This window comes from Spermophilus citellus, assembly GCF_964194105.1.
Source record: "Spermophilus citellus genome assembly, chromosome: 1".
Classification (NCBI taxonomy): Eukaryota; Metazoa; Chordata; class Mammalia; order Rodentia; family Sciuridae; genus Spermophilus; species Spermophilus citellus.
In genome coordinates this window covers 164,574,946-164,647,034 of record NC_138182.1, presented here as the reverse complement: position 1 = coordinate 164,647,034, position 72,089 = coordinate 164,574,946, and the positions used below count along the sequence as shown (strand labels likewise).

Genomic DNA, 72,089 nt, shown 5'->3' with positions numbered 1-72,089 from the left:
CCGCCTTGGAAAAGTCCCTCACCTCCCTCTCAGAAGTTGTGTTACAAAATAGGAGGGGACTAGATTTATTGTTCCTAAGGGAAGGAGGACTATGTGTAGCTTTAAAGGAACAGTGTTGCCTTTATTTAGATCATACCGGGGTAGTCCGTGAAACTATGGAAAAGGTCAAGGAAAGATTGGCTAAAAGACAAAAAGAGTTTGAAGCACAACAAGGATGGTTTGAACAATGGTTTAAAAATACCCCATGGTTAACTCCTTTGATATCCACTGTAATGGGACCGCTTTTCGGTCTCCTCCTTATAGTTGCTGTAGGCCCCTGCCTAGTTAAGAGAGTGACACAATTTATTAAAGATCAAATTAACATTCTGACTTCTAAGCCAATACAGGTCCATTATCAATGCCTACAAACCAAGGATGATTTTGCTGAAGTTTGTCTCCGACCGATTCGAAGATGATTTTTCTACAATGATCCCTGCTTCATGCCTTCCTCCTTTTGCCCCCTTCTTTTTCTTCTTTATTCCTCTCCTCTGACTCTATGCCTTGTCGAACCAGAACCAATTAAAAACCCAATTATGACTGGCTGAATAGATACCACTGAACGCCTTGACTACAACAAGCTGATCTTGTAGTACCCAGAGACGGGCAACTTTCACGCTTGCACTGCAACCTAAGACAGGGGAATGGGGCCTCCCCAAAGACGGGTAAGCACTGTAAGGGCAGTGAACGACCTAAGACAGGGGCTACTTGATTCCCTTTGGCGTGCAACAAACAAAGGAGGGGGAACTGCTGGCTCGGATTCCCCCTGGCCCCCGGGGCTTGGTACCGGCCCTGGTTTCTTGTGTGCACGCCAAAGAGGCCAGCTCCCAAGGCCTTGAAAGATTTGTGGTGTCTGTTTTCATATTCAGCCTATAATGGTCATGTGGGAACGTCCTGACCTGCTTGGGTCTGATAAGGTTCCTGGTTGAAGGCTTAGTATGAGTCGACAAGGACCACCTGCCCCCCTCCGTCCTTGCTTCCGCCTACCAGTAACTTTCCATTCTGTCTGAAAGAAATATATAAGTATGAGCTGAGATAATAAAGAGAGAGACTCTCCCTGGATGAAGAACCTTGGTGTCCTGTGAATTTGTTAACCCTGACGTCTCCCGCCGACTCGGTCCATTTTCCGGACGCGGCAGTTTGAGATCCTGGCAATCGTGACAAAAACATCTTTTGGACACAACTTTAAATGTACTGAAATCTGGCCTACTTCTTTCATAGTCACTTTCACATGCAGTGAGATGGGACATATCTCAAGTAAGGTGGGGCTCTTCATAAGTCTTAAATACTATAGTTCTGAAGCTGATCTTTGCTTTTTAGACATCATTTTACAAAGCCTACATAAATTGTTGCTCAAGTTCACATGAATATTAGCTAACACAACATAATATCACATCTAAAACATGAATTAAAGAAAGGCTGAAAGCTTTTAACCTTTTGTAGAAAAGTAGCAAAGTACTTTTGTGTTTTGCAATAAAACCTTTACATAGATTAGGCTCTCATTAACTTAAAAATACATTTAAATTGTATCTCAGTGTAAAAAGTAACATGGAACTTTACATAACTTATTGATAATAAGTACAGTTATAGAACACAAAGGATAAATAAACTTCCAACATGTTTTTCTTCTAACCCTAAAATTACCATACAATTTTAGAATACCAGCTTGATATAATGCTCTTTCTAAAGCTTCTACCTTACAGACTTGTATACCTGGAAGATATGAACACATTAATGGCACCAATTACATTGATGTTTTTATATTAACCAAGTTTAGCTTTTAAAGAAATAACATAGCACAATTCTCTAAAACAACAGCACTTGTTTAACCAGCTGTTTAATGTCTTTAAGATTACTTGCTCAAAAACTTACACTTATAACCAACTTACACAGACTTTTATAATCACTTACTTAATCCCTCGTAATTACTTAATCATATAGACTCTTATCCAGAAATCTAGAACCTTTTAGTTTCTCTTTTTCATCTGTTAACCTCCTTCTGTTCACATTTTGAAACAATACTTGTAAACTTTGAATTTAAGCAGATTTAACATTTTATTAGGGCCTTTTTTGAACACCTAGAAAAACTTATAATCTTAATTTTAAAGACATCTTTACTTTCATCTGTTTACCCAATTTAAATTGAGCCATTTGAATCACGTGAATCAAAGATATTTGGATCCATTTTTAATTTTTTATCAGCACTCCTCATCTGCCAATTGTCATATCACTGCATGATATATGGACAGACATACCAACATACAACACGTAACACAAGTGTAACACATAACACAAAAGGCTTTGCAGCTTTCTCAGGTGAAATCTCATTGCAATGTTTAAAAAAAAAAAACTCCAGTTGATCAAAAATAGAACTTATCAGAAAAACATTAACTTGTCTGTAGGAACAAAATCGTGAGCTCAAAAACAAAATATAGAATCTAAGAAAAGGCAAAAGTCCTAGAAAAAATTGACCGGCCAGTAATTAGTAAATGCCATACAATTTACTCTTTGGTTTAATCTAGTTTGAGTTCCCATAAAAAGACACTTTTACCCTTTTTTTTTTCCTTGGGCCTCAGATCCGTCTCCTACTGAGTGCTCCAGGCTTCTTCTATTTGCATATCAACTTAAGTCCTGGCTGAAGTCTGGAAGGAACTGGGAAAACTGGAATTCTGAGCAGAAACTTCATGCCTAAGGCATTTTAACCATAAGTCACAATTTTCAGGTTTGGAAGTTGAAAATTATGGTAAAAGTTTAAGACACAATTCACAAAATTTCATCTTTATATCTTCCTACATTAGAAAAACTTGCTCACAAAACAGAAAATAGGATCTTAATAATATAAAAGCTATCACAGAAGAAATTTTTTTCAGGATCATTAAGCCACTTTCTTTGTTCTGAAGTTCCTAAAGTAGTATTAAGTTACATTAAATCACCTGGAAAAAAAATACACACACTACCATGTATATCTAAAATTAAGCTTTGAAAATTCCCAAGACTGTTGCTAATTAATGTCATTTCAATAAGCCAGACCAACGTTTTAATTCAACACTTTTTTCCTAAATCTTACACACTGAGAGAAACAGATACCAAATCATAATTTACTATCCTTGCCCAAATCAATGCACCGTATACCTAGTGAAATCTCCTTAGGTTACCCAGTTCAAAAATTGAAGAAAAAATAAAACTGAATGATTGGGAGTTACTTGCCAACTTGGAAGTAGAGTTCTTTTAATTTTCTATCCTAAGTATTTAAGTTCCCTGGCATGAACTATCTGAAATCACAAACTAAACAATTACCTAACCCTAACTTTTAACTGCAAGATTATGCAATGCTTCAAACTCATTTAGATACCAGATGTTACAATGAAACATCTTTTAGGCACACATTTAGCCTAGATTATCCCCAAGAAACAATCTATAATAACCTTTAAAACAGACCAGATAAGAAAAAAATCTCTCCAGGTTTTGAACTTCCATTTAATTATGGCTCCTATCAGTGGCACCTTAGATTTCCCATGAGTGGACCAGATGTTCTCACATAGGGGTAATTATAGGTGTAAAATCAAGGGTCTCAGTGTGACCGACTTTACTGCATTTAGGTGGAGTAATCTTTACAGTGCAGGGAAATTATGAGGAAATTTCCCCAAAGCAAAAATGGCTCTGGCAGCTGCTGGGAATTCCTCAGTTTCCCTTTCACTTGCAAGATTAGCTCCTTTGGATAGATCCAATCCTAGGCAATCTGGCATATCTCCTAACCTTCCAGTAGAGTCAGTTTTTATCTGCCTTAAGTCTTGAAGGGGGAAGGGAGTATGTGCTTTGATCGGCCCAAATTTTTCTCTTGATTCTTTTTCCTCAGTGAGTCCAAGATTTTTCTCTTCATGGCAGATATCATAGCTAAGTCTACTTTACACTGTTGGCATAATTTAAGATTTTCCCTTAGAGCAAAGAAAATCTGAACATACAACACCTCACACCATTTCCTTTTTTGTAAATTTTATCGAACTGTAAAATTGTATTAAAATTGATATTTCCCTCTGGTGGCCAAGTTTCTCCATCAGGGAGTTTGCATTGAGGCCAGGCCAAGAAAATGAGGCGCATTTTCTTGAGCGTCTGAGGTTCAAATTTATCCCAATTTTTCAATACGCAGGCTAGTGGTGCACCTGGCGTATTGGAGAGAGAGAAGCTCCCGTCTGAGTGAGAAGAAAACAGGACTCAGGTTCCCACGCTGCGCCGGAGAAAACTGTTTTCATTAGGGACGTCTCCCTAACCTTGAGCTTCCTAAACGGTCCAGAAAACCCGTCTCTCACCTTGCTTTTGCCAAGGGGTTTCTGGTCCCCTTTAGCAAATTGCTAGGGTCTCAGTTTGCCCTGTGCCAGAGACCCTGGGAGGATTCAGACTTAAGGGCCTTACTGCTTTCCTCCCGACCACTAAAAAACCATTGAATCGTGTGCTCTTTTGTTGTTGTCTTTGCTCTGTAGACTAAAGGAGCCGCCTAAGTGTTAAGGGATATCTACTGGTTGTAAGGTAGCAGATTACCTTAGAGTTGATAAGATTAAGGAGTTGATTCTAAAAATGCCTCTCTAGTAGCTTAAAGAACACAGCACATTTTAAACATTGGGGCAGTAAAACAGACTAGTAAAAGTTACCTATGCACCTTAGAGAACCTGGGCAGATCTTACTAATTATCCCATGCCTTTTTCTCAGTCCTACAACCTGAATTGCTAACGTTTCTGACCTGCGAAGGAAGGGAAGCATCCAGGAGGAATGGATATGGGGTTGGGAGTGTTGCGTAGCCCATATGGAGGCAAATGTGATTGGGGCTTTCCCTCAGTGCCATTCATCTACGGATCACCCTAGATACCCCTGAGGGACGTCGGAAGGGGGTTCAAGAGAAAGGAACCTTAAGAATCGTCTGAGAGTAGCCCAGACGGGAATTCCGCAGTTGTTCCAAACTCCTTCCTCCACCTCCACGCATCCAAGGCAGATCGGGATTCCGGACACTGTGTACTCACGCCAATTGCTCTCCAGGCCCAGACAGAAAAGTTGGAAGCGGCTTTGACAGAACCCAACATGCCTGCTCTGTATTGAACAGGTGATTGAGAGCTGCCTAGGCCGGGAAACCTCTCACCCGAGTCTTGAAGAGTGGCGGCTGCACTAATTGCGTTTAAGTAGCCGTCGGGTGCCCACCTTACTTCCAGAAAGAAAGAGAGAGAAAGATGCACCTCAAACAGACATGGGGTGCGTGCACTTACCTCGGTGTAGAATCTCGGTGGGACCTCCAATATGTTACCGCTGTTGACCAGTGACGAGTCCTTGCTTCCCCGATGTTAAAGAATAACACCAAAGAAGCACGCCAAGGCAAGGTCAGAGTAGAAATTAGAAGTTTATTAAAGGACAGCAGAAAAGACTTCTCCCGGAGGAAGAAGGGGACCCAAGAGGTGGAATCCGTGGAAGTGCAGTTGTTTCCCCTTTTTATAGTTTTGGTGATGGAATGTAGGTTGGAAGGCCCGAGGGGTGGGACACAGGTGGGCCAAAGAAGTAATCTGGGCAGGAAGGACTTCATTATCACTTCTTTGAGGTGGACTTTGGCCTAGGGCCTCTTTAGGACTTTATTAACATTCCATGAATTGTCCTGCGTTTCCCTGAATCATTCCCAGCATGGCCTCCATTTTAGATTTCACTCGATATTAGACCCGATTTACCTAACTACACTGACTACCTAACTTTAAATCTGGCTTCAGTAGTACACATGGATATTTCTTGAGACTTGGACAATAAACGACTTTTGGCTAAAATTTGTTGACACCTTACTATAAATTTTAATCAATGAAAATACATTAAGGTTTAAAATGAAAGAAAAACATTTGTATAACACTAGCCCTTTATTTAGAGGATGGGGAAATAAAATATTTTTTATTTGAAAATACTTGGTTTTTATTCAATACTTGGTTAAGCTTGTCATTAGACTATCTATCGATATTTGTAACCAGATATTTTTCTGGAAAGTGTTAATTTTTTATGGCTTTCTAATGTTTCTAATATATAAGGCTATTCCTACTCTCACCTATATTTTTATTCAAAAATTGTTTTTATGAGGCACATACTATGCACCATACGCTTCTCAAGAGATCTAAACTACAAAGATAAATACTACAGGGTCCCTGCCCTTAAGGAGTGTTTGGATAAGTGAAAAGCACAAGCCAAATAAGTTTGGCCATAGACAAAGAAAACTCCAAACGCCAAATATTGTGAGAAACAGAGGAAGAACAGGTGGCTCCTAACACCACAGGGGTTAAGGTTTTGTTATGCCAGATTCCTGGGACCCCAATAGACCTCCAGGAGCCAAATCCGATGCAGTCACACAAGAGTCTTTATTGCAAGCTCGAGCCTGGACTCACAACCATTCCAGAAGCAGCAGTCCCAGGGAGTGAGTCCCAGTCCTTTGTTCAGTGAGATTTTATAGGTTTTGGGGCGATACTCTATGCATCACAACGTCACACAGCAAATCATTGGATTGCAAATTAGCTAGAATAATGTCAGTTTTCAGAGAAGCCTATGTAATGAATGCAGGTTCATTCATTACATAAAACCTCAGGAAAATCAAACAACTCTTAACATTGATTAGCACATTCACTGGCGGGAACAAGTTGGGCAGGGTGATTCATTTGAACAGATTGGTTTAGGCCCCGAGGGGTGTATGTGCTAAACTAAATGGTTTCCCAACCTGTTATCAACCACCATAAACTACGTGGGGGTCATCTGGCATTCCAGGTATTTTCCCTGTCTCATGATGATTGGAGGTTGCTAGGGGGGTTGCTATGGGTCCTCACCTAGCCTAACTGAGTCAGGGACACCTGGCGCCTCAGACCTCTCCTGTTATTTACAGACAAACAACTCAGCAGGGTGGGTATGTGCTTAAGAGTGCTCTGTGGGTTTTTCCAAAGACAAGGGTCACACCCCCTTCCTTAGGACAGGCCTTGAGGTAGAAGCTGCTGTTATTTATTTATTTTTAAAAATGGAGTCATCAGTTTCTCAGTTTCTGCTGCTGATGATGATGGCAGTAGTCTCACTACAGCAGGCACTGTGCTCAGCACTTTGTATGTACATTAGCTGCTTAATATTTACAAAGCCCAACGAGATCAATGGTATAGTTTTCTTTTTACAAATCAGGGTCACCGATAAAAACAGGCCGAGTTGAGATATTGAAAGGGTAAAGTTTCTAAGCTGCAAAGCCTGAATTTAAAAGTGAAAGACCAGGTATTGTTAAGTTCCTCTGCTACACCCAGAACCTGAAATTCCTGAGATAGTTAAGACAATGCCCTACTGGCCATTTAGCCTAGGGCCCTGTGCAGTTTGTCACATAAGCATACAGGGCCTGAACCAATCAGTTTGAATGTGTACCCCCCCTCCCCCCCCTTAGGAGTGACCAATCACCCATGCCCGACCTGTTCCCGCCAATGAATGTGCTAATCATGTATGAGAGTTGTTGTTCAATTTTCCCACACCTCATGCTGATTTGTTCTGACGTATGCAAAGCCCCCACCCTCCCCAAAAAGTGTACTTAAGCACTGCTTAGCCTCTGCTCTGGGCTCTGGGATGCTCTCTCTTCTTGAGTGATCCTGGAGCCTCAGCGTGCTGAATTGGATCCTCAATAAATCCCCTTCTGCATTTGCATAAGTCAGTCTCTTGGTGGTCTCTTTCTCTGACGCTTCGCCGGACCCTTACAATATAAACCTAAGTCCATTTGGCTTGGACTCTGAGCCCTTCTAAAGAGTTTGGGCTTTGTAATTCCACAGGACTAGATTTTAACTCCAGCACCACACATTCTAGGTAAATTACTTAACCTCTATAAGCTTCAGTTTTTCTCCTCTGTAAATGAGGAATGATGCTGTCTGCTTCCTCACCGAATAGTTACCCTCCTTCCCTCCTCCTTCCTTGACAATACAGCCCACCTCCAATAATTGCCCGAAAGTTCCACTCCTCAAGCCCTCAGTTGCCTTGCAGCAACACATGGCCTAGTCCTGGTCAATGGAACACAAAGGGGAAGTCAGAAAGAGGAACATTTCCTCCATAATAAAAAGAGTTGCTAGGAACCTGCATTCATTACCTAGGCTTGTCTGAAACCTGACATTATTCTAGCTAATTTGCAATCCAAAAGGAGGTTGTGATGGTTACAATGAGGATAGCTGCAGAAAGAACAGGCCTTGTTGACATTCCTAAGCCAAGGTCATCATGGAAATAGGAGACAGTAAATTTTCTTCATTATTTAAACCACTTTTAATTGGGCATTCAGTTACTCATAGATACACCAAGTTTACTGGGTTTTAAATGAGCTAATTGGGCATAAAGCCCCTAATCCAACACTTGTCTCAGGAAAGCAGGGGGCTGAAACTCCAAATCTCGGTTCTTGTGTTCTGATGATAGAAAATTTAAAGTCAGACACCAGAAGTCATGCAAGAGAATTTTATTAGAAGTGAAAGTGAAGTGAAAATGAAGTGAAAGAAAAGTGAGGCTTAAGCAAAAAGCACTCTCAAGGGAGAGAGTGGGCCAAGACAGGGCTGTCCCCAGATTTTGTTACTGTTTGATGTTTACCAGGAGAACTGGGGACCACCTTCTGTACTCTTTGCCAATCAGGTGTTCAACTTCTCCTTCACATTGGGCGGTGGAATTTTTTACCTTAGTTGGTGTAAGCAAAAATAACCAACATGGTTTCAGCACCATTATGAAAACACAAATAACCCAGACGGAAGCAGACCTCAAATGGATCAGCAAGTTTCCTTTATTCCGCAGCAGAGTCAATCAGTCAGGCACTGGAGGGCCTCATTTTCTAGGTGTAGGAATGGCCCACAGTTACAGAGGGGCTCTGAGTTTTGTAGTTTATAATGAGGGTGGTTTAATTATTGGAGACTGAAGGAGGATGTGTTGGTTTGGGCATTCGGGAAAGAACTTGTAAAATGCCCAGAACCCATTGTCGCTGGGAAAAGCTCAGAACTCGTATTCACTGTTTATCTTCTTCCCCTGGGGCCGACTGTTAGCCAGAACTTCACTGTTTGCTTTTCTCCTTCTAGGCCATTGTCAGTGGGAAAGGTCCAGGGCCCAGCATTTCAGTATCCACCTCCTCCCTCAGGACCCATTGTGGTTGGGATGGAATGAATGTTTGCTTTTGGTAGAGATGCTGGGGATAAACCCAGGAAGGAATGATAGTTTGCTTTTGTTGATCTGGGCCCACTGTTACTGGGAAAGGATTTACTGGGAGAGATTTAATGTTTGGCTAATTTCCCTCCCTCCTCCAGAGCCACACCATATTTCTGTTTTTCCCAGGGGCTGTCTTGTAGGAATATTATTTTCTATAACCCTTCAGTTGGTCCTCTCCTGAACTGTCATGGTGGCCATCCTATTTAGGGGGGCTTCATCTACCAGTCAATCCCATGTTAATGTGGGCACAGAGGTTACCTTAATGCACCTGCATACTAAAGGAATCTTCCCTCCAAGACAATTGGAGACACTTGTAGCCATAATTCATAGCTTTGCATCTGCATCAATGGATCCTGTCAACAGTTAGTCCCATTAGTTCTTTTCTCTTGATATATGTCCCAATTAGCTCTTTTTGCTTCTATTTATTTTCTACAAATTAACTACCACCCCTTGCTTTCTCATCTACTTTGGAAGTAGTTTAAAGAAGGACCCTAAAGTAATTTAAAGAACACTTGTGACCTTGCCTGCAGTTCACTGCTCATTGTTAGCTACTACACCCTGGCAAGCAGTGCTCAGTAACAGAGGTTTTTATAATCTTGGATACGTTATCTAAGCATGGCTTTTATTTTGTAGTTTTTGATCATTAGCAAGATGTGGAGGGTTTCTTTCTTTTTAATAATCATTTCCAAATCTACCATATCTAAGCATATAAATATAGTCGTGCACCACATAATGAAATTCTGGTCAACAATGAATAGCACATGTCATGGTGATCCCATTAGATTGTGATGGAGCTGAAAAATTGCTATTGCTGAGTGACACTGTAGCTTTCACAACATTGTAGCACAACACATTTCTCAGGTGTTTGCAGTGATGCTGGTGTAAATAAATCTACAGTGCTGCCAGTCACATAAAAGCATAGCACATGCAATTATATATAGTACCTGATTGTTGATAATAAGTTACTATGTTACAAGTTTTCTAATACTGTACTGTATTTTATATCATTATTTTAGAGTGTGTTCCTTCTACTGATAAAAGAACTCGTTAATTGTAAAACAGTCTGCTGCGCTATGCAAATAGCAGCCTCATACATCTCATGTTTACTATGTCTCTTGATTGCATTAATAAGCAATCTACTGCCTAGGTTTGTGCAAGCACACTCTATGGTGTCCACACAATGACATAGTCACCTAATGACATATTTCTTGCCATATCCCCTTCATTATGCAGTGCATGACTATAATATATAAACCAAGTAGTTGATGCTGGTTGGCTTCTCAAGAAATTAAACATGCAGCAAGGTAACAGATGAGTTAGCACAGAGCATTAAACTATTAGATGAGCTTCTGGGTCAATAATTAATTTGTTTTTCAGATCCATTCAAGTTATTATTCAAGGTCTATAACTTGTATTAAAGGATTGCAGGCATGCACATTAAATGATTTTCATTTGTTTTAAAAGTTAAAGTAACATACAAAGGACTGGCAATAACATACTTATAGTGGATCGAGGTGGGCTTTTCATTCACAGCAGGAAACATGAGACCAAGAGGCATCTCTGTGAAAGTGTGTTAGAAGAACTTGTATAGGATTCAGGCTTTTGTTGGGTAATTTAGGGAAGGGTCTAAGTTGGTGAAAGGTTGTTCTATATTGGATGTTGTATGAAAGTAAGGGCAATTTCTATGATTGAATCTCTCAAAAAAATCTTATCTACAGTGAGGAGAGATTAGAAAAAGAATGAAGTTGTAATTGTCTAATAAATATCAGACAATCGTTTTAGCCAAGAGACCCCTCTCTTGCTTGATATTTTGCATGTGACATGCTGACTTTATTTTTCTGTACAAAGACAAAGTTATGATGGGCCTTTTTTTGTCAAGATCTTCAAGTAACCTCGTGTGAGGTTGATAATCTCTGAGATGATTTATATCTAATGGGAGAGTAGCATAGCTAGCATATGGTGAGTTTCTGAATGCCAGGGTCTGTTGTCTTTGTTTTCTTCTCAATGCAAAGTGGAGCAGTGTAAGATGCACACCTGCTTTTCTATATGTAAAGCTGCACTTCAAAATTTACACTGAGAATCAATAAGGTAATGATATATTATTATAAAGGTAGCAAACCCTGTTGTTTCTATTAATAGTCTATATTGGGGATGTTCTGCAATTCTTGATTTAAGTAGACTGGTTTAATGAAGTCAGAGACTCCTCCAACAATAGCAAAAAAATATTTCCTGAAAAGGGTGGAGCCTCAGACTAACCATTCCTCCATCCTGGTACAAAACATACAAAGGGAATTTCTGTTGCATGATTTAGTCATTTTCTGAAAATGGCAGCTGTCACTTGGGTATGCTGTTCGGATAATCAGGGGCTTATTATGTAGGTTAAAACTTTTAAGTCAGGAGGGCAGCTATAAAAGGTTGAAAGTTATTGTTACTTGGAGAGTTAGGAGTCCAGATTGTGAGTGTGGGTATTTCTTTTCTGGAATTTACTGTCTCCCAGAGTTTCAATATTTGCCTCCTTCCTCCAGGGCCCATTGTTCAGTATGTACTGTGTGTCCTTTTAGGACTAAGAGGTTTAATAACTAAACAAAATAGGTACAAAAACTCTTTGTATCTCTCGCATAACACCCCTAATATATGTAATTCTAAGTAAGAATTTTATTATTTCATTTTTGTTGCAAAAATCATTCTCTTTTACAAAAAAGCAATTTAAACACATATAATTGTTTTGTCTTTCCTGAGGGAACTCTTGAGCATGTCAGTTTAGGGCTCTCTCACTGTTGTTTTTCTTCTTTTGTGCCTATCTATCCTAATAAGTTATTAGGATATTAGGTTTTCCCCTTCCCTTCTGGATCATATTCCACTTGCCCTTGTTTAACCAGTAATAATTTAAAATCTATCTTAATTAATAATCTTGAATTAATATGCATACATGCAGCTCAGTAGTAATCTGCTTTGTCATACGCCCAGGATGAAAATCAAGAAGAGTAGCATTTTGAAGCTGTTGACCTGACGTGTCCTGTTGGGAAAGCTCCTATGTGGCATAGAGGAAGTTGGGCCTCTGCTATCAATGTGGCTCTGTGGATCTCAAGATACTCATCAGTGGGAGATAAACGTAAAAACATTATTGCTAGTGGGGCATGGTGGCACACACCTGTAATCCCAGCTACTCAGTGAAAGGAATGTGAGGAACTGGGAAACGGGCAGGCAAGAACTAAAACATGGAGACCAGGCAGAGATGGCAAATAAAGGCACATCTCTCCATAAATGGAGAGAGGCAAAATAGGCTTGAGGTTCCGGACTTTGATGGGGCAGCCTCAGGGATTAGAGCCAGGTCCTCCTGTGGCAGTTAAGGGTGGGGTTGGTATGAAGGAGTGGTGAGCCCTTCTCAGAAAGGCCCTTGGGCAGGAAAGAAAAAATTTTTCTGAAAATGGCAGCTGTCACTTAAGATGGCCATCCAGATGCTAAGCAAGGACCTTACACTCAGGAGGCTGAGGCAAGAGGAGAGCAAGTTTGAAGCCTGCCTTAGCAAATGAGAGAGGCCCTAAGCAACTCAACAAGACCCTGTCTCTAAATAAAATATAAAAAGGGCAGAGGATGTGGCCCAGTGGTTTAGCACTCCTAGGTTTAATCCCTGGGAAGAGAAAGAAGGAAAAGGAGGAGGAGGAGGAGGAGGAGTTTTAAACTCTAGATCTCAGGTGAGGCTTAAGAATTTGCATTTCCAAAGAAAGGTTGGGTATTTTATGAAAATCAAAGGTAAATCAGTAGAATAAAGGAGAAGGCAAGGAAAAGTACTAAGGAGTGATATTGACCAAATAATATTGTTATATTGTGTGCATGTACTAATAATTAAAATCAAACCCCACCATTATATACAATTATAATGTACCAAGGGAAAAATCTATTTTGGGACATAAAATAGATCATGATTTCTGGTTAAAAAAAAATCTCATTTTTAAGTTGCCAGTTGCTGCTCATACAGCTGATACAGAACCAAACCATTACTCTACGGGAAAAGGAATTACTTTTATCTCTGCCTGTTGGACCCTCATTCAGGTGGGTTACATGGGTCTTTTTTTAGGGCCAATCTTTGAACATGCTGACATTGGTTTTTCAAGACCTAGTTTCAAGTCCCCTCCTGTTGCTATGCTAAATCTATTTTCTGCATTTCTTGTTTGGAACCCTAATCTTGAAGTCCCAAGATTCTTTATTATTATTACATATTGATTGAACAAATTAATGGGTTTTATTATTTATTAAATTTCAATACATGCATGTAGTCTACCCTCCTGGATCCCAGTATTCTGAGAAGTAAAGGGTAAGGGACTTGAGCACAGGGCCTGCAAAACTAGTTTTCAAAACCGGTTTGCTGGTTCCTGAGTTTTGCAAGGCCTCTGCTCGTGTTCCTGGTTCTTTGTTTCTGGATTCTTGACATGTATCTTGGCTTTACCCACAGCTTTTTCCCTGCACCCATATAATTTGTTAGGTCTTCGTCTTCCTGTACCAACCATTCTTGATCTGCCCTGTTCTGTTATCCCCTAAATTCCTCATGAAACTTACTGGTACTGCTGGTTACCTTGATGAGGCACTATTCCCCGATGCTGAAGTATAACACCAGAGAAGCACGCTGAGGCAAGTGTAGGGCGGAAAGTAAGAGGCTTTATTTAAAGGATAGCAGAACAGACATCTCCCCGCAGGAAGGGGGAGACCTGAAAGGCAGAATGTGAGGGATGAGGAAGTACCATCCCTTTTATATCTAAAGTTTTCTTTGTCCCTCTACATTCCTCTCCTTTATCTTGTTTATTTCCCTTTATCCTGCAGGTGATGGGTAATGCAGATGGGAAGGTCAAAAGGTGGGAAACAGGTGTGCCTATGGGTGGGGGGCAGATGATGGGGCAGGAAGGAAGCCCAGAGAGAATTAATTGGCAATTCCCTATTTGCTGGGAGTTGCTTCATTAACAGTTCTTTAGTATGGGCAGTATAGTCCTGGCTTTGGGGACATTAACACCTCAATCTCCCAGGTGCAGTTTCTGATTTCCCCCGACTCGGATGGACTCCATTTTCACTAACTGACTGGACTCCATTTTCTCTGTTAGACCCACTATCAGACCCAATTTACCTAGTTACCCTAACTACCTATCTTTAAGTCTGGTTGCATTACCACCTATAGAACTCTAATTTAGTTTGGTTCTATTGTCATGATTAATATAATAAATTTGAGTTTCCCTTGGGGGTTCCAGGGTCATAGAAATGTTTATTTGATTGAGTTTTAAAGCAGGGGTATATTAATTTTTAGTAATAACTAATAGAATAATGAGCAATTGAATGTTTGAATAATATTTGGCTTCACTTGTGCAATGACACATTACACTGAACATAGTCAATAAATATTTAGAAATGATATTGGTTTTCTCTTGCTGTGTAATAAATTATTACAAACGTAGTGGCTTAACATGATACCCATTTATTATCTCACAATTCTTTCTGTCAGAGTACAGCACAGCAGAGCTAGAGTCTCTGCCTTAAGTCTCATAGGGCTGAAATCAAAGTGTTAGCTGGCTGCAATCTCTCCGCAGGCTCAACTAAGGAAGAATCTGCTTCCAATCTCCTCCAGGTTTTTAGAAGAATTCAGGTCCTTGTGACAGTAAATTTATAACCTCCTCAGTTTATACCCAAAGGACTTAAAATCAGCATACTGTAGTGACACACTCACATCAATGTTTATAGCAGCTCAATTCACGATAGTTAAACTGTTGAACCAAACTAGGGGCCCTTCAACAGATGAATGGATAAAAAAAATTGTGGTCCATATACAGCCTTAAAGAGTGAAATTATGGCATTTGCTGGTAATGTTAGGTTGGTTTGAGGTGATTATGCATCCTGTGCGCATGAAAGAACTACCAATCAGGAGCCGACAGAACTGCCTGTCAATCAACGGGGTCTCCTGGCCAATCCTGGATCTCAGCCAGCTCCCCTGACCAACCCCAGTAGGACAAGGGACTCTAAAAACCCCCTTTTCCTGTCCCAAGCCCTCCCTTCCTATCCTAAGCCCAATAAAAATTCCAGTCTGGTCCAGCCCAGCTGGCTTCTCAGACCCACCCTGTTGGTCTGAGGGTCTCGCCCAGCGTGAAATCTCAATAAAGCCTCGTTGAGCAGCCTTTTAAATCTGCCTCCTTTTGGTCGTTGCTGCCTGACCTTACAGGTAAATGGATGAAACTGGAGAATATATGCTAAGTGAAATAAGCGAATCCCAAAGAACCAAAGGCCAAATGTTTTCTCTGATATGATGATGTTAATTCACAATAAGAGTGTGGGGGTGGGGGTGGGGAGAATAGAGGTACTTTGGATTAGACTGAGGAGAATGAAGGGAGGGGAGGGGTATGGGAGTAAGAATGATAGAATTAATTGGACATTATTACCCTGTGTGCATATATGATTATGATACTGGTGGTTACCAATGACGAGTTCTGCTTCCTTATATGTTGAAGTATAATATTAGAGAATCACGCTGAGGCAAGCATATAAACAGGGTTTATTTAAGTAGGGGTAACATAGACTTCTCCCAGAGGGAGAAGAGGGGCATAGCTAGTATTCTGGTATCCCAAGGAGTGAGGGCCTTCTGCCTTTTTATATGTCCTAGGCTTTCTTTGTTCTCCTGCTTTCTTCCCTTTATCTCTCTCCTTCCTGTGAATGCTACTAGTGACTAGGCCTAGGAGATGCTCTGTGGGATGGCCAAAAGGTAGGAAATAGGGGGGCTGAAGAGACAGGGAGGAGTTATCTGAGTAGGAAGGGGGCCCAGGGTGAATTATTAGCAGTTCCCCATCTGCTCAGGAGTTGCTTCATTAACAATTCTTTAGGATGGGCAGTAGAGGCCAGGCTTTGGGGACCTTAACATTTCAATCTCAGTTTCCAACCTTTGGACCCAAACCGGTTTGGTCTGTTTTCTTCAAGGCCCTATTTATCTATCTATGCTGACTACCTGTTTTTAATTCTAGCTCAATTTCATGACCTGTGTAACTCTACATCTGTACAACCAGAAGGATAAGAAGTTATACTCCATTTATGTATGATGTGTCAAAATGCAATCTACTGACATATATATCTATTAGACCAAAAAGAAAAGAAGAAGGTAGAAGTTATCAGTCCACAGCAGTTTGGACATCCAGCTGGTTCAACTTCATTAGGTTTCAGAGAGATAGGGAATACAATAATTATCCCTGATTCTCTGCTTCACCCTTTAGACTATAATCTTTTCCCTCACAGGTTCCTGGTTCTGCCTATGGGTGAGCGCCATTGGGGATTCGTTCTTAGAATTCCACCTACTGCAGTTATGGTTTGACTTTTTGTATAGCCCACATTTAAGAAATCTTGAGGAGCACATGGTAGAGTGACAAGCAAAATATAACTCAAATATTTATAAAACTAATGAAATGGACCCCAATTTGTAAGCACAATATTAAATGCCATATGCAACATTGTTTAGGTCCCTTGATCATTTCCCCTGCACTGATTCTAGAAGTAAGAAGCATGCATTGTAAAGGGTGATCTGATAATGAGCAAAGGATTAAAAAAAAATAAAAAAGGACCACCTGAGGCTTGAGACCTAGAATGTAATTATGCATCAATTCTCATTCAGAGGGAATCTTCAAGGTCTCTGAGTAGAGAGAGTAAAGAGGTTAATATTGTTGGAACAGCAAACCACAGATAACATTGGCAACAGAGTAAAAAATAGACTAGCAGATAGAAGGGAGAAAATAAAGATGGAAGGAATTCTAGAGATAATGTGAACATTTTGTTCTTCACATATGAAAACAATAGTCCTAACATACTTGTCAGCACAGTGTTTTCTGAGGCATTTTTCAAGTGGCAATCATGGATTTGTGCTAGTATAGCCATAATTTCTTGTCTCTCCTATGAACAAGGGCAAAGATTATAGTGGGTGATTGCTACAATTACTACAGTGCATAGGGTTATATGAAAATTCAGTCGGTGGTGGTAGCATCACACAAATTTAGCCAATACAGATAGAACAAGAACTCTGGATTCTGGCTCTATAAGTTAATGGATACCACTTTTGAGTGCCTTCTGTGTTTAAGACAACATGCTGTGTTTTATAAATGTTATCTTGTTTTGTTCTCCTGGCAATCCTTTGTGCAGTAAAGCCAGATTTAAAAGACTGGTAGTTAATGTAGCTAGATAAATGGGGGTCTGATGGAGAAAATGAAGTCTGATTTAGTCTGGGAAATCAGAACCTGCTGCTGGGAGATTGAAATGTTAATGTCCCCAAAGCCTGGTCTATGCTGCCCATCCTAAAGAATAGTTAAAAAGCAACCATTGCTTAGCACTAGAAAAGGATCCATGTCACTCACAGAACTGCAGATAGTAAACAAGGTATGATACACTGAGGAGCACAGGAACTGTGAGAATAAACTAGGGGGTCCAACTAAGTATCCATTGGTAGAGCAAATAGGAGGGACATTTTCACGGAATCCCGAAGGCAATGTGGTTAACTAGGCATTAGCCAGGAAAGGATTATGGGTGAAACAAGAGGCAGAATGCATCACCAAGATGGCAGATGAGGAGACAGGGAGGAAAGAATGATAAGAATCAAAGATGTAGAGCAGATAGAGGCCAGATCCTCCAGGGCCTTGAAATCCATATTGACATTTGTAACTTTTTCCTAGGAACAGTGAGAAGCCATTCAACTTAGAGGGGTAGCATGACACATGGACCTTTTTCTCTGTGTAACTTGAGTGGAAAACTGGTTAAAGGAGGCAAGAACCCTGAAGAAGAATAAGTTAGGAAGGAAACTAGTGCCTCAGTCTTGAACAGTCTTTGAACTATCCCCCCCCCCCACACACACACACTACTGTAATTAAAAGCTTGGTCCCTGTTCCCAATGCCAATCAATGCCTACTTAGTAATGAGGACATGGTTTTGAGAAAAAGGAAAAAAAAAAGATTTGTTGCTTTGCTAGCAAAGAAGAAACACAGAGGACTCCTGTCCCAAACGCTTGACTCTCCTGATCAGTAGGGACAGGAGGATTTTAAAGGAACAACAAGGGTTACATTCCAGGTGTGCTCTGGTAGGGGGTCCCAAGGCCCCCTAATGGTGTATTAGGATTCACTTGTTAATTTGGGAGATATTCTTGGCTGGCGCCTCCTTTCTGGAGTGGTTGTATTCAAGGGCAATTAACTGGGGGAAGAAAAGATAACACTGTGGCCCAAATCTTCTTAGGGAGGATGAGAGGGGAGAAGAGAGAAAGAAAAAACAATTTTTTTTTTCCTAAATAATAAGCCTTAGAGTAAAGAGGGCTACATTCAGAAGGTGAAGGGACCACTGTTGCACCACCACTATTACATTCCCAACCAAGTTATTTTTCTGTCATATGAAATACACTTTGCATCCATCAAAAGTCTGGAAATACCATGAGAACAGAGTGCCTTGGACTTCTTGGTCTGGCCCTGGCCTACCTCTTACCTCTCTCATTGGCCATATTCCATACATGTTTACTTTCTTTTATTTCTATAAGTGCACTCAGTTATTTGCTCCATGCACGACAGGTCCTTAGTAAATGGTGTTTACTTCCACCAGCACCACTCGGCCTCCCTCCCTCATTTTCCTGGTAACTGCTCCTCTAACTTTCTCATGAAATGTCATTTCCTCAGAGCAGCCTACCCTGATCCCAACTGAAAGGCCTCTTGTTGTACACCCTAGAGAGAGTCCTGTGTTTTTCCTTCCCAATGCTTATCTCATTTCATATAGTGCTGTTTTGTGAACTGTTTTCCAGGAATATTTTGATAGCAATGAGTGAAACCCAACTCAAGTTCACATAAGAAAAAATAAAATAAAAACAAAACAAAACAAAAAAGCGTGGGGGAACAATGCATTGACTCACCTAACAGAGAATGGAACAAGGTTGACACCTCGCTTAACTCCCTGGAGCATCATTGAACAATTCTGGAGATAAGCCACACGGTGGAACCAGCTGAGGAATGGTTAGTTCCTGACATGGCAGGATCCAGAGGTTCAAACCAGGGCATCATCCCTTCTCTCCTTCATTTATGTTGACTTCTGTTTCTAGCAGGCTTGCTCCATGTGGTGGAACCCAGCAGCTTCAGGGTCATATTCACCCTGCTTTAAATTCAGTGGGAAAAGTTTCTTTTTATCACCAGGTACCCAGAAAATCTCCAAATTGTTTTCAAAAATAAAAATGGGACCAGATATGGTGGCACACATCTGTAATCCCAATTACTTGGGAAGTTGATGCAGGAGGATTATAAATTTGAGACTAGCCTCAGCAACTGAAGGACATTGGTCTCAAAATAAAAAATACAAAGGACTAGGGATGCGCTGGGAATATAGCTCAGTTGGGAGAGTGCTTGCCTTGCATGCACAAAGCCCTGGATTCAATCCCCAGCACCACACACACACACACACACACACACACACACACACACACACACAAAAAGACTAGGGATATAGCTCAGTGGTAGATAGAGTACCCCTAGGTTCAATCCCCAGTACCATAATAAATAAATGGGAAATATTTCTCTGTTAGGTAAAAGAAATCCATAGATAAATAATCTTTCGCTTGTATGTTGTTCCTCAGTGCCAGGGTCCCAAGCTTCTTTAGTTCATGAATTTTACTTTATGTTCTGATATGGCAGCTTCAGTTTCAACCATCAGTCTATATTTCAGTCAGATGTGGAAAGAGGAAAAAGATAATTTCTCCCTTTAAGGGCCTTTCTCTGAAACTGAACACAAGACTTGGCTTATATACCAATGGCTAAAACTTAATTACATGGCCATACCTAACTGCAGACTAAGGTGTGCACACCTAAAATTATTAGTGGTTTTGCTAAGGAAGAAAATAAATGAATATTGGATGACAACTAACATCTCTGTCATGCAGGCTTATTTCATAGCTGGTAGATAACTAGCGGACTCATGAGGAAGAGTATCTCCCAAAAGAAAATGGAATCCTATTACCTAGAGAAGAGGGAATCCTACTGAGACTTCTGGTTTAACTTCAATGTATCAGATTTCAAAAAATGGAAAACAAAACTCAAATTTTCTTAAAACTTGGGACTGGGTTGTGGCTCAGTGGTAGAGTGCTCACCTAGCACATGTGAGACACTGGGTTTGATCCTCAGCACCACATAAAAATTCATTCAACAGTGAAAGTTCATTCCCCTCCATGTAAGCAGAGACTAAATCTCTAAGGTCTAATACTGTATTTGGTATACAAGAAAATGACCAATAAAGATCCACTGAATGGGTATGAAAGCACAGAAAGATCAAATACCTCTAGCACCTAGTTCCTGCCCCTCACTAATGCTACCTTTAGACTTTTTAAAAAATTTTTATTTATTTATTTGTTCACTTATTTATTTATTTTGTGGTGCTGGGGATCAAACCCAGGGCCTTGTACATGCAAGGCAAGCACTCTACCAACTGAGCTGTCTCCGCAGCCTACCTTGTAAGGTCTTCTGGGAAAAGTCAAGTGGGCATAAAAATGTTTCAAATTGATACTAATCACAGACTAAGACCAATATCTGGGTCTCATGCTGGCATGGACATCCTCATGGATGCCTACCCTGAGTAGGACTCAGAGTATTTGTTTGTTTGTTTGTTTTTATTTTTTGGGTAAAGTATTAACTTAAGCCAGAAACAGAAAAATGAAAGTGGTAAGTGCAAACCATAATCATAACCATAATGAGTCATTTATAGATTTTTCAGTGAAACATGATCACATATCAAATCTAAAGAGCAAATAAATCTACAATGGCAGTGAATCTAAGGAGTAAGCATCTACAAATCAGGAATGGGAGAAGAAGATAGATGGGAAACAAATTAAGGGAACAACTCAGGATCATGAGCAAGACCAAGGTGGAGAGACTTTCTCATTGGTGTATTCCCAGTGATGGGGATGTGGACTTGCTAGCTACAAGCTTTGGGGAAAGTCCCAAAGAGTCAAGACCCCTCCAAGGAACTCAGTCCCAGGATCCAGGGACCTTGGGGGCAGGAAAAATTATTTGCTCTCCAAAAACTTGGAGAGCAAATACCCATCACCAAGGAAATACACTATACTGAGGAGACTATGCAGCACATAATTCTGGAGTCAGATTGTCTGGATACAAATTGCACCCACCACTTACTAGCTCAAGTCATTCAACCTCTCTATCCTTCTGTTCCCCATCCATGTAAAAGTACTTATAATGTTAAAATCTTTTTGCAAGCCAGGTATGGTGGCACACTCTTATAATCCTAGCAACTCAGGAGGCTGAAGCAGAAGGATCACAAGTTTGAAGCTAGCCTCAGAAATTTAGCAAGGTCCTAAGCAACTTAGTGAGACCTTGTCTCAAAATTAAAAATAAACAGGTTGCACAGTCCTTGTGTACAGAATCACCAAAAAAGCTGACTAATCTCCCCACCACCACCATGAAACGGGACAGCAGAAACCTTACAATATATTTGATGACCATTTTCCTCTACAAACAAAATTTTAAAATACAGGGGCTGGGGATGTGGCTCAAGAGGTAGCGCGCTCGCCTGGCATGCGTGCAACCCGGGTTCGATCCTCAGCACCACATACCAACAAAGATGTTGTGTCCGCTGAGAACTAAAAAATAAATATTAAAAATTCTCTCTCTCTCCTCTCTCACACTCTCTTTAAAAAAAAAAAATATGTTAGCATTCTCCTCCTGTGAGTTTCCCCTTCTAACCTATTAAAAAAAAATTTTTTTTAATACATATTGAGGACATAGGGATGTAGCTCAGTGTTGGAGTGCTTACATAATGAGGCCCTGGGTTCAATCTTCAGCACTGCAAAATAAAACAAAGCAATAAATATTTCTCAGAATATTTGCAAATGAAAAATAAGAGGGCTGGGGATGTGGCTCAAGCGGTAGCGCGCTCGCCTGGCATGCGTGCGGCCCGGGTTCGATCCTCAGCACCACATACCAACAAAGATGTTGTGTCCGCCGAGAACTAAAAAAAAAATAAATAAATATTTAAAAAATTCTCTCTCTCTCTCTCTCTCTCTCTCTCTCTCTCTCTCTCTCTCTCCTCTCTCACTTTAAAAAAAAAAAAAAGAAAAATAAGATACAGGACCTAGAAAACAATCAGTTCTCAAAAATGAATCATCATCATCACTGTAAGCATCTTGTTGGTGGTGGAAACAGGGTTGGCTCTGGAGGCTGGATCAACCTAAAGAAGTAAAAAGTACTTTTCACCATTTTGCTTTCCCAGGACATAGTTGAAGGTGAACAGATTGTAGAGACAGCAATAAAGATTATCTGGGGAGATTGTAGCTCTCCACCTAATATTCTCATTAGAAAGTAAGAATTACAAAATCTTTCATCAAAACAAATCCTGTGACTTCTTCTAAAACTCTATCAAGCCTTATAACTATTCCAAGAACAATAACAATGCCACCAAAGTAAAAAACAGCTTAGGAACAAAAGACATTTTAAGCAATGTCACACTTCCATTGATTTCTCTATCCCTGTAGAGAAGTTTTCTGAAAATTGGGTCTTTCTCCCTTCCCTAACCATAGAACCAGGGCACTGCTCAAAAGATTTTACTTTCCCAATATCATTCTTCCTCTTTTTCTCCTTCTTTCTCTTTTATTTATTTATTTATTTAACTTCTTTTTTCAGGGTTTTAGCAACTTTGGTTTTCCCCAGGAACACTGGGTGGGTATTTCACATTGTTGTCATTTATGGACCCAGGCTAGTAATTTTAGCAAAACAAACACACCCTGGATATTATTATTTTGATGTCAACATGTAGCAGGAAGGGCTCTTCTATCAGGAAAAATACAGGATTCTAATGCCAGAATGTACTGAATAGATCCACTAGATTAGTTTGGGTATATGTTTTGTTCTTTTTAAAAATATTTTTAGCTGTAGATGGACACAATACTTTTATTTTACTTATTGTTATGTGGTGCTTAGGATCAAATCCAGTGCCTCACACATGTGAGGCAAGTGCTCTTACCACTGAGCCCTTGTATGTTTTGTTCTTGTTGTTTGCGCTTGGTTTTTATTTTTGAGAGCAAGGTAGAACACAGGCAAATTACTGTATGCACTTATCAGAAGGCGGACCTTGAGAACTATAAATGAATGGTCCTTTGGGGCCCCTTGGCTGTAGATACTTAGCCAGACAGACTTCAGCATCATGTCCAGCCTGCTCTTAGTAAAGCCATAAATTGATTTTTATTTGGCGCCCTCAAGGTTAGAAGAAACTAGGCCTGGCCCTGCCCCATTTGCTCAGGTTTGAGTTCTGCCTGATGAAAATTTTATTGCTATAGCATCAGGTTCAAATGATTCAACATGACTTCCTAAGATGCTCCATGATCTGCCTCCTTCAAAATTCTCTTATTGCTCATTGCACCTTTGTAATTTTCCAGCACGGTGGAACTTCTTTCAGTTCTTCAGCAGCCAGTCCCTCCCTTTCTTCTGAGCATTTCTCTCTGTCTGGAACCTCCTCCATATGGCCTCTATGAAAACATTGCCTCTGAAAAGCCTTCTTCCCCATCCCATGACCATTCCAGGTGTTGCATGTCTAGAGCTGCAGAAGGGCATGTACAACACTGTCTTGCTCATGCACACTGTCTCCAGGCTCATCACTGGGCAGCACAGTCAGTCAGCAATAAATGTCTCCTGAAAGAATAAGTGATAGGCTGAATGAATCGAAGAATGGATGGATGCATGGATGGATGAAAGATGACTGTCCTCCACCAATGACCAATCAGAAGGTTACTTTCAAGAGGGACTTGCAAGGTGAAGGGTGTTTCTGGTGTCCTTGGACTTCGAACCTCAGACTGAGGAATTGATTGTCTAAAGGACATAGGAAAACAATTATTATTTAAAACAAATAAGCTGATGAATAGCACACATCTTTAATCCCAGCTACTTGAGGAGACTGAGGCTAGCCTCAGCAACTGAGGGACACCCTGTCTCAAAATAAAAAGGGTTGGGGATGCAGCTCAGTGGTATAGCAACCTGGGTTCAATTCTCAGTATTGTAAAAATAAGATAAAATAAATCAACATAATAAAATATTAATTTAGTTAAAATGAAATAAATAATGACTAACTCATTAGCTTCCCTGAGCCCAAATGGGATGGATGCATAGCAGAACACAGTTTCAAGGACACATCTGCCAGCCTGTTCCTGTGGATTTGATCTATACTTCTTTTTTTTTTTTTTAAAGAGAGAGAGAGAGAGAGAGAGAATTTTTAATATTTATTTTTTAGTTCTCGGCGGACACAACATCTTTGTTGGTATGTGGTGCTGAGGATCGAACCCGGGCCGCACGCATGCCAGGCGAGCGCGCTACCGCTTGAGCCACATCCCCAGCCCTGATCTATACTTCTTAAGGGGAGAATTTTGATCTACCACTAATGTAAGTCTTCAGATGTTCCCTAGGGTGCTCCCCTAGAGTACTGAACTCACAGAACTGGCACTAAGGGGCTCTTCCCCTTCTGGTTAGAAAGCATAACCTAAGATTTGGTTATAAATATGGTGGGCTACTCTGGACCTATGTGGCAGGAAGAGAGGCAAAGACTTAGTATAAGGCCTACTTTCTAACTTAGTGGCAAAGAATAGTGCCACTGGAAGAGCCAGAAAGGAGTCACTCTCATCAAAAGGCACAGCAGAATCTAGGTGGGTGGAAAACACCTGTAATCCCACCTACTTGGGAGCCAAAGCCAGGAGGATCATGAGTTTGAAGCCAGCATGGGCAACTTAGTGAGACCTTGCCTCAAAAATAAATAAGTAACACAAAAAATAGAAAATAAACAAGAGGCATAGCCTCAGTCACAATCAGGAAACAACTAGCCAGGGGGTTTCCAATCAGAAGTACTGGAGTTGAAGTTATGTTCATGGCTAGCTCCAACAAGAATCAAGAGGAAGGTTCTTACAATCAGGGTTGAGTTCAGCACTGAAGTAAGGATGAGACATGTTGGACTGCCAATTGGTGGTAGGATAAAGAAATCAGAAGCAGGAGGGATTGGGGTCAGGGAAAGTGACCCTGCTGAGGCACTGGGAATTTTTCACAGGGTCAGCATGAAACACTGGGCCTGTGTAGGAAAGACCTAAAGATGAGTGAGAGGCACAGAGTCAGCTGGGAGTAACCAGGTGCTCAGAAAATCAGAGGGTTTGGAAGTGAAGTGGAGCCGATCCTGGTGTAAAATCATCTTGCTAAATTCTACACTATAACAATGGATTCCACTAGTGGTATGGATAAGAATTCTAGATTTGTGAGCTCCTTGGGGGTGCTGAAGAAGCTCTCCTTAGCAGAAAATGAATCATCAATAATGACTCAAATTGAGTGTCCAAGGAGGTGCCTGGGAGCTCCTGTGTAGGGAGGGACTGTATTTGGTGAATGTGGTGGGGAGCCAGATTTAAATGAGAGTTTGGAACTAGGGTAGGACGTGAGGACACCAAAGAAGTGAGACTGTGGAAGCAAAATTCATTTTGCAGGCTCTGAAAGAAAGAAGCATTAGAAGGTGTTTAGAGTCTGGCCAACAGGGGCTTTGCCATTGCATCTGAGGCTTTCTCCTCAGGACAGAGAGTGGTCCTGGGAGTGCCCAAGACACAGGCAGGGAAGGCAATAGGGATTCCCCCCATTCTGTGCAGAGACTAGATAAGGCAACTGGGTTAGAAGCCATCTGATTAATTCTCCTCCAATACAGTGTGGCTCCAATGATGTCAGCTTGGTTTCATATGTCTTCAAGTGATAACAGTCTGACTCCATCTGCCATCAGTTTGGGTTGTGAGAGAGAACTCAAGACCAGAGTTCCTCATTGAGGGTGTGGCTCATCAGGCTGTGAGCCAGGCTGATAAACTCACTAATAACAGAGTCTCACCATGTTGGTAGGGAAGTCCATCAGCCATAAAGTCATATATTGATAGCCTGGGCTGATGAGCTCTGTAGTAGTCCTGGATTTTATGCCCAACATATACTAGCGAGCAGGTCCTAACTTAATGAGAAGGAAGGATGGCTGGGACCCACAGCAACCAGACAAGTGATAGGGATTTACACCTGTGACAGTAACTACTCTTTAGAAAGTGGAATACAGGGACCAATAAGGCTATGGGTCTCAAACTTGGTAGGCATAAGACTCATCTCTGGGATTTCTTAAAAATGTAGAATCTTGTACTTCCCATCAGAACTAGTGAATATGAAATTCTACAGGTTGGTCCTAGGAATGTTCCTTTTAAACAATTTCTTGAGCTCTGTGGACCATATTCTAAGAAACAATAATGTAGAGGCACATTCTGCTGCAGCAAGTGGAGATGAATTTTTCATTTTATAAGGACTGGGTAAAATATACCTTGGTTAGGTGCATGCACGGTGGCCTAGATGTGATCATAAGGAATTTGGGAGAGAGGTGGTCATTCAGACTATACAATAATTGATAAAAATGAAATAAGATAGATAAATGTTGCAGGTGAATGATTTCTGAATTCCTAAGGCAACCTGGGAATGAAGCCAAAGAATTACTGGTGAGATTGGAGCTATGCCTGCTTGACTGGATGGACACTCATGCAGGCATGAGCAGCCAATTGGGGTCACAGCAAAGGTTAGGGTAGGAGGAAGGACTGAGACTGAAGTTGCAGCCAACGTCATCAACACCCAGGGATCAATTCCAGCGGCTCTTGGTGCACTGAACAGAGCCTGCTGCTGACAGTGGCCTCATATCTGGGGTGACTCTGGCCTCTTTCATATGTCTTTCTCTTAGAATTTCTTAGAACAGATCTTCTGCTCCCATGTTATCAACTATATCCTCATCTTTCCAAGAAATTTGGGTGTCTATAAGAGAAAGCTTAGAAAATCTTTGGGTGGGCTGGGTTAGAATGGGGAGGGGGAAGCTTCTAATGGGTAGAAGCCAATTCTTAAGACTCTTTCCATTCTTTTTTTTTTTTTTTTAAAGAGAGAGTGAGAGAGGGAGAGAGAGAGAGAGAGAATTTTAATATTTATTTTTTAGTTATCGGTGGACGCAACATCTTTGTTTGTATGTGGTGCTGAGGATCGAACCTGGGCTGCACGCATGCCAGGCAAGCGTGCTACCACTTGAGCCATATCCCCAGCCCTCCATTCTTTTTTATCTATTACTCCTAGAGTCAGGGCCCTGACAACTTTAGGAAATGAGATAACAAGGAAAAGAAACAGACACTTTTACAATGATACATGCTTTCTAGCTTGTGCTGGGTATGATGGAGAAAGCCTATATTCCCAGCAATTGCCAAGGCTGAGGCAGGAGGAGTACAAATTTGAGGCAAATCTCAGCAATTTAGTGAGGCCCTAAACAATTTAATGAGACCTTGTCTCAAAAGATAAAAAGGGCTAGGGATGTGGCTCAGTGATTAAACATCCCTGGGTCCAATCCCCTCTACCAACAAAAAGGAAAAAAAAAAAGATTTATAGCTTGTAATGATATGATGAATAAAATAATAGCACCATACCAAAAAGGGAGACTGTGCCGAGAGAAAATAATTAGAATTTGCTAACCAATTTACTGCCTCTTTATCTTATATCATTCAGGGAAGTAGAGAGTAGACCAAAATACCCAAGGGGACCCTAGATGTGTCCCTGCTAAACAAACACTGCCCTGACTATTTCTAAATTTTAAGATTCATTTGGGTTCACAAGTTTCCTACTAAAAATGCTTGTACCCCAGAAAACTATTCTGGCTTTATGAAGATAACCTTAATCAGACAGCACTCCTTAAACCTCTGAGAGAGCAGTGGCAATGAGATAATGTGAAGGATGCTTATGCTGCAGAGATAAGAAGTGGTGTATTAGGATGCACTTGATGCAAGGGAGTGGGGATTTCTGTACATTCAAAAGGTAGCTTAGGGTACCACTCTGTAGCTCACAAAGAAGGAAAAGAATGAAGGGGCCACCCCATGGCTTCTTTCAACACCCTGCTTTCTCAATAGTGCTTCCTCTTTTCCTATTGCCTCTTGGCTGGGCTACTCTCACAAATCCTTTAAGATTCATTTTAACCATCACCTCCTTCTCAGACTTAGCCAGAGTTAGCAGCTCTGTACTTTGGGCTCTCACTGTTGTTTGGATATATAGTTTGCTCTATTCTGTTTATAGCTGCAAATCTCCCACAGACTATCAGTTTCTCAAAAGGAGGAAAGTAGTTCATGCTCTTCTAACTTGAACTGTTGTTCAGTTAGTTACTCAAAACTAGAAGTATTTTTTAAAAAATTAATTCTGGCTTTTCTTCAAACTAGACCAAGTTAACAAAGTTTACCAAAACCATGCGAACAGACTATTTCACTGATGATTCTGGGTTAAACATAGACTGGCAGGAACTAAACAACTGAAAATTCTCAGAAGGAATAATGTAGATGAAATATTCTACTAATTACAGGAAATTACATTAAAAAAATCAAAGGGTGAACAGGCAAATTTTGGAAACTTTGTCATACCATTTTATACATGTGAAACTAGCCAGAATTTTAAAACACACATTAAACTGGGTAAGGTTTTGGTAAAGCTGACACTCTTTTGTTCGTGATACGCCAGACTGGTCTAACTCTCCAGGAAGCAGTATGAAAAAAAAAATATTACACACACACACACACACACACACACACACGTACATACGTACAAATATAGATTTATATATATATATATATATATATATATATATATATATATGTAATATATATGTACATTTTGTTCATGATCAAAAAGTACATGTGTAATTCAGTTCTTGGAAACTTATCCCAAGGCTAAGTGTGAGAAGAAGAAAAACACTTAGATACCTGAATATGTTTATTTTAGTAATAAGATTGTCCACTCTTTGCTGATCCAATTCCTCCTCCCAACTACCTTCTCAGGAATGGGGTAGTGTCTCCTCTGGACTTAGAGTCATGGTATAGGGAAGAGGTGGATATTTAGAAACCCAGTGAAAGGACTTTCAGAATAAAAGTAAAAGAAAATTTAGTTAAGTTTCTCTGTAAGTAAAAAAAAAATAAATAATAAAATTTTAAAAAATGTGAAGAACAAACATTGCCACAATCTTTGGAAAAGGAAACAACTTCCAAAGATGGTTGATAAATAAATCAGAGGTCTTCAAATATTTCTGTCCACACATACAACAGCTACCTTCTTGCATATTCTCTACTGACATCTAAATAAATTTAATTCTAAGTTTAAGTAGTTGCAAATGGTGCTATTTCCCACATATTGTAAAAATTAAAAATTTAAAAGCAAAACAGTTGTACTTATAAATGAGTCTAAATCATAGTAATTATGCTTTTCATCAACCATTTAAAAATATATGAGCAAACTTATAGGATAGTTTACAGAATTTATTTTTCTCTTTATGCCCATAATTCTTTTTCATCTCTCCATCCCTTAGGAGTAAATCCTAATTAATGTATCTTTATTTTTAATTTTTTTTATCACTCACAGTATTGTATCTCTGCAGTGAAAACACGTTTAAAATTTTTAAATTTTCTATGACGTAAGAATATAAGTACTTAAATATTTTCTTCTAGACTGAGGCATCTTTACACTTATTATAATATTCAAGTATCCAGAATAATACAAAATATATTACAAATTTTTATAATTTAAAAAATTTTTTTAGCTGTAGATGGACACAATACTTTTATTTTTATTTTTTTTATTTTTATGTGGTGCCGGAGATCAAACCCAGTGCTTCACACACATGCTAGGCAAGCGCTCTACCACTGAGCCTCTGACCCTGGCCCCATAAATTATTAAATATGATTATATTCATTATTAAATATGATTTTTTTACAATTAGTGCAGGCATTTATGGTTAAATACTACTTCTTACTAGAATGAAACAGTTCAGCATCAATGCTCTCTTAATTTTTCATGTTTATAAATTCTGAGAAAGTGTTTTCACATTAATAAATAAGTCTAGGACTGGGGTTGTAGCTCAGTGGCTGAGTGCTTGCATAGCATGTGTGAGGCAATGGATTCGATCCTCAGCACCACATAAAACTAATAAAATAAAAGTATTTGTTCATCTATAACTTAAAAGAAAAAAAAGAAAAAAGTCTATAAGGATTTCTGTTTGTATATCAATGTCACTCAATTCTTTGAACTCTTTCACTTTACACTTAGTGATCATTAGGTCATACTCTGTTGAAAGCAGTTATTTGGAAAGCATCTGACTTGCAAGAGAATTTGTAACCCAGCTATTCGAAGTATATAATTTCTCAATACAGCTCAGTATTTTTTTTTATTGGTTGTTCACAACATTACAAAGCTCTTGACATATCATATTTCATACATTAGATTGAAGTGGGTTATGAACCCCCAATTTTACCCCAAATGCAGATTGCAGAATCACGTCGGTTACACATCCACAATTTTACATAATGCCCTATTAGTAATTGTTGTATTCTGCTACCTTTCCTATCCCCTACTATCCCCCCTCCCCTCCCCTCCCATCTTCTCTCTCTACCCCATCTACTGTAATTCATTTCTCTCCTTGTTTATTTTCCCATTCCCCTCACAACCTCTTATATGTAATTTTGTATAGCAGTGAGGGTCTCCCTTCATTTCCATGCAATTTCCCTTTTGTCTCCCTTTCCCTCCCATCTCATGTCTCTGTTTAATGTTATTCTTTTCTTCCTATTCTTCCTCCCTGCTCTGTTCATAGTTGCTCTCATTATATCAAAGAAGACATTTGGTATTTGTTTTTTAGGGATTGGCTAGCTTCACTAAGCATAATCTGCTCTAGTGCCATCCATTTCCCTGCAAATTCCATGATTTTGTCATTTTTTATTGCTGCATAGTACTCCATTGTGTATAGATGCCACATTTTTTTTTATCCATTCATCTATTGAAGGGCATCTGGGTTGGTTCCACAGTCTAGCTATTGTGAATTGTGCTGCTATGAACATCGATGTGGCAGTATCCCTGTAGCATGCTCTTTTAAGGTCTTCAGGGAATAGTCCGAGAAGGGCAATAGCAGGGTCAAATGGTGGTTCCATTCCCAGCTTTCCCAGGAATCTCCAAACTGCTTTCCAAATTGGCCGCACCAATTTGCAGTCCCACCAGCAATGTACAAGTGTACCCTTTTCTCCACATCCTCGCCAGCACTTGTTGTTGTTTGACTTCATAGTGGCTGCCAATCTTACTAGAGTGAGATGGTATCTTAGGGTGGTTTGGATTTGCATTTCTCTGACTGCTAGAGATGGTGAGCATTTTTTCATGTACTTGTTGATTGATTGTATATCCTCCTCTGAGAAGTGTCTGTTCAGGTCCTTGGCCCATTTGTTGATTGGGTTATTTGTTATCTTATTGTCTAATTTTTTGAGTTCTTTGTATACTCTGGATATTAGGGCTCTATCTGAAGTGTGAGGAGTAAAAATTTGTTCCCAGGATGTAGGCTCCCTATTTACCTCTCTTATTGTTTCTCTTGCTGAGAAAAAACTTTTAAGTTTAATTAAGTCCCATTTGTTGATTCTTGTTATTAACTCTTGTGCTATGGGTGTCCTATTAAGGAATTTGGAGCCCGACCCCACAATCTGTAGATCAGAGCCAACTTTTTCTTCTATCAGATGCAGAGTCTCTGATTTGATATCAAGCTCCTTGATCCATTTTGAGTTAACTTTTGTGCATGGTGAGAGAAAGGGATTCAGTTTCATTTTGTTGCATATGGATTTCCAGTTTTCCCAACACCATTTGTTGAAGATGCTATCCTTCCTCCATTGCATGCTTATAGCCCCTTTATCAAATATAAGATAGTTGTAACTTTGTGGATTAGTCTCTGTGTCCTCTATTCTATACCATTGGTCCACCCGCCTGTTCTGGTACCAGTACCATGCTGTTTTTGTCACTATTGCTCTGTAATATAGTTTGAAATCTGGTATCGCTATACCGCCTGATTCACTCTTCCTGCTTAGAATTGCTTTTACAGCTCAGTATTTTAAATCCATAAAGAACTGGCAAAGATTCCCTGAAGTCTTTACATCACAGAGTGGCACATCATTTTGAGACTCTTTATGAGTGAAAGCTTTTCTTTTTGTAAATCGAGAAAAACACAGCTGTTGTGAAAGAGTTGGGAAATGAATCAACAAATTACCTTCGACTTACCAGCAATGGATTTTAGAAAAGAATATTAGGTGTTTAAGTTGGAGATTAGAAAATATGTTCATCTATCCCTTGAAAACCCAATGGAGGATACAATTTATATTGAAGACCAACAATATAAATTTTTACATCATCTTACAGAATTAGATGAAAGAGAGACGTCAACTCAGGTTAGGCTTCCATTGGGACACCACACCTGGTAGCTATTGAAAGAAAAGTGAGGGATTCCACCTCTTGGGTCCTCTTCTTCCTCCGGGAGAAGTCTTTTGTGCTGTCCTTTAATAAACTTCTAATTTCTACTCTGACAAAAAAAATTTAAAAAAAAAAGAAAGAAAAGTGAGAAAGCAAGAGATGGACGAGGGAGAAATGAAGGAAGAAGAACAGGCAGAGATCCACAGAAGTTTGTCAAAGCTGACAAATAAAGGCCATCTCTCTATAGAGAGGAGAGAGGGCCCTGAGATGTTCAGGTGTTCAGCTTTTGCAGTGTAGGGGTTTGCAGTTGTGGTTGTGGTATTATGGGATAGGCTCAGGGGTGCTTGCCTCAGAGCTAGGCAGGTGGGGAATAGCATGGGATTGGCTTAGGTTGATGGCACCATGTGGCTTTTGGAGCCAAAGAGTCCTGTCCTTCCAGGATTGGCTTAGGGTTATGATACCATGGGGTAGGGTCACTAATGGGGATGAGGGGAGTTCAGGAAAGAGGAAGTACAGGAAAGTGAAACTTACCTCATAAGGTGGTGGTTAACATTTAAGATGGCTGCTCCAATGTTAAATCAATACCCTACAGCTATACCCTAGGAATATAGAACTGTCACCTGTATGATGGGGATAAAACAGCTAGTCCTCTTGGTGGTTTAATTTCATTAGGTGGTTGATCTCATCCTTTATACTATATTCTTTCATGTTTTCTTCTTAGTGGTAGTAACCTCAACTTCAGTTTGGACAATTTGATGCTGAGTGTATATAATGGCTAATATTTCCTAAGGGAAATATTGTGCTTCACTAAAAACTCACTACTGTGGTAAGACCATTAAAACATGAGAAATATTTAGTGTGCCAAGGTTAAAAAGCAAAATACATATCTGTATGAAAATCATGATTCAACTATGTAAAACTACATAAATTCCTAGATAATACTATAATATACAAAAATGGAGTTGTGATTTTTAAAGTAAAATGTGTTTAGTGTTGCATGGCTTCTAACATAAAGATGATCATATTGATGATGCTTAAGGTCTGTCTACTCTAATATTCTTTTTCCCAGTGGTACTACGGAACGTTGTGAATTTAAATCCCACCAAATAGTGTTCAAGAAATTGAAGGTCCGTTTTCAAAAATGGTTTTCTCAGGATACATTGTGGGTTGTTATTCCCCTAACACATTTCAATTCTTCTTCATCCTTGTTTAATACCGTACATTCCAGGTCTTAACGTCACGAATTCCAGTTTATTTCCTGCTGTATTAAGTAGTAATTTCTTTCATCAGTGTACACTTTTTACCTTTCATTTCATAGTTTTTATTATTTAGAATTTAAGGACTAGACCTTGTTGAATTTATACTGCTCTTAGGTTTTACGATTCCTTATAGTCTTTATATTCTTCAGAGACCATATTTAAAAAAAAAAATCAGTCATGTTTGGTAGCTTTCAAAGCTAATCTCATTTTCTGAAATTTGTCTTGAGTGTTTTGACGTGTAATTATGAGCTGCGTTTATTCAGGGACCACCAAAAGAAAGCAGAGAAGAGACTACCCTGAGAGTGCTCAGATGAGTAGGAAAGTATAACTGGATGCTACTTTTCCCAGCCCCCTGAGACCACGCCCAGCATCCCCAAAGCCAGCGTAGGGAAAAGCAGAGAGGTGGAGTAAGAAGTGGGGAGCACGCGATATTTCCTCTGTTTCTCCGTCTACCTCGGGCCGCTGCGGCGCGGCCCCGCCCCCTCACGGCGTCCCGCCCCCGGCACGCACACACGTCCTTCGCAGAGCTCAAGGTCCCTCCCCCTCCCACGGCGCCCCGCCCCAGCCACGGCGCCCCGCCCCGCCCCTAGGCGGTTGCTCGCGGCGGCCGCCGCCCTCCCCCGGCCCAATGGCGCGGCTGCCGCGTCAGTGATGTGAAGCTTTGCTCTGGCTTGTCCGGCCCCCGGCCCGCAGCCCATTACACCATCCGCCGCGGCAGCCGCTGCAGCCGCTGCAGCCCGAGCAGGCTGGGAGGGCGGGAGGCAGCTCGGCGGGGCGGGGCGAGCAGCGCGGCCGGATTCATTCCTCTGGGGCGCGGGGCATGGAGGAACTGTGCGGCCGCAGGCGGAGCAGGGCGGCCCGGGCGGCGGCGGGGACAACGGTTTCCATTTGAAGGGGGCGGCCCGAGCCCGAGCGGCCAGCGGCAGCTGGAAGGACTAGCCCCCGGGCAGGTAGTGGCGGCGGCGGCGGCGGCCTGCCAGGGCCCGGGCCGCGGCCTGAGCGCCCGCTGGGAGGCCTGGGCGGGAAGGAGGGCGCCCCCCGGAGCGGCAGGCGGGCGGCAGGCTGGAGGCCACGGGGTGGTCTGACCCCAGGAGGGGGTCGTGATCGATCGCGTAGTTTAGGGAAGAGTTCCCGGTGTCTGGAAAAGGTACTGCGCGGGTTATCTAGGGGCGATTGTGGTTTGGGGAACTCGCAGATCTTTGAAGGGGGGGTACGCAAAATGAGGCGGGCGAACTTAATGGCTAAAACGCAGCCGGATTTCCTGAGACCGTCGAGTTTTAAAGGAAAGAAAACCTTGGAGTGAGGGCTTTGGTGTTAGCTGCCCAACGACTGGTGTGCCCGACCTTTTTGTTCCTTTTCGAAACCCATCCCAACCACAATGAGGCCTTCCAGCCTGGCGCCCTTGGCCCCCTCTCTGCAGATGCAAGCAAAAGAAACATTTCTGAACCTGTCTGTCTCCTTGTCTTGGTTGTACTTTCCTTGGGTGTGTGCAAAGCAAAACTAGAACAAAGCTTGGCTGGTGAGAACTAGAGACGAAAACCAGTTGCCTGTAGTATTTAAATTTTCCGCACACAGAAGAGAGAGGGCCTCCCACCAAAACATTTGGGTCTCCTTTGAACCCTTTTGTATTTTCCTTTCCCACGTGTGTGTGTGTGTATGTATGTATGGGGAGGGGGGCGGACTAGCCTCTAACGTACGGCTCACACCCCCACCCCTCCGTTTCTTCCCACACTAGTTAGAAATTAAGAAAATCTAGTGTTTTTCCCTTTACCTATGGAAAATTCAAAACTGCTACTTTTTTTTTTTCTTTCTCTAGTTTGGTGCTCTGGTTATCAGTTGTTGGAAGGCAATAGGACAAAACATACTCTCCGTGGGTTTATATCCGTTCTGGGGTGCAGTGACTAACATTGAACTTTGGTTCCTGTAACTCTTGCCTGCAAGAGAGCTAAGCCGGAGCTCTGCTTTGAAGGATAAAGCACAGCCTCTCAACTGGACATAAATGGATCTAAAGACGGCGGTGTTTAACGCAGCGCGGGATGGCAAACTCCGGCTTCTCACCAAGTTGTTGGCAAGCAAATCTAAAGAGGAGGTTTCCTCCTTGATCTCTGAAAAAACAAATGGGGCCACGCCACTCTTGATGGCTGCCAGGTATGGGCATCTAGACATGGTGGAATTTCTCCTAGAGCAGTGCAGTGCCTCCATAGAAGTCGGGGGTTCTGTCAACTTTGATGGCGAAACCATTGAGGGGGCTCCCCCTTTATGGGCGGCTTCTGCAGCAGGGCATCTGAAGGTGGTCCAATCTTTGTTAAATCATGGAGCATCTGTCAACAACACGACTCTAACCAATTCAACTCCTCTTCGAGCTGCATGTTTTGATGGCCACTTGGAAATAGTGAAGTACCTTGTAGAACACAAAGCTGATTTGGAAGTGTCAAACCGGCATGGGCATACCTGCTTGATGATTTCATGTTACAAAGGACATAAAGAGATTGCTCAGTATTTACTTGAAAAGGGGGCAGATGTTAATAGAAAAAGTGTTAAAGGTGAGTTTAACTTTATTTTTAATTTTTTAATGTGTCTAACACTTATTTTAAGGAAGTTTGATATAAAATTATAAGCATTGGTGTTGAGTTAGCCAACACAGACCTTTTTCGATTAGGTAACTCTTCTAGTATTACCTTGTTCAGTGTTTCTCTAATATTAGATAATATATTGAACCAAGGGCTGGGATAAGCGGTAGCGCGCTCGCCTGGCATGCGTGCGGCCCGGGTTCGAGCCTCAGCACCACATACCAACAAAGATGTTGTGTCCGCCGAGAACTAAAAAATAAATATTAAAAAAAAAAAAAATTCTCTCTCTCTCTCCTCTCTCACTCTCTCTTTAAAAAAAAATAAAAAAAAATATATTGAACAAGTGTGAAAAAAGACCTGTCACTATGTTAAGTAGTATATTCTTTGATTTGGAGTAAATTCCAATTCCAAAGAATTTTTTCCCCACAGTTACAGAGCATGTTAATGGTAATTGATCTAAGCCTTTAGGTCTATAATTTAATCTGTTTGGAACTGTAGTTAAAGGTAATAGCATTTTCTCAAGCTTTTTATTTTTTATTTTTAAGAACAACCTTGGCGTAGAAACTACTATAGTTAGTGAGTCATCATTTTGTTTGTTCTAGGTAGGCATTTCATTTGTTTCTCTTGTCAGGGAAGGCTAGGCCACACTGACCTGAAAGGATTAATATCAGTGGAAAAGGCTAATATCTATTCCCTGATTCCACATTTATTTGTGGTCGATAGGAAATCCTTTTATGTAGAACATATGTTAAATATAGCAAAAGAAAACAGATTTTTAAAAACTGCTTCAGTACTGAGGGAGCAAAACAAGACTGTTAAATGTGAATTTGTTGACTAGCAACAATGTAAAGACCTTTGTTCAGAGAAGAGCTGAACATTAAACAATTATGTTTAATTTTCATCTATTTTAATAAGCCACAAGGAGTAAGTGATAATTTAGAATTCTTTAAACCCTTAAAAGCAACTATTTTTCATAGAATAATTTTGATTCTTGAAAACTGCATTTTCCTTAAATAATTCTATTCAACAACAGAGTAATTCACTACCTAATTTTGAAAAGCTCTTAGAATTTAAAAGTAGCATAGATACATGTTAAATATTTCAAATAATACAAAGTGGATTACAGTGTTTACAGTGAAAAGATAAGTGTTATTACTCCTGATTGCTAGATCTCCAACACACAGGAAACCACTATTTGCTTTGTCCTTCTAGATAGTCTATGCATCTACAAGTATACTGGTCTGAACATCCCTTTCCTCTCTTTTCTACTCACTGTTGATGCATACGATTCTGTCTTTATTTTCTAAAACCACACTTTATCTTGGCTGTTATTCATCTCCAACACACATAGCTACCTTAATCTTCTTTCACAGGTATACAGTATTTAATTGTATGAATGTACATAATTTATCTAGTCTCTATTAATAGACATTTAGGTCACATCCCATACTGGGCTAATATAAACAATGCTGCTGTGAACATTCTTGAACAAAAATGTGTCTTCACACACTTGTGTGAGAATAGCTGTAGTATAAATACCTGTATTTGGAATTGCTGAATCAAAGTGATGTATTTATAATTGTGATAGTGTTGGGTTGCCTTTCAGAGAGGTTAATTTTGGGGCACTACATTAGTAAATAAGCATATTTATTGAAGATAATATGATCTTTTTTTTGGTTTGTTTTAAAGGTTAATTGTAAAAATATACAAAATCATGATTTTCAGAAATTCTTTTTCAGATCAAGTGTGAAAATCTGGCAAACTCCCAGCACTCAGTTAATCCAAAGATGTTTTTGAATTTTGTGTGCATATATATGTGTACAGTTTTATATTTATAAACTGTTTTTTAGCTTAATAAGTGTTATCTTTAATGTCATTAATTATAGCTCTAATTTAAATGGAGTTTTATGTTGCTTCTGGTTTTTCAGTATGACAAAGTTTCTGTAAACATTCTTATAAGTGTTTTTATTTCTGATTATCTTTAGAGGTAGGTTGTTGGGTCAAAAGACAATGACTTTTTAAAAACATGTCATCCTTTTAAAGAACATCATGCTTGTTTCAGGAACAAAGTATTCTTTAACCATGTTAATAGTTGGAATGCTTTGACATTTGGAGAAGTGAAAGGGTTAAAAGGTATACCTGCTTGTTAGATTTTTTTTTTCTTTTGGCTATTTTTAAATCAGCTTAATGATGTTCAGATTATTGGTAAACTCATATATTTAAGTCAAATCAGGGGTGTTTTAAACTCTTAATGTCATTGGAGAGGTGAGACTGGTATTATTTCCCTCATTTTCCAAGCTGCTTTATATATTTCTGGAGCCATAATGTATGAGAGAACTAGAATATAAATAACTCATATTTTTGTCAGCATTTCCTTCTAGTAAACTGAACAATATTTTATTACCTCTAAGCTATTTCAGAAGAATGTTCCCTTTTATCACCATCCTAATCTTATAGCTTTGTATGTGAGGTTGTGAATGCTCCATTTTTGTTAGTCTGCTAATTCTGTCATTTTTTTCCCCAGAATCAATATCTTAATATGTACTCCTTTAAAAAAAGTACACATGAGAAGATAATTGCATACCAGAAGTTGTTTCAGATAGCCTTAGTTTTATGTATATACATATTATAGAGATTTTTGTCACTTTTGTGCATCACCTTTAACTTTTTTTCATGGTGCCATTTAATTTCAAGAATGATTATTTATGAATATTGGGGGCAGGTTCAAGGAATATGTACCCTCCTTTACTCAGATCCTGAAGCTTTGATTCTTTGATAATTATTCTCTCATTGACTCTTTGGGGTTTTTTGTTTGTTTTAGTTGGTGAATGGTAATCAAAAAAGCAGGACCCACTTGAAACTGAGGCAGGAACACAGGAGAAGGATATGAGATAGCAGCAAAATAGTTCCACCCAAAAAGTGGAAAATACTGATATAACTAGGAATAAAATGGGCTCTCTTTTTTGTGGTGTGTGTATGGTACTGTAGATCCAACCTAGGGCCTTCTGCCTTCTAAGCAAAGGTTCTTCCACTGGGCTCCATCCCCAGCCCAATTTCTTAGGACACTTTACATGTCATCCATGGAAATATTCTGAAAAAAGAAAATGCCAATACAAAATGCATGTGACTTCTGCATTCCATTACTTTTTAACAGGTAGTTGACATTTGAATATACTATTTAACCTCTTTCCATTACTTTTTAACAGGCTATTAGCATTTTGAACATGTTCTAACTTAAGGTGGAATTCATTCATTAATTGAGTGCATTTCTTGAGTCCCTCAGTGTGCCAGGTTTATAAATGTAGGATACAGTCCTTGATTTTCTGCTCTTGAGGTTTGATTGGACAGACAGGTTCATAACTGCTTATGCTTACTTAAATGACAATATGTTAAGTGCAGTAGTAGTGCTTTCTTTCTTTTTTAATTTTTTTTTTTTGTAGCTGTAGATGGACAGAATGCCTTTATTTTATTTGTTTATTTTTATGTGGTGCTAAGGATTGAACCCAGTGCCTTGCACATACGAGGCAAGTGCTCTGCCACTGAGCTACAGCCCCAGCCCTCTGTAGTGCTTTTTTTTTTTTCTTTAGTTGTAGTTGGTAGATCCTGAAGATTTGATTCTTTGAAATTATGTCACTTATTTATTTTTATGTGGTGCTGAACGCAGGGTCTTGCATGTTCAAGGTGGGTGCTCTACCGCTGAGCCACAACCCCAGCCTGAGTAGTGCTGTCTTCTGTTAGATGTTTGGAAATATTTTATCCTCAACAAATTATTACCTAAGGGAATAATGGGTTCCTTTTTCCCCAAAAGCACTATGGGAGAAAATCTTTGAGATATTCAGGAATAACTCTGTAATTTAACACTTATAACAATTGATTTTTTGAGGCAGGAGTTGATTACTACTCAAAACTAAAGACTCCAAATCAGAAGTAATTATATAAGCACTTGTCAGAGCTTTCACAGAGTTTTTTCCAGCACTTCAGGGCTATAGTTGATTTGTTTTCTTTGGTTCTTTCATTGTTTGTTTTGGGTTTTTCTGTTTTTGTTTTTGTTTGGATTCAATAGGACTTTGCAGATCTGAAGTGAAATTGCTTAAAGCCCTCCAGTTGAACAGTTGAAAGTGCTAGTAACATCACTGTCTAGGTTGGAATTAGGAGATTAAGCCTAGAAGACACTGTGCTTATTCATGGGTTAATCATATTAGATACTGCAGGTAATTAAGTAAATTGAAAATAAATATGGCAAGGCATTATGTTGAATATTTTGGAGGATGTCCAAAGTATCGTAATTGTTAACTGTTAAAGGAATGGTAAAAACAAGCTATGTTGTAGGATTTTGGAGGAAGAGTGTACTGACTGGGAGTGCATCATCAAAGTAGAAAATGAGCCTTAAAAGGATTGTTGGGGTTCAAATCTGCAGAGAGGTTGTGGTACTTTTCTAAGCTTAGGAAATGGCAAAAGGAAAGGCACATTGAGAAATACAGTTGGAGGGACCAGGAATTGGAAAGGTGGCACATTTGGATGAATGAATTCTAGGTAAAGGAGTTAATTTTATTTGTCATGCATGGTAAACCAGCAAGTTTTTCAGCAGAAAAATAACAAATTTAACTGCATTCTACTACACTATAAATCATCTAACTGCAATTCTACTAAATTGTAATTTTTTTTGAGGCCAGAGACCTGGCATTTCTGTCACATGCATTAAGAAGAGTATCTGGTCCATAATGGATATTTGGTAAGTGGGATTGTTGAATGAGTTTGGTTTCATTGAGGAAAGATTGTTAGCTCCTTGATAGCAGTGTATTTTGTGGTCATTTCTGTATATAGATAAATAGAGTTGATGAAGACTTGAAATAACAAAGTAAGGTAGTAATTGTCAAAAATGAGTAGCATGGGCTGAGGTTGTGGCTCAGCGGTAAAGCACTTGCCTAGTACTTGGGAGCCCTGGGTTCAATCCTTAGCACCACATAAAAATAAATAAAGGTATTGTGTCCAACTACATATTTAAAAAAATGAGTGATATAGGTAGAACTTTGAAGGGATAAGAAAAATCTGTGTAGGTATGGGATAGGTGTAGTTAGCATTAAGAAAGATTTGAGAAAGAGCTAATTTGGGCATTTTTTTTTCCTTATGGAATTTGATAACATAAATAATTGGAGAGAACCACATGTATAATGTTGAACCATGTTTGTATCTACCACCTTACTGCAACAATTATCTACATTTGCCATAATTTAAAAAAGTGTTTCACCCCTTTTGTTTTCTGAAGTAGTTCAAAGCAAATCTACAAACATTGTATTACTTCTCTCCCATAGTATAGTCATTTTAGGGTATGGATGCATTTTATTCAAGGAAATATTTTTAAAAATTCTGTTTTTCCCCTCACTGTAAATGCAAATAAATTTTAAGGGAATTTCCCCTGTAAATTAAAAACTGTTGGTATAAAGATATAGACTAAGAGAATGATTGTTGTAGACTTATTTTAGTGTAGTTTAATACTATCTGAGTGTTGAAAGCTGAGGTTCTCTGTTTCTTAACTTTGAGAACTCTTCTCAACTTTTGTTTATCTCAGAACACCTTCTTGAGAGGAAAGTAAAAGGGAGTAGGCAGGGATTTAAAATTTCTCTATACTCTGTGACATCTTTGGTTTTATTTTGATTTAATAATGTTTATATAATTTTACAATTGAATTCATTAAAGTTCCATGTTATTTCTTTTCTCTCTTGGATCTCCTGGCACATTTGTCTGTATCCTTCAGGAGACTTAACATCTTAGTTGGGTAGGCTAAATTGAGTTCACTGGGGAAATATTCATGAAACCTCTATCCACGGAAATTGGATTTTTAATGTGAATCCTCACAGAATTGAACTGAGGTTGGTGAGAATGAGCAACAATGTTAATTTAAGAGAGTTTTGCTTATTGAGGTTCAGGTGTATATTGCCCCCTCACTGGGTTCATGTTTATCAGATTTATGTTGGTTAATTAAATTTGTTTGCTTAAAATAAAATTCAAGGAAGTCTGGTGTTCTAGTGATTTATGATCTTGAGGTAACAGAAATAATATATGTGTTGGAAGATCCATGTGGAAAGGTAGGGAGGGGTCCAGATAAAGAAGTTCACCATGAATGGTAATCTCACCAAGACATTTGTCTTTCTCTCTTTTTCCCCTCCTTTTGGGAAGAATTGTGATTGAATAGGGAGTTTGTGAACTACACTGGCTAGGAAAGGGGAAGTCTGAATTGTAATGTTTTCAGTCTTTAGATGAGATTTTTACAGATATTAATTATTGAGCCCTCATCCCTTATCTCTACCTAACCTTGAAAATTCTACTTTACATCAAGATCTATTTCAAAATGGATGGGCTGTGTTTGACCCTCAACACTGTAAAACTAAATATTAAAAATAATAAATAGCTTTATTAAGGTATAGTCCTCATGCCATTTACCCATTTAAACAATTCAGTGGCTTTTTAGTATGTTGAAAAAATTGTAACTCCATCACCTTAAATCAGCTTTTCATCCTTGTCCTGCATCTTACCTTTGTGGATGCAAATATTTTTTTAGCATTTAACTTTGCTGTGAGTTCAAGAACCTGTGTTATAAAATTTATGTACATTTCTAGTTTAGTGCGTTATACAAAGAACTAATGAAGGACTGGAGATATAGCTCAGTTGGTAGAGTGCTTGCCTCCCATGCACAAGGCCCTGGGTTCAGTCCCCAGCACCAAAAAAAAACAAAACAAAAAAAAGAATTAATGAAGAGAGCGCATAGGACTCTTGGCAGTTTGTTTCTCTTTTTGCTGTACTGGGGATTGAACCCAGGGTTACTCTAGCACTGAGCTACATCCCCATCCCTTAAAAAAAAAATCTTTTTTTAAAAATTGTGAGACAGGGTCAGGGTCTTCCTAAATTGCTGAACCTGGCTCGCTCGCTCGCTCTCTCTTTTTTTTCTTCTTTTTTATACACTTTGTCCTTGAGTATCTCCCATGATAGAATATAGATGTGAAAGGGAAATAGTAGAGAAACGTTCTAGTACTGCTTTGATATCCTAAATTGTTTGTTTCTTTATATTCTTCTCACTTCTCTCAGTGCACACAAATTATAGTTATGCAGGTATGTAATACTTGGATCAGTATTATCCTGTATTTTGAACTGTATCCCAACTTCCATCTTGATTAGTGGGTCTCTTTTAGACCCAGCTCAACCCAGTCTAGCTTCAAAGATGAGGAAAAGTGGGTTGGTGTGAAGCAGGTTGAAGAGGAGAGATAATAATGTTTCCAAACAAATCTGTTACACTATAAATTCCTTCAATTGTTGTTTGTTAATTAAAACCTAGACTTTTATCAAAACTGCAAGTACTTTTAATTTTAATTGAATTTTTAAAAAACTTTACTGAATGTGCTGGAGATGTACCTCAGTGGTAGAGTGCTTGCCTAGCATGTGCCAGGCTGTGTTTGATCCTCAACACTGTAAAACTAAAAACTAAAAATAATAAATAACTTTACTAAGGTATAGTTTACATGCCATTCACCAATTTAAACAATCCAGTGGCTTTTTAGTATATTGAAAGAGTTGTGCCTCTATCACCTTAAATCAACTTTCATCTTCCCTAAAATATCCATGCTCATTAACCACTCGCAACCTGCCCCCCCATCCCCGAACCGTACTAGTCTTAAGTGACCAGTAATCTTTCTGTGTAATTTTGCCTATATTGTATATGTGGATTCAAAATATGTAGTCTTTTGTGATTTTTTTTTTTTTTTTGTACCAGGGATTGAACCCAGGGGCACTTATCCATTGAGCCACATCCTCTTAGCCCTATTTTATATATATATTTTAGAGACAGGGTCTCACTGAGTTGCTTAGAACTTCACTAAGTTACAGAGGCTGATTTTGAACTTGTGATCCTACTACCTCAGCCTCCTGGAACCCCTGGGGATTTTTATCCATTCAGCAGTTGAAGGACATTTGATTGTTTCTACTTTTTAGCTTTTATGAGTGATGCTATTATGGACATTTATGAATAAATTCTATAGATGGATATTTTCATTTCTTTTGGGCACATATATAGGAGTTGGACTGTTGTGTCATGTGGTAACCCTAACCTGTTGAGGAACTGAACTCCAAACCATTTTCTTTCTTCTTTTTTTGTTCAAATGTTGCATTTTATTATATGCCAAAGATAATTTAAATGATTTATTATGGTATTGTTGAGAGTGACTCCACAGTTAAGATTCTTGTGAAAACAAAATTAGGATACAAAATATAACACATTAATAATGCTATAAGAATATCCAACAAAGTATAAACCTAATTACAAAAAGATTTTTTTTTATTAGTTACATGTGACAGTACAATGATCTTGACTATTCATACATTTGAATAAATGGGGTATAATTTCACATTTTTCTGATTGTACAGGTTGTAGAATCACATTGGTCATATAGTCACCTATATACATACAACAATAATAATGTCTATTGATTCCTTGGAAAGCTGGGAATGGAACCACCATTTGACTCAGCTATTCCCCTTCTCGGACTATACCCAAAAGACCTAAAAAGAGCATACTACAAGGACACAGCCACATCAATGTTTATCGTAGCACAATTCACAATAGCTAGAATGTGGAACCAACCATGCCCCTTCAATAGATGAATGGATTAAAAAAAATGTGGCATTTATGCACAATGGAATATTACTCAGCACTAAAAAATAACAAGATCATGGCATTTGCAGGGAAATGGATGGCATTAGAGCAGATTATGCTAAGTGAAGTTAGCCAATCCCTAAAAAACAAATGCCGAATGTCTTCTCTGATATAAGGGGGGGTGACTCAAAATGGGATAGGGAGGAAGAGCATGAGAAGAAGATTACCACTAAATAGGGAAGAGAGGTGCGAGGGAAAAGGAGGGAGAAGGGGATTTGCACGGAAGATGGAAGGAGACCCTCATCATTATACAGAATACATGTATGATGTTGTGAGGAAAAAAAAAAAAAGAGAAGTGTGTTCAAACCATTTTCAAAGCAGCTTGTTGAATGAATGAATTGGATTCCTGTAGGCAATGTAGGAGGGTTTCAAGTTTTCTATACCTTCTCCAGCACTTGTTATTTCCCTTTTATTAAATATAGCCATCCTAGGAAATACGAAGTGGTATTTCACTGTGATTTTGGTTCCTATTTTTCCTATGGATAATGATGTTTAGCATCTTTTCATGTACTTAATTCATATGCATATTTGGCATTTGTGTATCTTCTTTAGAGAAGTATCTTTGTATTTTTTGTATGCTTTTAAAATTTTTTATTATCTAGTTTCAAGAGTTGTTTGTATATTTGGAATACAAATTCTTTATCAGATATATGATTTGCAAATATTTTTCTCCAATTCTGTGGATTGTTTTTTCACGTTTGATGGTATTTCTTATAGCAATTTGGATTTTTATTTTACAGACTGATTTTTTAAAAAATTTCACTGTGGGCCACTTATTTAACTTAAACAAGAAAATTGTTAAAAATGGACTGTAGAGTTTACCTGTACCATTTACTACAGATGAACTTTCCATGAATGAAACTGTGTAAGTTAGTTGTAAAATACATTCTGTTCTTGCTTTGGCATCTATTTAAATTTCGAGTAAGCAGAATAATGGGATTTCATTTCTGTATGGTATAAAACAGGGCTGCAACCTAGCCTTCCATTTAAACTTATACACTTGATGTAGCTTTTGGATATGTAAGCCATATGACAAATATATCTGTAGCAAACAAGAAAATAAGATTCCTTCTCTAATTCTTTGCTTCTCAAGGATGAGCACCGTAGATATCACTTGGAACCACTTCAGATCAACTAGTTACAATCTACATTTTACTATGAGTTTCTGGTGATTTTGTATATTCAAGTTTGAAAAGTACAGCTTTAAGCTTGACTTGTCCTAAAAACAACACACATACATAAAATTGTTGACTTTTAAGGATTCTACAAAGAGCAAAATTTGTTGGATTGTTATTGATAGAAAAGCAATTTAAATTATAATAGGCATTTTGCATTCATTAAATATTTTGCAGTTCTTATGAGAACATTTCTGTTTTATTGAAAAACTGCTTAATTCTGTCTATTAATTTGGGAGGTAACTTAGAAACTCGATCCTGGTGAGTTGTAGTAATTTTACTCAAATTGAGATATTTATATATGCTAAATTGAAGTTCTTGTACAATTTAGGTGGTATAACAATTGCGTGCCTTTATCGTTAAGTCAAACCAAAACATTTAATGATGATTAATGAGACGCTTAAATGAGACTCTTAAACTTCATTCTTTTTCTTATCCAAACTACTGGTTCGTTTTTGACTTATCTACTTTGAGAAAAACATTGACCCCATTTTAGGAAACTTCTCACAGTTAAGCATGAATTCTCTCTTACGTGCCTGCTATCATGACAGCTGTCTTTAACATTAACATCACTGAAGATTCATATTTCAGATACTTTTTGAGTAATATTAAATGCTTTCATGCATGAGCATTTCTGATAGTTTTCTGTGCTTCATATCCACCCCCAAACATTCCAACAAATGTGGCTATTTTTCCAGATTTTATTAGTACTGTTTCTATGTTCTTTTGTAGTTGAAAATTAATGTATTTACATCATATTATTCTAGCTTTCCACAGAAATGCTTTAATTGAATTGATACTTCCTGTTGTGACATTAGCTTGATTTTAAAGGAATGCCCATTTAACAAACATGTCCTTTGAGAAATCATTAAAACTTCCGCTATAAAATCAGTGCCTTAAATTTTTTTTTTTCCCTCAAATGAACCTTTTCTTGAACAGGTGTTGAGAATAGTATAATATTGTGTGGTTTTTTTTTTTTTCACTCTCTTTTTTGCCTTAGTTGAAGGTAAATTTATTAAATACTAATATCCTTAATTTCATCTGGGATGCCTAGTAATATTTGTATTTGAACTCTATTCAATTATTTATTGCCTTTGAGAACACAAAAGGAAGACATAATAAGGTACTAATGCAACTCTTTTGGAAGAACAGTCATCATATAATGTGAATGTTTTTATAGGGGCTTGAAAACTTGGGAAATGTCCAAGTTGAATCTCTAGTAATTGGCATATGTTGCTATGAACCTAAAGCTCAAGTCAGTGATGTTACCTAGCAAAAATTAAACATGACTTCAACAGTCTTTGATGTATAACAACTCAAATCAGTCATAAGAACATAGTAACTCGATTTTTAAATTTGTATGTTACCACAATAATTTTTCACAAGAAATTGTAATCAGTACTTGGAGTATATCTAATATTCTTGAGTGAAACAACTGATAGAGCAAAACAGACAACTGGCTATCATAAAGTATTAACACATAGAAAGACTAATTCCAGAAACTGAAACATGTCATTAAAGAAAAAAAATAAAGTTTGTTAATAGTCATGAGACATTTTCTTTACCTAGCAGAAGTAATATAAATTTAAACATTAATTTCAGTGCTAGAATGAATGCTATAAAAATGGTACTTTAAAAAAGCTTATTCCCAAATCTTGGGGTATAACTTGGTAGCAGAACATTTAAAGTGCAAGACCTTAGGTTCAATCCCCAACCCCACAAAATAAGTATTTATATAAAGTTTAATCCTTTGACAGTGAATTGAAGATGTATATTTATCCATTACACATTTGAGTTCCTACTTTAAACTAGGCATTTATTTATTTAATTGATTGATTGATTTTTGTATTGTGATCTTACTGTGTTGCTGAAGCTGGTCTCAAACTTGACATCTCAAGTGATCTTCCTGTCTCAGCCTCCTAAGTAGCTTGTACTTCAGCATATGTTGTTTGGCATTTGTTTATTGAAGTATTACTTACATATAGTAAAATTCACCCTTTTTAGTATATTGTTCTGTAAGTTTCAGCAAACATACCACTGCTACAATAAAGATAACAAAAATTTTATTCTCACCCCTTTTGCGTTTAACTCCTTCACTAGTCTCTGGCCATCATTGGCCTGTTATCTGTCCTTATCTTTTTTAGGCACTAATTTTTTTTAGCTGTTGAATGAACATTTATTTTATTCATTTATTTATATGTTGTGCTGAGACTTGAACCCATTTGTTGAGAGCCACAGCCGAAGGGGCCCCAGCAAACTTCCAGCTGCCAGCAAACTTTCAGACTGCCAGCTGATGATTGGCTCACAGCCCCCAGCAACATCTAGCTGATTGGCTCCTCTGAGGTGATGCTCATTGGGGGACTTCTTTGGCACCGCCCACGCGACCCAGCCAATCGGCCTCAAGAGCAGGAGGATTGTGGGAGGTGGTGAGGCTTGTGGGAAGCCGGTGGTGGCAGTTGGGCTCTGAGGGTTTTTCCTGAGGAGCTGTTTTGTTTGGCCTGTGTGTTTCTAAAAATAAAGTTTGTTTCTTTTGACAAGTGGTTCCTGAATTGTGCCCAGCCAGACTGCGGCACCCATTGCCTCACACATGCTAGGCAAGTGCTCTGCCACTGAGCCACAACCCAGCCCCCTAGGCACTAATTTTTTCTTTTTTATAGTAGGCTTTCTGCTATCAAATTCTATTTTTTTTTTAATATTGATTTTTTAGTTTTAGGTTGACACAATATCTTTACCACTGAGCCACAACCCCAATCCCTAGGCACTAATTTTATTTTTTATTATTTTTTTGCAAGCTGTTAAATTAACTATTTTATTTAATGTAACTGATAAAGTTAATAGACAAATATATCTTAAGGTAACAAAATGTTATAACTGATGTTTACCATCTACATTTTAAAGGATATTTTAGTATAGCCAAAGACTTTACAAGTAGATTTTACCTATTTTTGAAATGTAAAATGCACAATTATAATATTCATACTACATATTTTACAATTTTAAAGTTTTAGCGAAAACATTTGAGTCTCTGCAAGTAAAAGCAAGAGTTCTTCTATACCCGAAACAAATAAAATGTATTACTAATAAAGTGCCAACAGATTAGATAATGCAGTTTCAATTATTTTGTTTAGGGGTAGGAGGACAAAAGTACATAAATTGATTACAGAACTAGTCATTTTCATTATATTAGTATAGAACTAGCAATTTTCATTATGACTCATAATAAGCAAAAGAGTGCTTATAGTAGATATTAACCACAATAAAGAATTTTTCTCAAGAAAGATCACAACTAACTTGACAAGCTACTCAGATATTACTGAATAGAGTTTAGTGTCTAGGGTTTTTAAAAAGTGCATTCTTAAACTAAGATAAAACTAATTCTACCAATAGCAGGAAATAATTTTAGGGACTTCAAATAAATCAGATAATCTCTCTTTTTTTTTTTTTTTTAAATTGGTAAAATAGGTTTCCATCTGTTGAAAAGAGAAGGATCTAGTGTTGAATGACAAGGTTTGGCAAAAGTATTTTCTCGCAGGTGAAAGCTTGGTATGCATTGCTTTAAGATGCATCTTTCCCATAAAGAAAAAATGTTTATTAGATGAATACAGCACTTTTCAGGCACTTGATCTCACTTGGTAGTTAAGTTGGTGTTCAGATGTTTATTTAATAGAAAAAGATTAAATTATAAAGTGACTTTAAGCCATGTTCCCACAGAACATCTGTGTTCTGTAAACTAAATTCATATGTTCCCTACTAAAATCAAATAATGATTAGGCACTAATTTTAGTAGTGAAAATTTTAAGCAATGCAAGTGTCCATCGACAAGGAACTATTTATATAAGTTTGGCACATTCCCTTAGTTTTTCACTATTAACCTTTAAGAAAAATTATGTAGAATCTTTGTAGTTTATAGAACCTATCCAGATCATGTAGTAACATTAATATAACAAAATGCCCAAGATGTTGGTGAGAAGCAGGAAGCAGTTTTGTATGTACTGATTATAGCTTTGTCAATAAACAATATACTGTAGATAAAGTATGTTTCAAAAAATTGGAAGAAAGGATTTTAAAATTTTTACCATAAAGAAATGATAAATATTTGAAAAGATAGGTTTTAGTCCAATTTAAACATTACACAAAGTATAAATGTATGGAAACATCTTGTTGCCCCATTAAGATGTATTTTTTTTTTTAAACCTGGGGTGCTTAACTACTGAGCCACATCCCCAGCCCTGTTTATGTTTTTAAATTTTGAGACAGGGTCTTGCTAAGTTCTTTAGGGTATTAATGTTTTCATGTATTGAAAATCACTTTGGCTGGAGAGTATAACTCAGAGGTAGAACACTTGTCCAACATATACAAAGCCCTGGGTTCAATCCTTGGCACTGAAAAATAAGTAAATTAAATAAATAAAATTAATTCTTTAAATTAATTTACTGGATACAGTGGCTCATACCTTGTAATCCCAACTGCCTGGAAAGCTGAGGTAAGAGGATCAAAAGTTTGAGGCCAGCTTAGGTAACAGCGAGACCCTGTCTTGAAAAGTAAGGGCTGGGGATGTAGCTCAGTGGTAGAGTGTGCCTGGGTTCAATTCCCGGTATAATAATAACAATAACAATAACAATAATGTAATTAAAAAGTATGACTTGGAGAGATGATACAAAAGTTACATTGGCTTTAAAATTATGCTTTTTTTTAAAACAAAAAAAAAATTTTAAGTCTCTTACAAACTTTAAGTAGTAGTCCAGGCTATAATTTAAAAACTCATCTTGCCAGATGGGGTGTCTCATGCCTGGTCTCATTTGGTGTCTTAGCAACTAGAGAGGCTGAGACAAGAGGATCGATACTTTGAGACCAGTGAGGTCCTAAACAATTGAGATCTTATCTTGCAATAAAAAAGGCTGGGGATGTGGCTCAGTGGTTAAGTGCCCCTTGGCTCAGTCCCCTATTGTGGGGGAGCTTTAGGGTCTTCCGAGGCATGAAAGTATGGTGGTTACATGCTTGATCTGTTGGGTAATTGAGATCTCCTCTTTTAATTTTATTTTTTGAGCTTATTTTGTCCTCAAAAGCTATGTTTGGATCACTTTTGGTGATATCAAGTATTAAAAATTTAGAATCTACCTTAGCTTTTTGTGGGACAGAAACAATATAGGATCTTATACTTGAGTAATAGACAATTTAGGTAAGAAAATCTATTTGCAAGACAGCAGCATTATAATAGTGTAAGGTATATATAAGTATATACAGTTTTAATATTGAGTATCTACCAGGATGAGACATAGTCACCAGACATGTCCAGAATGACAAATTGATATGGTATAACCAAGAAGACCTCTTTGAGTTGCTGAAATTCTTGAGAAACTTGAAGAATAAGAAGTTAAAAAGGTAAAGAAAAAAGTGCATTATAGAAAATCAAGACATGGAGGTGGAAATAAACTGGTGCTGGAAGAAATAAGTTGGAGTAATGTTAAAAGCATATGTAGAATCTGTAAGTGTGGGGGTATTAAAAATGTCTTGGTAAACTGGGGTCAGCTCCACTTAGTATTATCTGAGAGAGTTAAGAAATAGCTCTCATGTTTTACATTTTTTAGCTTTAAAGTTTTTAGTGGTTGGGAAAAAAGTCAAATGAGAAATATTTCGTGATATTTAACAATTTCAGAGTTCATAAGTAAAGTTTTATTGAAAATCAGTTGTGGGGCTGCGGATGTGGCTCAAGCGGTAGCGCACTCACCTGGCATGCGTCCGGCCTGGGTTCGATCCTCAGCACCACATACAAACAAAGATGTTGTGTCCGCCGGAAACTAAGAAATAAATATTAAAATTCTCTCTCTCTCACTCTCTCTCTCTCTCTAAAAAAAAAAAAAAAAAAAAAAAGAAAAGAAAAGAAAAAAAAAAGAAAATCAGTTGTGTCTACTAGTTTAACATATTGCCTATGGATACTTTCATTCTACTTGGCAAATTTCTACTGAAATCTTGTGGCCTGCAGAGCCTAAAGTGTACACTAGCCTTTGCCATCCCCTTGGCTAGATGCATGATGAATCATTCACACCAGTGGTAATGAGAAATGAGGCTGGAGGATTGGGGATCTCGAAATATTTCTGTCATTTAAAATCCACATCCCGATGTGTATCTTAAGTGTGTCTATGCTAACCAAGTTATAATCTTTATTCACCTAACATGGTTTCTAAACCATAAATTTTATTACTCTCTTCTCCACATAAATAGTGCTTGAGAATCAATGCTGTAGAATTTTGAAAGCTGTCTTAAAGATTTTCTTGTGTTTCCTTAGAAGAAGCATGAAAGTTTTTGAGTTGTAAAGTAATGTGATTGGTTCAAGTTTTATTTTGAGGTTTGGCTTATAGTCTGTGTAATTTATTTACTGGAGTTTAGTGTGATTGGCATTTAACATGGTCTTAAAAATGATCATTATACCAAAGTGGCATTTGTGTCATTTGTGTGTTTATGTTTTACCACTAATCTGTATTTTATTTGTAGGTAGAATATGTTTTTTTTTTCTCTACCTTGCATACTTATAAGATTAAAAAGGTACAACAGCTAATACAATGTTAAGAAAATAAAAAATACTGTACTAGCGTACTTACACTTTTTCATTCATTTCTGATTTTTATTATTTGCTGCTTTTCTGGGTTTGTTCTCCCCACCCCTCAAATAACTTCTTGGAATGGATACTTAGGTATTGTAAGCCTTTCTTCTTTTCTAATATAGGCACTTAAGAGTATGTACATTATCTAAGTACAGGTTTTATGTCCCACAAGATTAGTTTTTCAGTGTTTTCACGTCATCCCATCAAAATATTTTCTAATTTCTATTAGCTCTTCTTTGACTCAGGTTATTTTGTGAACTTTTAAATTTCAAATATACAGAGATTGTTCTGGTTATCTTTTTGTTTTTGATATCTAACTTTATTGCAGTCTTTTACATTTGTTGAAACTCCTCTTTTGGCCTAAAATATGGTCAGTGTTTGTGCATACTTCATATAGTCTTGAAAAACAATGGGATTCTACAGCTGTTCAGTCCTTAAATCAAGTATGTTAATTATCATTAAATTTCTTTATCCTTATATAAAGAACTCAAAAAATTAGACAATAAGATAACAAATAACCCAATCAACAAATGGGCCAAGGACCTAAACAGACACTTCTCAGAGGAGGACATACAATCAATCAACAAGTACATGAAAAAATGCTCACCATCTCTAGCAGTCAGAGAAATGCAAATCAAAACCACCCTAAGATATCATCTCACTCCAGTAAGATTGGCAGCCATTAGGAAGTCAAACAACAACAAGTGCTGGCGAGGATGTGGGGAAAAGGGTACACTTGTACATTGTTGGTGGGACTGCAAATTGGTGCAGCCAATTTGGAAAGCAGTATGGAGATTTCTTGGAAAGCTGGGAATGGAACCACCATTTGACCCAGCTATTCCCCTTCTGGGTCTATTCCCTAAAGACCTAAAAACAGCATGCTACAGGGACACTGCTACATCGATGTTCATAGCAGCACAATTCACAATAGCAAGACTGTGGAAGCAACCTAGATGCCCTTCAATAGACGAATGGATAAAAAAAAAAATGTGGCATGTATACACAATGGAGTATTACTCTGCATTAAAAAATGACAAAATTATAGAATTTGGAGGGAAATGGATGGCATTAGAGCAGATTATGCTAAGTGAAGCTAGCCAATCCCTAAAAAACAAATGCCAAATGTCTTCTTTGATATAAGGAGAGTAACTAAGAACAGAGTAGGGAAGAAGAGCATGAGAAGATGACTAACATTAAACAGGGATGAGAGGTGGGAGGGAAAGGGAGAGAGAAGGGAAATTGCTTGGAAATGGAAGGAGACCCTCAGGGTTATACAAAATTACATACAAGAGGAAGTGAGGGGAAAGGGAAAAATAATACAAGGGGGAGAAATGAATTACAGTAGAGGGGGTAGAGAGAGAAGAGGGGAGGGGGGGGGAGGGGAGGGGGGATAGTAGAGGATAGGAAAGGCAGCAGAATACAACAGACATGAGTATGTCAATATGTAAATCAGTGGAAGTGTAACTGATGTGATTCTGCAATCTATATATGGGGTAAAAATGGGAGTTCATAACCCACTTGAATCAAAGTGTGAAATATGATATATCAAGAACTATGTAATGTTTTGAACAACCAATAAAGAATTTTTTATCTTTACTGATTTTGGTCTTCTGTAGTGAAAGGTATATTCAGTTATACTGTTTGTGGATTTGTCTGATTTTCCTTATGTTCTGTTGACTCTTGCTCTATGGATTTCAAACCCATGTTATTAGGTGAAAACAAATTTAGGGTTATTGAATCTTTGTATTTTGAATTTTATCATTATAAAATATTTCCTTTATGTCTAATCATGTATTTTGCTTTAATGTCTACTTTGATAATTTAGTACTAAAGAGCTTTCTATGGTTAGTTTTTACATAGAGTATTTTTAAATATAAGTTATATTTTTGTGGTTAGTTTATATATAGGATATATTTTTGCCACCTTTTCACTTGTAGCATTTCTTTATCCCTTTATTTAAGATGCATCTTACATGTCTTGAGTTTTTGGAGTTTGTGTTTTTGGACATTTGTGTTAATGGAACCATTTAGTTAACTTGCATTTAATATAATTACTAATACAGCTGAATTTAAATCTGGCTACCTTTTTTATTTTCATTTGTGCCAACCTGTTTTGCATTCTTTGTCATCATTGTCATCATCACCTTCTCTGTCTTTCAGATTATTTGTATTTCATTTTTTTCTTCTGTATTAAAGACAATGTAGTAGTTATATCCATACTCTGGAACTATTATTTTAGTGATTGCTTAGTGATTACTACTTTGACTTATTGAAGACTAACAGAGATTTCTAATTTTACTCCTTTTCAACAGTGCAGAGATCTTACAACATTTTAACTGCAGTTATCTTGCTTACTTTTATGTTACTGCTATCAAAGTATTTACTTATATGTATTGCAAGCTCTACAAGATACTGATACTTTTAAAGTCAGTATTTTAAGATTTATCCACAAATTTACTCATTTTGTGGATACTTATTTCCACATCTCTAGCTTCCAAGTGCCTCATCTTCCTTCTGTCTAAAGAGTACTCCCATGATATTTAGGTATGCTAGTAATAAATATTTTAGTTTTGGGTTTTTCTTTCTAATCTAAAATAGTGTTTTATTTCACATTTATTCATGATGTGGGTATAGAATTCTAAGTTAGCAGTTTACTTTTCTTTAGTGGCTTTAAGTACAGGTTCCATGTCTCCTGGCTTCTGTTGTACCTGGTGAGAACTTTGCTGTCAAATTGTTCTTTTGCAGGCAGTTTCCACCCTTTGTCTAGTTTTAAGATTTTCTTTCGTTTTAGTTTTCAGCACTTCTGCTGTGCTTTGCTTCAATGTAGTTTTCTTTTTATTTATCCTTTTTGGTGTTTGTAAAACTTATTAAATTTATAGTATAACCTTTCATCAGCTTCAGAAATGTCTCTAACTTTATCTCCTTAAACATGGTTTTTGGCTTATTTCCTTTCTCTCAAATTCTGGTTTTATGTATGTTAATGCTTCTGGCATTGTTCCCTGTCTCTTAGAGTCTCCTGCTTTTCCATCCTTGCTTTATTTCTGTATATTTCACTGGGCCTATATTTTAGTGTACTAATTCTCTATTCAGCTGTGTGTTACCTACTTTAAAAGCCACCCACTGAGTTTTTCACTTTTAGAATGTTCATTTGGTTATTTTCTGTAATTTCCAGTTTTCTGTTGAATTCTCAATTTTTTAAAAAATCTCTTAATATGATAAGCATAATTGCTTTTCAGTTTGTGTTTATAACTACATTAATTGAATGTCATGATAGACTTAGCTCTCAGGTCTTTATTTCTCTTTAGTTTTTGTGTTCTGTTTTTTTTTTTATGTCCATTATTTTTTGATTGGGTATACCATCGATTACATATCATCAACATAAAAAATTGAGCTCTAGGGGGCTGGGGATATAGCTCAGTTGGTAGAGTGCTTGCCTTGCATGCACAAGGCCCTGGCTTCAATCCTGAGCACCACCAAAAAAAAAAAGAAAAGAAAAAAATTGAGTCCTAGCACTATAATATCTTCCTTTAAATAGTATTTACATTTGCTTATAGCTTTTGATTACATATACTACTCATCCTGGATTGTTATTAAATTCTGTTGAGTTCCTATGATGGCTTGCCTATTTGTAATTTACCTTACCTCCCTAAGGTACCAGCCTTTGGTACCTCGATACTTTTGAGGTAACCCAAAGTATGAGGAATTTTTAGAATTCCTTTTTTGGTAGACTATAGACTGAAGTTTTTGCCTCTAGACCTTGCAAGGCTATTGAAAGTTCTGCTCAGTTTTCAGATGTCTCTGCCAGAATTGGTAGAGGCCATTGTGGAAAGCTATCCTAAATCCCTCTAGTTTTCTCACTTCTGGATTTTGCCCCCTTGTTGTCTCATAAATGCTATGAAAAAAAAAAAAATTGTACTAGAGATTGAACCCAGGGATGCTTAACCACTGAGCCACAATACCATCCCCTTTAATTTTTTATTTTGAGACAGTTGAGGCTGGCCTTGAATTTGACATCCTCCTGCCTCAGCCTCCCAAACTGGTGGATTACCGGCATGTGCCACCATACTCAGCTCAAGCAAATTTTTAAAAATACATTTTTCATCCTTCCTAGTTCTTATAAATAACACTTGTTAACCAGTTGCACTGCAAAAGCTCCTTCATCTTTCCTAGTTCTTAATGGGTGTGTGGTTATGTTATCCCTGACATTACTAGGTGCCAAAGTACCTCCTCACCCCTGCCTTCTATATGAAATAGTTTTCAAAATATTAGACTGTATTATTATTCCAAAAATATAGGCTGTATTATTTCAAGAAATGTAGAAATTTAGTTAATTTAAAAACTGCCTTTTGCTGCATTATTATTTTGATTTTATATTATTCTGAATAGAGAAGAATGCAGTCTAGAGATTTCTTTTTATTTCTTATTGCCTATGTCTTGGGGGGGAAATGGGAATAGTTGTAATTCTCAATTCAAAATAGTTTACATAAAACAAAATAGTTTTTAAAATATATTTGGTCTAATAAATGTGTTTAATCGAAATTATTTTAAACAAATGAACATCAGTAGTCAGAAGTTCTAGGCACTCTCAGTGCTTGGTCACCTTACACATTATTAAAACATTTTTTCAGCTGGTCCCAAAAGCCACCCCTATGTTTAGGGTGATTTACCATACAATTGTACTCATGGCTAAGATTTATTACAATTATGTAATAAGGATACAGAACTTGATCATCAGGGGAAAAGATGCAACTGAGGTCTAGAAAAATATGTGTGCAGCCTTTTTTTATGCTTTCTCCCTTCTATGAAGAGGCACACAGCACATTCCTCCCTAGCAGTGAAAATACACTGCCCAGGGAAATTTCATGACATTTAGTTCTATGGCTTTTACTGGGAGACTGCTTATGTAGGTAGGTACCCTTTGCCTAACACCTAAAATTTTAGACTATAGAAAGAAACCAGGTGTTTGACATGCATTGTGGGTGCAGGGGGCACAGCGAGCTACCTTATCCTTTGGGGGTGGGGATTATATCAATGCAGAGAACTGTTAAAAATTCCCAAATGCCAGCCAAGGGTCAACCTTGCAAGTAGGTCTTTCTGAGGATGGCAGTCTCAGCATGCTGTTAATTAACTCTTTTTCTATAGACATGCCCCAGATGACTCACTGTTGAAATGTTCTGTAAACATTGTATGTAAATATCAAAGATCTGCATGATAATTTCTCTTGATAATTAGTAAAATACTTATCTTTAAACTTACATAGCTAGGGGGCCTGTGGTTGTAGTTCAGTGGTAGAGAACTTGCCTAGATGTGTGAGGCACTGGGTTCGATCCTCAGAACCACATAAAAATGAATAAAATAAAGATATTGTGTCCATCTACAACTAAAAAAAATTACATAGCTAAAATACCTGATATTTATGTCCTAATAAACTTCATACAGGCTCTTTCTAATGTTCCAGAGCCAGTTGTCAGTTTTAATTCATGTGTGGGAAGAACAGGACAGTGTTAGAACATTTAGTACAGCTAAAAAGAATGTTTAAAAAATTAAATTACAATGGGAAATATTTCATTACGAAAGGACACTTCAGATGTCTCCTTTTAAAGTTCATATTGAACTACCCACGTATTTTTCAGATTTCAGTGGATTTGTTTTTCTTATGGGAGGTTTTTAGGGAAAGTACTTTGTAACCATAAGTTTTGGCTAAAATAGCTGAAGCTTACTTGACAATTTCTGACCTCCATTAGAATCAAACGCAAAAATCTTAGATATTAAAATACTAGGTTTCTCCTTAAGAAATGGGGAAGCTGATCCAGAAAGTTAAGTGACTGTCAGCAAAACTGAATAGCTAGTTAATTTTATTTCATCTGTTTTTAGTCATAGAATATTCACTTAAAACATTAATGAAAAATACCAAGAGGCGTTATATTAATTCTTTTATCTGGTGACTTTAGATATCTTTCCTTACCTAATTTGGTCATGTTATTTATTCAGGAAGTTTAACAAATATTTTATTCAGCTCCTGCTGTGTATCATATATTAATTTTAGGTACTGAGCAAAATTGTTTTTTTCTTTGTAATTAAAATATCACCTAGTTAAGGGTGGCTTGGAGTTGTCTGCTTTTCTTTAGATTCTTTTTTTTTTTTAATATTTTATTTTTTAGTTATCGGCGGACACAACATCTTTGTATGTGGTGCTGAGGATCGAACCCGGGCCGCACGCATGCCAGGCGAGCGCGCTACCGCTGAGCCACATCTCCAGCCCTTTCTTTAGATTCTAAAGTACATATTTGTATTACTTTGTATTCTTTTCTATCAAATTATATTACTTTTTATTTTCCTCTCTTTAAGGTAATACTGCATTGCATGATTGTGCAGAATCTGGAAGTTTGGACATCATGAAGATGCTTCTTATGTATTGTGCAAAGATGGAAAAAGATGGTTATGGAATGACTCCCCTTCTCTCAGCAAGTGTGACTGGTCACACAAATATTGTGGATTTTCTGACACACCATGCACAAACCAGCAAGACAGAACGTATTAATGCTCTAGAGCTTCTCGGAGCTACATTTGTAGACAAAAAAAGAGATCTCCTGGGGGCTTTGAAATACTGGAAAAAGGCAATGAACATGAGGTACAGTGATAGGACTAATATAATTAGTAAACCAGTACCGCAGACACTAATAATGGCTTATGATTATGCCAAGGAGGTAAATAGTGCAGAGGAGCTAGAAGGTCTTATTGCTGATCCTGATGAGATGAGAATGCAGGCACTATTAATTAGAGAACGTATTCTTGGTCCTTCTCATCCTGATACCTCTTACTATATTAGATATAGAGGTGCTGTCTATGCAGACTCTGGAAATTTCAAACGATGCATCAACCTATGGAAGTACGCTTTGGATATGCAACAGAACAATTTGGACCCCTTAAGCCCCATGACCGCTAGCAGCTTATTATCTTTTGCAGAACTATTCTCCTTTATGCTACAGGATAGGGCTAAAGGCCTGCTGGGTACTACTGTCACATTTGATGATCTTATGGGCATACTGTGCAAAAGCGTCCTTGAAATAGAGCGAGCTATCAAACAAACTCAATGTCCAGCTGACCCATTACAATTAAATAAGGCTCTTTCCATCATTTTGCACTTAATTTGCTTATTAGAGAAAGTTCCTTGTACTCTAGAACAGGACCATTTCAAAAAGCAGACTATCTACAGGTTTCTTAAGCTGCATCCAAGAGGAAAGAATAACTTCAGCCCTCTTCATCTGGCTGTGGACAAGAATACTACATGTGTAGGGCGATACCCTGTTTGTAAATTTCCATCTCTGCAAGTTACTGCGATACTGATAGAATGTGGTGCTGATGTGAATGTCAGAGACTCCGATGACAACAGCCCCCTACATATCGCTGCTTTGAACAACCATCCAGACATCATGAATCTCCTTATTAAATCAGGTGCACATTTTGATGCCACAAACTTGCACAAACAAACTGCCAGTGACTTGCTGGATGAGAAGGAAATAGCTAAAAATTTGATCCAGCCCATAAATCATACCACATTGCAATGTCTGGCTGCTCGTGTCATCGTGAATCATAGAATATATTATAAAGGGCATATTCCAGAAAAGCTAGAGACCTTTGTTTCTCTTCATAGATGATAATTTGACTGTATTTAAGCACTGTTAAAGCACGAATTGGTTAACAGTTGTTTCATAAATGAGCACTGTTGTGATAACACCAGCATTCATTTAGCTTAATATCATTGTGCTCTCATCGGCTAACGCATTGTAAGCATCAAATTTACAGGATTGGTTTCCCAGTATTTAATATAAATATACCATATATTATTTGTGAATTACTGAGAAATTGTAATGTCATATTCAAATTTCTAAAGTTGTCCACCAAAGGCTTATCCATTCTGATTTTGTTTGCTGTTGCTTGTTTGGGACAGAGTTAACTGTTTTTCAGTGGTGTCTTTATACTTTACTGGTTTGTGAATTTTATACAATTGAAGGTCTCTTTCCTGCTTCTTTCTTCTCTCCTCCAAGCTTCTCTCCTGTTTCCACTTTATTTATTTTATTTTTTCTTAACCATTTCTAATGCAAATTTTTTCCCCCTTCTGGACCCATGCTAGGTAGTACAAAGTACAAACCTTATGGACTTGTTACCATTTGCAGTTACCATAAGTGCTTTATCTTCTCTATGCACCGGCTTAAACTTGACTGTTGTATGTTAGTGTATTTTCTATGCAGCAGTTGGTCAACTTCAACTCAAAACACAGTTTTCTTAAGTTTGTTACAAAGTTCATTTTATGAAAGTACTCTTGTAGCATGACAGTTTTTAGAGCTGCAGGTTTGCTATCTGAGCTCAAGCGTTTTTGTTTTTTTTTTCTTCACATCTGAGGTTTCTTTCTCTAATCCACAGAAATTTTTGTGTGCTAAATTTGGGAAACAAATCTATTCTAACTCATTAACCCAGTTGAAATTTAGGTCTGTCATCTTAATATATCATGCAGTAAAAGGAAGACTCCAAAGTGACCCACCTTTCATGCTGCTCCAGCGTTGTCCTGCTTGTGCTGATGGTGTGATTAGGTGTAGAAAATTTGCTTAAATTTAACCTCAAAGTTTATCACACAGCTTAATAAGTCACATTGAGATATTCAGTCATCGAACTGCAAATCACGTTTTGTTACAAAAAAAGAGCTAAAGCATGTCGGTGGCATGATGCTTGCCAAGCCAGATCTAGGCATCTAGGATAATTAAGGTATTTTATGCAATTTACTGCCGTAGTATCAAAGGTCAGTAACAGTGTTCTTTCTTTCTTTAAGCTTATGTATACCTTTCAAGATAACTTGCATGAATTACTTTGGTCTCAGTTATTTGTCACCCCAGTTAAACACAAAAGGTTGCAGTGCTTCCTGTTCCCTTACTTAAAGTTAGCCCTCCCCTCTTCCCTCCTTCTCTCCCTCTCTCCCTCTCTCCTTCTCTCCCTCTCTCCCTCTCTTCCTCTCTTCCTCCTTCCCTCTTTTCTTTCACAGATTTGCTAATGCCACAGAAAGGGCTCTTTTAAGAAAAGATAAGTGAAAACTACTAAAAAAGATTCAGGTAATTTTCATTCAGCACTTTATTGTTATTCAGAATAAAATTTATGGTGGCATATTTGCCCTGAAAATGTCTTAATGAAATTTTTCTGAATAAAAAGGTCCTTATTGATTTGAGAAAAATTCAGTTTACCTGTGAGTTTAAATGAGCTGGATCACCCACTTGGATTTTGGGGTTGACATTTTATTCTGAAGGTTTATGCAATGCTATTTTAAAGAGTCATCATGCACACAGTTACATTAGATTAATCTTCATCTTAAGTCAGTAGAAACTTGTAATGAAGAGTAGTTAATAAATAAAAGAACATTAGACTTTTTGGCTAAATAATTGAAGTTTGATTTTTAAAAAGATATCCTTCCTCTTTTACTAGGTTGTAAATTTAATTTCACCATTGGAAAACGATTAGCTCATTTGATCATTAGCTCAATTTGATCAATGGCCACTCTCCAACTTTTTGATGAAGAGGTTTTACTATCTCTTACTACTCTGGGCAAATTTGATGAAATATTTCAACTGCCACATATATTAAGAATAATTTATGATTTAAATGTTCTAGAAATATCAGACATTAATATTTTTAAATCATCTGCCTCTAACTTTGTAATATAAGATATATTCATGAGCTACTTTTTTTAAAAAAAGGAAAACTTCGCCAGTATAGTGACTATATTAATTGATCTCAGTTTGGAGGTAAAAGATGACAATTGGATTTTTTTAAGTGATTTAATATTTTCCCCTCCTTTTTTGGCAGGGGTGAGGGAGTGGGTTTTACACATTCTTTGAGCTAGGCACATCTAATGTTGTTTTACAGGTGAAATTGAATCGTGCAACTCCAGTATAAAATAAGGATTTCTTAAAATATCATTTTTTCCACCACTAAAAATAGGTAACTTAGAACTAGTCTTCAGTCTTGATAACTGTAATGTCTTATTTCAATTAGGGTACAATTCTCCCTCTCTACAAATGCCATTGGTAGCTCTTGAAAAATCAGTTTAATAGATCACAATTGTCCATGATTTTATTTTAGAGGAAGTTGGTTCATACGTGTGACCTCAGATATTGTTAAGGCCTTCATCTGAAAGTATTCTTAAAATTGTAAGACTGAATAAAATAAAATTCTTAAATTTTAAGAGCAGATGAATAAATGTTTAGTGAACTAATTGTACTCATTTGAGCCAAAATAAAACTGTAGTATGGTGGTGTTGGCTTGAGTTAATGTTTGAATTTGATTAAATTTCTACAAAAAAATACCCTGTTGGGGCTTTTGAATTTTAGATGTTCCACTGTTTTGATAATTTCTATAAAAGGTCATTTTACTCAGATACCAGTCTACTTTCTGAAGACAAATAGATTATAGATTTTTAAATAGTCATTTTTCTTGTCCCTAAATCTGACAAGTTTAAGTCTAAATCAACAAAGATAATTTGGTGCCCTTACGATTTTGAAGTTAGGTGATTGCTCACTTATAAAGTGGCTACCTTAATTTGTAATATTTTAGAAACCTCCATTTACTGTGACTTGGGGAAATTACTTATGTGATATTTGGAAAAGTAGCTCTTTAATGTCATATTGCCCAGAAAAACCCTAGACTGAATTTACAGGTATTGTAATGCTTGTAATTAATTTTCTCAGAATTGTGGGAGCTGTATGAGATAATACCATATTCTGTACATTGTAACAGCAGCACTATTGCTTGGAACTATAAAATTAGATACTAAGGAAACTAAATTGGTCATCTTTTTCTATTTTTCTTTTTTTTTCTTTTTTCCCCACCCTCATTGTATTACTAAACAACTAGTTTCTCTCTCTTTTGTCAGTTCCCATTGTGTATTTTTCAGAAGAAGTACTGTATTCAGGTGCCAGCCAATAAATTGTCACACAATGGAAAACAATATGCCACAACATTCATTGTAAGGTCTAATAAAATTAAATTTGCACCAAATTTAAGTGTATTCTTATTAACTTTTAATACTTAATGGTTGTTATTTTAAAACATATGGTTATGGGCTCATGGACTCTTTTTTTTTTTTTTTTAATCCTGGACTCCTTTAAAAAAAATACTTAATTAGTAATTTATGACCAGTTAGAATTTAAGAAAAAAGCATGTATTATTAATACTTCTATGTAAAAAAGATGGCTTTTCTTCAGTTTGTTCTAATGTTTTCCAGGAAAGACCATAAAGATAACAGGAAGTCTTTTGTTGTGAAATGTGTAGGAGGAAAATTGCTTTTACCTCTTCTTTTTTAAAAAATAGTTTTGGAAAAAAAAATAGTTTTGGTACGAAGTATCAGAAGTATATATAGTAATATAGATACTATAAGGTAAATATTATATGTTTATATCTATCACTTAAATCATAAATTCCAAGTAGTCTTTGTCTTTTCCTTATGTCTTAAGTTACCTGATATAAAAAGTTTTAATTGATCCAGAACATGTGTTGGCCATTATTTCTAAATTTTAATCATGAATTGAAATCCAATGTAACAGGTTTTTCTCTTTTGAATAATTAATGTATCTCATTCATGGATCCTTTTGACAGGGCCTTTTTAAACATTAGTCTATGATTGTCTCTACCAGCAGTACAAATATTTAAATATTTAAGGCAAATACAAATGTTATATTTTTAAGGATCTGAATAAGAAAAAGTCTTACTGTGCTCTCTAGATACTTTTTAATTTCTCTGAGATATTGTATTTCATATTTTCAGGTCTATACTATTAGATACAATGGTCTTTGTCAAGAACTTTGTAGTTTTGAGAGTTAAGTGAAATAGTTGGTTCCTGGGTACCATGTTACCTTATATGTTTATTGCAAAGACTCTTAAATAGGATTTTCTCATGAAATTATAGCTTTATATAATTTTGCCAGCTTAGCTGATTTTCCTAATATGCTTCATTTATGTTTGATTCCAAAAGTTAAAAAGTAAATTTCCCTGTCTTTAAAAAATTGAAAACTTAAGCTTGTAAAAGAACTGTAATTGCTGGGGCTGCAGCTCAGTGATAGAAGGCTTGCCTAGCATGCTCAAGGCCCTAGGTTCAGTCCCTAGTACTGGGGGGCATGGGGGAAGCAAAAAGAAGCATAATTAAGACATACATTCCATTAAAGAAGAATGAGTGGTAGTTTCATTAGTGCAGTTAGAGTGTTAATCAGTATATTCTTCAGTGTAAGTTCAGGAGTAGAGTGGTTTAAAGTATTTGGCATTATTACTGCCAAAACTAAAAATGGAAAGATGATTCAGACTATTATAGAAAAATTATAAAACATCCCTGTGATCATTTTTGGTGAAGTTCTTGACTTATTTTAGACATATTAGAGCTAATTTATTATTTACTTTTTTTCCCTCTAAAGACCAAATGAATTTCTTTTTTTTTTTTAAAGTGAAACTATTTTTTTTAATTTATTTTTTTATTTCTCGGCGGACACAACATCTTTGTTGGTATGTGGTGCTGAGGATCGAACCCGGGTCGCACGCATGCCAGGCGAGCGCGCTACCGCTTGAGCCACATCCCCAGCCCCCAAATGAATTTCTTAATGCAGGCTTCTTGTTGAAACAGAAGAAACAATTTTTTCTAGAATTGGCATTTATTTTTAAATCCTTTCATCTTCATAATTGTCTTACAGACTGTAGATTATAAAGAATACTGGTGATTATACATGTCTGTCCTAAAACTTGACACCCTGATTTTTTTTTAAGCCAAATGTAGTCGATTTATTTTTCACAAGGGCTCAGCATGGGAGACAAACAGAAGCAAAATAAAAGTAACAAGTTTGGCATAGTGGGCTCAGGTCTGCAATCCCAGCTACTGAAAAGATTGAGGCAGGAGGATTACAAGTTAAGGGCCAGCCTGAACAACTCAACCAGACCCTGTCTCAAAGTAAAATTTTAAAAAGAAAATAAGACATCCTAGCCTAAGGCACAGAAACCAGAGAAAGAACCATCTAAGAAAAAAAATGAAAACACCGGAAGAAAAGCTGGACAAGGTGGGTCAGGAAACATTTTAGTTTTCTTACAGTATTTAAAGGCCCTGTGTGTATCCAGAGTGTAGCAGCATGTGTATGCAAAGTGCTGTCCATTTTGGATAGTGGGATGGTCCTAATGTCATATGGGGCAGACCACTTGTCCTTTAGTATGTCCAAGTAGATGTTACCAGTGGACATATTGGGATGGTAGCAGGGTATGAAGAACTTGGCAGTGGGTGTGTTTGTAGTTGTAGTCACTAGGGCACTGCAGGGAGAACTTTGACCTCAAGTCTTCTCGTACTCTTGCCATTGTTTCACAGATGGTCCCTACCCGTTTGAACTGTCTGACACAGGGAAGGCAGAAGTTCCTTTGTCACCAGACATCTAAACATCATCAGCTCCATTTGTCACCTCTTGTGCCCAGAGTCCTGGGTAGCATTCCACAGGGCCAGTTCCTGAATGGCAGCAGTGAAGATGTTGGGTGGAGGCCTCTGGAAGCCATCCTTACCTTGCTTCTTCAACAAAAGTGATACCAGTTAAGTATTCATTCAACCAGGAACCCTGAATATCTGCACTGTGCCACAGGATGGTTATAGAACCCTCCATTACAGAAAACTGGAAAAGAAGAAAAACTGAAAACCACCTATCTCAGTTCTCAGTTACACACAGTTAATGTTCAGGTATGTGTTGCCTCCCCCAGCCCTATATCATTTTATAGCTTCAGTTCTTTAAAGACAGAAAATCTTAAAGTAGCACGTGGTAGCTAAAATTTGGTAAATTCTGAAAAGAGTTAAGAAAGAACCAATTTATGTTGAGGGAAAATTAAAGGTATTTGCCATGCCGTTTCAAGGAAATCTTTCTTGTACACACAAATGATCAATAAGCTCACATTCTTTGCCTATAGGCAACAATTCCTTGCTATTCATCTTCTCATTAGCTGATATTAGGATATCCTCTATTCATCTAAATGCAATTTTTAAAGAAATTGTGAAAGTTTTTAGTTATAGAGCTTATACATTTAAGCTTTTCTGATTTGTAATCTTTAATAAGCTGATATTTTATAATATTTAGTTCTCTTTCTGCATCATTGACAAGTTTTAGTATATGGATTAAGAAATGTTTTATCTTACAGATAAAATATACAAATTAGTAAGGATTGCAGAAGCTTTTTAAAAAGTTGGGTTAACTATAGATTTTATAGAAAAGCTTCAAAATTAGTACAGAGTTACTATGCCCTGCTTTCAGCTTCCACTAATGCTAACACCTTCTATAAACATTACAGGTTTGTCAAAACTAACTTGTTTGCATCAGGATGACACTAACTAGGATTCTTTATATTTAGATTTTGCCAGTTTTGGGCTGGGGATGTGGCTCAAGCGGTAGCGCGCTTGCCTGGCATGGCAAGGGTTCGATCCTCAGCACCACATACAAAGAAAGATGTTGTGTCTGCCGAAAAACTAAAAATAAATATTAAAAATTCATTCTCTCTCTCTCTCTCTCTCTCTCTCTCTCTCTCTCTGTGTGTCTTTAAAAAAATAAAAAAGATTTTGCCAGTTTTTCCATAAACATCTTGTTTCTGTTCCTAGACCCACTCTAACACACTGCACTTCATTTAGTCATGTCTTCTTAATCTAACAGTTTCTCATTCTTTCCTTGTTTTTCTAGATCTTGACATTTTAAATTATAACCTATAAATATTTTGTAGAACATCTCTCAGTTCAGATTAATGGATATTTTTCCCGTGATTATACTGGGGAAGAATGTCACAGAGGTGTGGTGCCCTTCTGAATATATCAGTGTGTACATAAGACCAATGTGACTTATCATTGGTGACGTTAACCTCTATCACTTGGTTAAAATGGTATCTGCCAGATTTTTCTATTGTAAAACTATTTTCCATTTCCATATTTTGTTCTGTGGAAACAAGTCCAAACGATACATGACAAGAGAAGACTTAAACTCCACTGGAGAGGGGGCTATCTACACATATTTGGAATTCTAATGTAAAGGAGGGTTGTCCCTTCTCCCTTATTTATTCAATCATTTTTAAAATATAAACCCATGGAGTTTTATTTTATTTTAAAACCCAATACTATAATTATTTGTTTTGTTGCTCAAATTGTCCCAGGCTTAACCATCAGGGTTGCCTCCCGCCTCTTTTTTTTCCTCCTCCTTATCCTTGCTTACTTGCTGGAACCATAAGATGTTCCAAGGTGGGAGCTCAGTGGCAGATTGCATGAGTGAGGCCTTGGTTTCAAATCCAGCACCACTCCCTCCACCCCCCACATAAAAAAGTTCTCCAGATTTATCTTGTATTTTCTCCTTCCCAACTCCAGAAACAGTAATTTCTCCAAAGATCCCCGTTTCTTTCATTGGAGAACAGTATTCAGAACTTAAGATTTGGGCATTAGATGTACTTGTGCTATTAGGTTGCTTCTAGATCTCAATGAACAGAGCTGGGAAATATATTAATGTGTATTAACATGTATATACACATCTATAATGACTTTGGTATGTTCTATATGTATTTGAAATGTGAGCTCATACTGATATCTCCAACTCCTAATCCAGTACCATAGGATTCATTCTAGCTTTTCCCCTTCTTTGTAACTTATTTTTCTTCCTATTATCTATAATTTGCTTACTTATTTTTTTTTCTAGCCCTGGTACAAATATAAAGTAACTTGAAAATTGCTAACCTACCATACCTGTATCAGATGTGCTTATTAAAGTACAGTGTATATTGTTTATGTCTTCAATCTTACATTACCCAGTCAAAACACATTACAAAGTTAAAGCAGCATCAATAAAAACTTCCCCCAAGACACTGCCACATCGATGTTCATAGCAGCACAATTCACAATAGCAAGACTGTGGAAGCAACCTAGATGTCCTTCAATAGATGAATGGATAAAAAAAATGTGGCATTTATACACAATGGAGTATTACTCTGCATTAAAAAATGACAAAATTATAGAATTTGGAGGGAAATGGATGGCATTAGAGCAGATTATGCTAAGTGAAGCTAGCCAATCCCTAAAAAACAAATGCCAAATGTCTTCTTTGATATAAGGAGAGTAACTAAGAACAGAGTAGGGAAGAAGAGCATGAGAAGATGACTAACATTAAACAGGGATGAGAGGTGGGAGGGAAAGGGAGAGAGAAGGGAAATTGCTTGGAAATGGAAGGAGACCCTCAGGGTTATACAAAATTACATACAAGAGGAAGTGAGGGGAAAGGGAAAAATAATACAAGGGGGAGAAATGAATTACAGTAGAGGGGGTAGAGAGAGAAGAGGGGAGGGGAGGGGAGGGGGGATAGTAGAGGATAGGAAAGGCAGCAGAATACAACAGACATGAGTATGTCAATAAGTAAATCAGTGGAAGTGTAACTGATGTGACTCTGCAATCTGTATATGGGGTAAAAATGGGAGTTCATAACCCACTTGAATCAAAGTGTGAAATATGATATATCAAGAACTATGTAATGTTTTGAACAACCAATAAAAAAAAAAACTTCCACCAACAAACCTTTTTTTTTTAAGAGAGAGAGAGAGAATTTTAATTTTTTTTTTTTTTTTTTTTTTTTTTTAGTTTTTGGTGGACAACATCTTTGTATGTGGTGCTGAGGATGGAACCAGGGCCGCACGCATGCCAGGCGAGCGCACTACCGCTTGAGCCACATCCCCAGCCCCCAACAAACCTTTTTTAATGACAATTTTAAATTGACATCAAATCAAGTGACCCCCAGGTGATATAAAATTCTGGTTACCAGCTATTACCTTTATCAAAAGAAGGAAATGTATTAAAGACAGTTCAGGTAGAAACCCGTTGCCCCTTCGAACTGTATTCTTTGTCCTGTCTTTAAAAATCAATCAATTTTGGCTGATTGTTCAAAAAATCTAACTAGTATCTTTTCATTGCTTTTGTTGATTTTCTAGTTTTTTTTTTTAATTTCAAAGTGATCACTGATAAATTATATCAATTGATGATATTTGTCTTTTTCGAATTTTGAATAAGGCTTTAAAAATAATACATTTAAGCATCATCAGGAATAGGAGGAAGTGAGATTAGTTAAGAGTATTTTAATTATCTTTTAAGTGTGTTTATTAAAAAGAAATTACTCCTATGTTTAAATAATGAAGCATCTTACTTTATGCTGAAAGTCAAAATAAGATACTTTTCTAACATCTCATAGTGCTCTGTATTGAAGGCATTGGCTTTATATTAGGTCCTAACTACATGTTTACATAGGACGTGACAGGAAAGAATATTTTGGGATCAAACTGTGGGAACTTAACCTTCTCTGGTTTACAAATGTCGTAAAGGTATAGGGGAAAGAGTCTACAGCCTGGGCTGGGGCTGTAGCTCAGTGGCAAAGTGCTTATCTGGCTCTTGTGAGGCACTGTGTTTGATCCTTAGCACCACATAAAAATAAACAAATGAAACAAACATGCTGTCTATCTACAACTACAAAGAAAAAAAATAAGAGAAATGTTTTGGGGAATTTATCCTGTCAGTTGCACATTCAACAATTTGTTTACCACTAAGCATTATCCAGTGAGTTAAGGATGTAACGATGAGTAATACAATCCTGTCATTCAAGAGAATAGTATTTTGGGGGAGGCAAACCAAGTTGATTTTAAACTATATTACGAAAGGTAGAAGATTTTCTGATTGTTTGGTTTAATAAGAATTGAGATAGGTCTTGAATTAAAATTCCCTTCACTGTCCACTTTAAAAACCAATCACTACCATATTTCACATTATTAGGGCTGACTTTCTCATCTTTTTATCAAAATGGGAAAAAGGCAGTCTATTGACTGAGTTTTCTTCATTTTTTGACATCACTATTGTGCCCAAAATTTTTATTTGGCAATGTGTATTTTTTTCCTTGGATAAAATCATCAGATATCCTTTATGTGTTTGCAATTGACTTTTTTTTAAATTCTGAACTCATTAAAATTGGCCCATGCTGTGCATTCAGAAATTGTGCTCACCATGATTGAAAATCAGTCACAGTCTACCAGGTTTGGTAACAAGATCTATTCTTTGTAGTCAGAAATTTCAAAGAATGTATTATCATTATTATTAAGACATGAACTTGGCTGAAGAATAAAGATGAGTAGGGGATGAAAAATAAATCTTAACAGTTTTAATCTTTTACTAATTCTTTTAAGCCACTATAAGTACTATTTAAAAAAAAAACTCGTGGGCAGGGGTTGTAGCTCAGTGGAAGAGTACTTGCCTAGCACGTGTGAGGCACTGGGTTCAATCTTCAGCATCACATAAAAATAAATAAATAAAATAAAGGTGTTGTGTCCATCTACAACACCAAAATATTTTTTACCTTTTTTAAAAAATCTGATACATAAAAATTAACTCCCTACCTACTTACTACCCAGAAAGGAGAAATTTGGCTTGAAAGGGATTTTTTTTCTTTTTATTCTCTAGCCTTTGTAGTCTAGTCTACCCGTTGTCACAGGTGAAAATGATTTGAGCATATTAGATGAAATTGCATTTCAGTCTTGCTAAGGCACTGAGGAAGGTATTGAATGAGCCTGTAATCATGTAACCATTTATAGTATGGGTGTTTTACTTTGTTTTGCTTTTAATCTATGCTGACTTTTAAAATAATTGTATCCTAACTTGTTTACATGTAAAGTAAGTTCTTATTTATTTGACCTTCTACCATCTGACCTTACTGTGCTTTTATTCCTTCTTTCCTATTTTAGGGCAAGGAGATTGTTTTCTCCTTTATACCACCATTTGTTTAGAATTTAAACATTCTACCTTTCTAGAAAGACTTTTTTAATAGCTACCTTATTACATGACAGTAGAATGTATTTTTTTTTTTAATGGTACTGGGGAATTGAACCAGGGCTTTGTATGTGTATGTGAGGCAAGCACCCTACCAACTGAGCTATATCCCCAGCCCACAGTAGAACGTATTTTGGCAGAATATACATACGTAGAGTATAACTTATTCTATTTAATAAGTTACTATGTATAACTTATTCCCACTTTTGTGGTCATACATGATGTGGAATTACCTCAGTCATGTATACAAGTTATAAGTAATTAATTCTGTCTTTCCTATTCCCTCACCCCTCCCTTCCTTCATTTCCCTTTGTCTAATCCAATTGATTTCTATTATTCTCTCCTCCCACAATACCTTTACATTTTCCTTTAT

The 72,089-nt window shown here is 37.5% G+C and overlaps 1 protein-coding gene across 2 annotated transcripts; it reads left to right on the top strand.

Annotated features, from left to right (window-relative positions):
- The first annotated feature begins 34,435 nt into the window (after positions 1-34,435).
- On the top strand, positions 34,436-63,879 carry FEM1C (fem-1 homolog C). Of its 2 annotated transcripts, none has more exons than XM_081289050.1 (3): positions 34,436-34,737; positions 35,604-36,330; positions 59,185-63,879. In XM_081289050.1, the coding sequence occupies exons 2-3, from the start codon at positions 35,787-35,789 to the stop codon at positions 60,492-60,494; spliced, it is 1,854 nt and encodes a 617-aa protein (XP_081145176.1). In that variant the 5' UTR covers positions 34,436-34,737; positions 35,604-35,786; the 3' UTR covers positions 60,495-63,879. The 2 variants fall into 2 exon arrangements, with proteins under 2 accessions (XP_081145176.1, XP_081145177.1); XM_081289051.1 differs by lacking the exon at positions 34,436-34,737 and adding an exon at positions 34,749-34,934.
- The last annotated feature ends 8,210 nt before the right edge of the window (positions 63,880-72,089 follow it).

Bases quoted from the DNA above. Each gene is read 5' to 3' on its own strand.
- FEM1C (XM_081289050.1), top strand. From the start codon at position 35,787: ATGGATCTAAAGACGGCGGTGTTTAACGCAGCGCGGGATGGCAAACTC. The intron at 36,331-59,184 runs GTGAGTTTAACT...CCTCTCTTTAAG, and splicing joins TAATAGAAAAAGTGTTAAAG to GTAATACTGCATTGCATGAT.